Consider the following 72,089-nt stretch of genomic DNA (forward strand, 5'->3'; position numbering starts at 1 on the left):
ATTTGTCACAACAAGAGTTGGCTTGGACGCTTGAAAGGTCTTTAAATAAATATGTTTTGAAATGTCTATGGGAAAAATGCATTGGGATTCATTTCCTGGGCCTGGCGTCGTCATGAAAGGGGGCGGGACTCTATATCCTTGCAGTGATATGCAGTGCCCTGTTGGCCGGGTGTGGCTGATCGGTGCTGGTTGCACCTCTGTGTTGGCTGTGCCCCGGGGGGCCCCCCTCCGTGGATTCGTCTGAAGCCTGGATGAGAGGGGCAGTGATTTGACCAATCACTGCTGACCCGCCAACTGGAGAGTGTCGCGGATAAAGGTTGAAACACTCTAAGAAGGTTGGAGACCACCTGATGACCTCTCTCTTCCAGGCCATTAGAAATGGATTATAATCGCATCTTTGATGTATTTGTATTTGATGTAACTGAAAAGGTATTCATGTTTACAAGAAGTTATCTCCAGGCATTTTCCTTTTATATAAATGATCTGAATGTACACTTTTATTTACTTTTTAGTTTCGTTTTATTTTAATACAAAATTATAGAGAATTTTAAATGTTGTGAAAGAAACCCCAGTTACATCACCCGATCGAATGTTATATGTGGGCATCATCATTTTGAATAATTACAGTCAGAAATATTACACAGTGGTACAGTATTAAAATGTAACTTTATTACACACACACACAGGAAATCTAAAATACGCTTGAATCTGTGGTTTGTACCTTGTAATATAATCTCACACATGCACACTTATTATAAACGTACAACCATGAAACTCAATGAGGCAAGGCGAGGTCAACAATGGTACACAAATATTGCTTCTGAATAGGCAATCGACGGGACATCTGGTGATACTTTTAGATTAGTTCAGTACAAATGTCTCAATAATCACCTCCAATCCTCACTGCACGTGAAGAGCAGTAATACAACATGTGACGATGTGAAATTAATCCATTTAATGGATACATTTTTCACACGCATGGTGATGATGTAATACCTGCTGAACTGCTGAATTTATGACATCATGCATGGCCAGCTGGCCATTACTGTGTGTCACAAGGATAGCTGTATTCCGTCTCCTTGTTGTCACCTGCGTGAAACAAAGACACCTGTTAGCGTGCGTGTGGAGCAACAGGATATCAAATTAAACATTTCATCGGTCCAATTATTTTTGTATAGTCTGTTATGAACACCAATGCCCATGGAAAGTATATTCATTTCTGATTGGCTGATCGTTGGTGTCCATTATCAGTTACCGGGGACAAATCAAACGTCAGCCAATCACCGTTCTAGATCAATATCCATCTTCTATAATCAAGTTCAAGTTGTCTCTGGTGTCGTCTGTTTGCCTGTGTGCCCGGATTGGATTCCAAATATGGACATATGCCCAATGCTGGGTACAGAAATCTGAAAAACGCTGAGCAATAACCCCAGCAACACCTGCCACCATCTATTCTAGAACAAGGTTTGTCAATCAAATATGTCCCCACAAAAGTAGAACAATCACAATGCCATGCCAATCACAGTCCTCACCAAAGTACACCAATCGCAGCAAATCACATGTATGGTATCTCATATTGAAAATATATTTTGTAAATGACACGATAAATGATTCCGAGAACAGGTGGAATGTTTTGTTGAAGTCTGTCTGGTGACGGTCTAGAATTATGTAGTCAAAAACACCTTACTAAACTTATTTTCATGAACTAATAATAACTAATAATACATGGAAAATCTCAGATTGGAGAAAGATATGTTGTCTAATATGGGACTGAGATGACAGTGCGTGTAGATGGAATCCTAGGGAAACAGGATACAGTAGCACTCTACAGTGTACAGTTTTATTATAGATATTCCAATGTTAAGTTCTTAGCTTATATGTGCGTATGATTCTGGATGACTATTTTATGTATTTTATGTTACCATGTTTTGTTCTTGCTTACTGTAAATCGCTCTGGATAAAGGACATCTGCTAAATGCCTAAATTGTAAACAAACAATGGAGTGGACTTTCTAAAGGAGGATTGAAACACACATCAGAACCAGACCACTTTTGGGTTCGGAGTGGTAAGAACTGTAAAATGCAAAACAAAAGAAACGCTTGTAGGCTGCACTGTGGGGCATTACGCCGCATCAGTTGAAAAAGAACAGGACAAAAAGTGTTGCAGTGACGTTTTGTGCTTGTGCTCAAAAAGTTACAGCAACACTCGGATGCAAAAAAAAAAAAAGGAAAACAAATGCCCAACAGTGTCCGGGGAGGGCGTTTCTTTAGTTTTACATTTAAAGCTTTTTACAGATAGCTATAATAGGAGAGGTTGTGTAACACTGTACTCTACATGTACTCACTTGGCTGGTAGTAATCATAGATCTGTACTCTACATGTACTCACTTGGCTGGTAGTAATCATAGATCTTGACCAGTGCTGGCTTCAGGTTCTGCACCGGGACTTCCTGTATGACCTCTAAGACGTGGTTGATGGCTATTCCTTTTGTTAACTGTTGGCAGAAATGTAGATTATCAAGAGTATGTTCCTATAATGCTATCATTGTTGTCCACTGTCCAGTGGTTCTCAACCATAATCCATGGTCATTTAACCAAGACACCTAGTACAGTACGTATTCTTAGTTAGATTTCTTACCTGGATCGCTAGTATGATATTTTCTTTACGAATTAGGACTCATTATACTGGACTAGGTTTCTATCCAGGACACCTACTACTCCTAGTTCTGTAGCATATCAGGACCACTACTGATTGTCCTGTTTATATATTGTACCAGGAAATTCATTATTTTCATCAGGTTTTTTTTCTTCAGGTCCTTAGCATGAGAAGTTAATGCAGCCATTATTCCTGGTAGAATACAGTTATTAATTATAACCCCTTTTTTTTTGTCATTTGTCTCCTTTACTACCGTACTATTGTGTATAGTTTTGCTATCAACAACCTACCAACTTTTTCAGTTGTGTAGTTAGTAGGCACATTTCCAAAACTCTTAACACAATAAGCACGATATCAGTCTTATGTTCTCTTGCAGTGATTTCATTTATTTTTCCAGTTGTGTGTTGAAGATTGTAGGTGTGTTTTGTTAAGAGTTTAGGAATAGTGTGAAATCCCGCTTTATAGTGATAGCAAACATATTATAAAAAACATAAACAGTAACTAGTGTTAATTGAACTCAGAGTGTAAATTAAGGTTAGACTTTTACTCTTAAAGGTGGTCTGATTGGTACACACACATTACACACATCATGTGATGTAATCATAATGTGGACCGGTTCGCAGCTGAGTGTACGGCGGCTTGGGATGAGGATCAGCGTCTCCAAATCTGAGGCCATGGTTCTCAGCAGGAAACCGGTGGATTGTGCAGTCCGGGTAGGGAATGAGGCATTACCCCAGGTGAAGGAGTTCAAGTATCTCAGGGGTCTTGTTCACGAGTGAGGGGAGGACGGAGAAGGAGATCAGCCGGAGAATCGGTGCGGCAGGGGCGGTATTGCAGTCGCTGTACCGCACTGTTGTGACGAAAAGAGAGCTGAGCCAGAAGGCAAAGCTCTCTGTCTACCGAGCAATCTTCGTTCCTACTCTGCACCTATGGTCATGAAGTGTGGGTCATGACCGAAAGAATAAGTTTGCGAATACAAGCGGCCGAAATGAGTTTTCTTCGACGGGTGGCAGGCATTTCCCTTAGAGATAGGGTGAGAAGAAGTTCAGTCACACGAGAGAGACTCGGTGAAGAGTCGCTGCTTCTTCGCCTGTAAAGGAGCCAGCTTAGGTGGTTCGGGCATCTGGTTAGGATGCCTCTCGGGCGTCTCCCTAGGGAGGGAGGTCACTGGGAAGAGACCCCGGGGCAGACCAAGGAGCAGTTGGAGGAAACACATCGACTCACTGGCCTTGGAACGTCTCGGGATCCCCCAGGAGGAAGTCACTAATGTTGCTCTGGAGAGGGAAGTCTGGAACACTCTGGTGGAGCTGTTGCCCCCACGACCCGACTATGGATAAGCGGTTGAAGATGGATGGATGGATAATGTGGTGTGAACTGCATGGTCTCTCACCTCTTTGAAATACATGATGACGTGGTCGTCCTTTTGCTCTACACGATCCACCAGCAGCGCCTTTTTCAGCTGTGAAGAAACCATCAAATTGAACTGGTTATCTGTGAACTCTGCACTCAAATAGAAACATGTACAAGATAAAGTTAAAGGCTTTTCTCACTCAGGCAAAACATGTGTACAATAACTCACCTTTTTCAAAGACTCTGGGTCTGGGATGAATCCAGAAAGCATCGTTACATCAACTAACACCATGTTTGTTGTTGCTTCATTTCCAGTATATCTGTACGTATAAAAAATATATATATTACATTATCTCTATTTACAATATCATTGGTATATTCTTTAATATGTTTCACTTTTTTAGGTTTTAGTTTAGCTTTAGGTGATCCTTACAGGCTTTGTAGTTTCAGAGTCATTGTCCGTCTCAGAGAGTTGCTGCTGCAGTCGGCCTCAGGTGTGACCTTGATGGACAAATTGCTTTCCTCAACTGGTGTCGGGATGTTGTAGTTAAGAGACATCTGAGGAAACAAGTGGAGTTTGATTTGTACAATTATGAAGAGTAAAGAGCCCTTTTCTTACATCATTACAACTACAAGGCATGACGAATAAGAGTTCTAAGTACTGTATTTTATTTATAGGACAGATAGTGAGCTGACCTGCGCTGAGACACATGCAGTGCCCTTAACCTCCAGGCTGTACTTCCCCGCCACGTCCTGCAGCGCCCTCTCCTGGTAAAGCAGCCTGTTGCTCTGATCCACCTGGAAGACTTGGTCACCCTTGGAGGATTTGACCGTCACAGTGCTGGAGCCCTCTTGGGTGAAGACCAGAGTGGAGTAGCGAGCCAGAGCCTGAAGAGCCACTACTGTGTCCTACAAAGCACACAAACCACCAGCTGACATCAATCTGCCACGTACAAAACAAATGTTGGGGTCATAACATTCAGTGATGTAAATAGGTTTTCAATGTAATGGGCGACGGTGGGTCAGGGGTAGAGTGGCCGGATGGCAACCGCAAGGCTGCCTGTTCAAACCCGGGCTCCCCCAGAGTTAGGGTCGAAGTGTCCTTGAGCAAGACACTGAACCCCTAATTGCTCCTGATGTGCTGCTTGGTGCCTTGCATGGTTTCCGCTGCCTTCGGTGTGTGAATGGGTGAATGTAATGCACAATCTATGTAAAGCGCCTTGGATAAAGGCCATTTAATGAGTCCCGGGATGCAGGGGTGGTCTTTTAGATGAGTCCCAGGGACATTTTATGAGTCCCACTTCAACGACGTTAGGAGTCATGCTGCAATTTTTACAAATTGCAGCATTTAACTATGGTTATAATGTGGTTATTTTCATGTAGAAAACAGAAGAAGAAATGATTATTATAACTAAAGCTAGCAAAATAAACTAGAATAAAAAAACAGTACAGTAGTACAGTAATGCATGAACTGGTGTCATGCTTGTTTTTTGCAATGTGCAGCAGTCTCAGAGCAGACGCCAGTTTCCGTGCACCTAATGAACACATTCAGTTAAGAAGAAGATGAATGAATTAGACTATGCTTGTGGAAACACGCATAGTCGCATGCACTTCATACACGCACGTATGAAGTGCATTAGTATTAAATCTAATTGTATGCACATTTTGTTCATTGTGTCTATGGGGTTGGCAGGCAGTGTCCCAGATGGAACAGATCTCTCCAGGAGGGGCGAGATCCTTTTAACGACGCGCGACCTAGGTCGCGACGTATAAGCCACACGTCGCGACATAAGCCATATCTGTCACGGCGTATATTGATTGATTGATTATTTTGTTGGCCAGCCCTCATGGGTTTATAAGACAACATTTCACATTTGAGTTTACAGCATGTTTACATTATATTCATAATCCATTGCATTACAGCCCAGAGTTATATGCCTTCTCTCCCAAGCTTGACAAATAAAATCTACCACAACAAAAGTCCCTTTGGCACAACATATCTCCATTTTTTGAGTGGTGTAAACCACTCCTACAACTGGCTTTGTTAGTTTGTCTGTCTGTCTGTCTGTTCGTACCAAAAAATGAGCATGGTTGCTATGGTCACCCAGTTCACACGTGTGTGATTTCATTACGTCAGACATTACGTCAGACCACAGCTGATCATTCTATATAAGACCTTACACCACTCAGTTCACACGGGTGTGATTTCATTACGTCAGACATTACGTCAGACCACAGCTGATCATTCTATATAAGACCTTACACCACTCAGTTCACACGGGTGTGATTTTTTCATAATCATGTAACTCTAGGAAATCCCCACAAATAGAAGACATCTTGTTAACCAGAATTTATGCCATCATATTTAGGGCAATAAAGCAAAAAGTGAACCTCCTTTTCCATTTCACCAAGTTCACAGAACAAGTAATATCTCTCCTCTTTTGGAGTGGCATTAAACCTGTCAGCCTCCAGTGCTAATTGAAATGTTCCTGACCGTATTTGTGCACAGAGAGATCGTTGTCTTTTGTTTAATACATTTTAATGTTTTACAAGCCATACGTTGCGACGTATAAGCCAGTGGTTCCCAAACCTTTTCGTGTCAAGGACCCCCAAATCAACATTTATTAGGCCACGGACCCCCCCATTTGAAAACATATGCCAGTGACCCCGATAAGGGGGGATTTTTACGGCTCTAGCAGTGATTCCGAAACATTAATTTCATGGACCCCCAGTTTCACGCGCATTAGGCTACGGATCCCCTATTTAATGGCATTTCTATCTCTGGTACCCCAATTTATATTGTAAAACCACTGTTTTTTTTTTTTTAAAGATATTGTTTTTGCGGCTTACGCCTTTTATTGGTTTTTGAAGGGACAGACAGTAGGCTGACAGGAAACGGGAGAGAGATGGGGGAAGACATGCAGTAAAGGCCGTGTCGGGCTCGGGAGTCGAACCCGCGGCACACTGCGACTGGATTACCAGTCGGGTGCCCAGACGGTTACGCCACCGCCTGGGCCGTAAAACCACTGTTAATTTAACTCTGAGAGTGTACAAATGGAACCATGGAACCAAATGGACCCGTAAGCGTCCATTTGGTTCCATTTGTACACTCTCTGAGTTACAGACCCATAAGGGTCCATTTGGTTCCTAACTATCTCTAATTGAGCTACTCTAGGTACCCCCTGGAACTCCCTCAAGTACCCCTAGGGGTCCCCGGACCCCACTTTGGGAACCCCTGGTATAAGCCATATGTCGTGACGTATAGCTTTAGGTCGCAACGTATATGCATACGTACTGACCTATAAATCATAGGTCGATTCGATACACCACCAAGATACCCATGTACCTGTCTAGATACTTCCTTAATGTTAACGAAGTCCACACCCACAACACCAGAGGGAGTTCAACGAGCCATGTACAACCCAGATTCGGCACAAACAAGGGACTAAATTATTTTCGCTCCTATGCCACCAAAATGTGGAACGCCCTACCAACAGTCATTAAGACATGCGAATCCCTTGACTCCTTCAAAACCGCTCTCAAAGGGCACCTACGGATGGCTGCAATGGATGCCCCCCCCCCCCCCCCCCCTTTTTCCCTCACTGTATATGTTTCTTTTCCCTTTTTACCTCCATTATGATGAATTCCTGTTCTGTTCTTTGTCTATATAGAAGTGTCTATTTGTACGTCTCTAAATGTTTTGATGAATTGAACATGGTGGACCCTCTTGTAAACAAGTGTAATGCTTAATTGGGTCGTCCACTCACAGTTAACAGCCTTTGTATTGAGTTTGTGCTTGAAATGTACTGTAATTCTGCAAACTGTAGTTTATTTGATTGATATTTCAATCAATCAATCAAAAAAGATCTATAAGCCATAAGTCGTGACGCATGGCTTATGTCGCGACGTGTGGTTCATACGTCGCGACCTAGGTCGCGACGTCTCTCTCTGTCTGAACTCGCTGTCTCTCGATATTTGAGCAGTACAGTAGGCCTTACCTGTGTGGAGGAGAAGCCACCGTAGGAGTTCTGCTGGCGGGCCAACCACCTCACGATGCGAGCAGCATAACCCAGGTCTGCAGCGCTAGGGTCAGGGCTGGCAAGCTTGGCCAGCAGCACGTAGGAGGTGATCTCTACGGACAGAGAGGCCGAAGTCTCGCCGGAGGTCTGGGACCAATGCAGGAAACCTCCTGGGGATCCAACAAACAAAACAAGCATTCGTCAAAACCAACCTTCATGCACAGTAACAATACAGACGTAATTGTGGCTAGCAATATATATATATAGATGAAAGTAAACTAAGGTCAGATACTTAAAACTATGAAAATTTAAAAAAATAGATTGAGAAGAGCAAATCAAGTAAATTGAAATGAAATTAATACATTAGCTAATGAGCTAGCTCGATTCTATGTGATCTAAATGCATTGTCTTTCTATCTCACCATCTTGTGATGCAATCTTGTCCAGGTGTTGTAGGAGTAGTGCACGTGTCTCCGTGTCTCTCGCCAGAGAGAAGACGTAGGCCAGCAGAGCTGTAGTGTAGGTGTTGGTCTTCATGGACTCATCGATGGCCTCCCTCAGGCAAGACAGACTGTCTTTCACCACAGGATTCTACAGAGAGACACAGACACAGGCTGTACATTCAGTGCTTCATATCAGGGGTTCTCAACGTTTTTGGCCGGGGACCCCCGGAAATGCTTTGGCAATGTCTCGGGACCCCCGCCCCGCCCCCTCCCGACCCCCAATATAAATTGACTGCTACAATAACCTTAACCCATTTTGGGCGGGAACCCCTTTTGGTGTTTTAAGCATTGTTATAATTTAGCTATTGAAAAATAGCAGATCTACAAGCTCATAGCGCGCCACCGAGTGGCGCGCTATGAGCTTGTAGGTCTGCTATTTTAGAAAAATCGTGAAAATAAAATTTTAAAAAAAAAATCTTTTTTTTTTTTTTTTTATAATTTGGGGACCCCCTAAAATAATTTGGCGACCCCCCGAGGGGTCGCGACCCACGGGTTGAGAACCCCTGCTTCATATGAGTAGTCAAAACACATGAAAACAATTACAGCAATACAATACCACACTTGGAAAATAACATATATTCGGTAGTTGGACGGAGAGAGGATGAAATGAGTGCTTGTCTATGTTTTAAGACCTGTGTAGGACCCTTTAGCGTCTGTCTGAAGGGTGAGAGGCTGAAACATGGGATGTGGAGAACATGATAGGAACCCAAAATGATATTGCTTACAGACGGTCTATATCAGGGGTTCTCAACGTTTTTGGCCGGGGACCCCCGGAAATGCTTTGGCAATGTCTCGGGACCCCCGCCCCGCCCCCTCCAGACCCCCAATATAAATTGACTGCTACAATAACCTTAATAATAGAGACAATACACCATAAATAAATACTGAAACCAGATATAATAATTAGGGAAGGTGTATGCATGTACTATGTGTACTATATGTAAACTTTTTTTTTTTTTTTTTTTTTTTAATTTGGGGACCCCCCCAAAATAATTTGGCGACCCCCCGAGGGGTCGCGACCCACGGGTTGAGAACCCCTGGTGTATATCACTGAAGCTTATGGTCCAGGGTTGTATTTATCAACCAGATTTGTTTGTATATATTGTACAATGAACATTGTCAACATTCTGAATGTTGTGAATGTGAATCAAAGATGAGCATGAGATATTATGAGTGACAGTCATGAAAAAAGCCTGTTCTTCAGCCTCCCAGTGTCAAAATAAAAATAAAAATAAAAATCATCTCTCACTCTACTAGCTCCATTCCACCTCTCAGACCTCATAATGATCTTCTAAAATGCTGGAAAGGCGACTCACTGAAGGTAACAATTTCATCTCCAGTAACGCAGCAGTGATGTAAGCGCTGAGAGTCACTTCATCCGACACTCCACCCTGCAGAAAGGAAACATCAACCGCACGCACGCACGCACACACGCACGCACGCACGCACGCACGCACACACACACACACACACACACACACACACACACACCGATACTTGAAATCAATTTTAGAAACGTATGATAATATTGTCGCTGTTGGGAGGAAACCACCTAACTCCTGAAAAATGTAAATTTTTCATTTCCTGAAAAATGAAACATTTTGGAGTTCTCCCTGACAGCAGAGATATAACGGTGATATGCTGTACTTCTTCACTCGGTATAAATCTCTCCTCTCTCGTACCTTCATTCTGTTGTTGAAGAGTTTTCCAGATTGTTCAAAACAGCCGTTGCTCTTCTGTTTACTCTCCAGCCAGGTCTTTGGTTGCTCTATGTTGGACTCGTCGATGAAGACGAAAGACTTCGCTTGGACAAACGCTCTCAGGACAAATGCAGTCAACCTGATGATGTGTGGGGGAAAAAACACTCTGGCTCTAACTCGACATTTACTGATTTCTAGTTCATGTTAGCAAGCTTTTGAGAAAGTGTTTTCATGAACTACTTCAATTCCACAAGAGAAGTGCTGTCTGTGGTGGGCAGGTGGATTATGCCCAAATATATTGGGCATTTTTGACAAAAGAGGCACAGCCCCCATGGGTCCTGTCAACCTCCCCCCCTCCCCCCTGCCTCCCCTCCTACTACTTCTGCCCTGAGCATTCCACTGTAGGACACAGAACATAAGGAGACTATAAACTGCCCACATCATCATATTCACCATCGATTACACCACTAGCACCCACAGTGTCTCTTGCCTCTTCCCTGCTCCCCGGCCGGCCCAGTCCCTTCTTGTTGTTTACATCCAGAATGAGCCGGTGCACTTCCGCTGGGTCCTTTTTAACCCCAAGGAACCTTTCAGCTACCAACGTCACTTCCTTAAGGAGGTCTGAGCCGTTGAGTTTCTCTTTCGAATGAATGGGCCTTGCTGCTTTCAGAACCTCTGCCATAAATGGTCATTACTAGCATGTCTGGCGGCCACCTGTTTGGCTCATCTCGCTTGCTCCCCTGCGTTACACTCCCCCCTCCTCTCTCCTCCCCGCCCTCCGTTGCAACTCTCTGCACTGCCTCAGCATATGTCACATTTTCTCGCTCCTTCACTGTCTGCACCTTCCGAGCCTTAATAGTGTGCTCACACCACCGATAAGCCTAGCAATGTCATACCTTGTTGGTCTCCCGTCGTTTAAGACTACCAGCCCGTGGTTGTCCAGCCAGTCCTCTATCTCAGGGGTTCTCAACGTTTTTGGCCGGGGACCCCCGGAAATGCTTTGGCAATGTCTCGGGACCCCCGCCCCGCCCCCCCCCGACCCCCAATATAAATTGACTGCTACAATAACCTTAAACCATTTTGGGCGGGAACCCCTTTTGGTGTTTTAACCCATTGATGCCTGAGGCCGAATCTGGGAACGCCTTCTAGGGCCTGACCTAAGGTTTCTAAAAACCTTCAAATTCTGATTAATTATTTTTTAAATAGTTATGTTGCTACATGTATAGCAATAGCTGATGAGACGCAGAGAGCGCGCCGGCATCAAGGGTAGAACAACGTATACGTTGCATCAGGCATCAATGGGTTAAGCATTGTTATAATTTAGCTATTGAAAAATAGCAGATCTACAAGCTCATAGCGCGCCACCGAGTGGCGCGCTACGAGCTTGTAGGTCTGCTATTTTTGAAAAATCGTGAAAAGAAAAAAAAACTTTTTTTTTTGGAAAATAATTTGGGGACCCCCTAAAATAATTTGGCGACCCCCCGAGGGGTCGCGACCCACGGGTTGAGAACCCCTGCTCTATCACACCCCCATTACTGTCCCTTTGCCCGCTACCCCATAATGGGTTGTGGGCATTAAAGTCTCAAAGCACGTACAAGCACGCACAAGCACACAACGTGAACGTCCACTTTTCTATCATCACAATAAATGTATTCTTACCAAGTGTTCCCTTCTCCAGATCCAAACGTGCTGTAGGCACCATCACTGTGCTTGTAGTTCAGCTGCCTCTGGTAGCCTGCGCATATCATTTATTCATTTGTTATTATTATACAGTCAAGGGTTTAGTTGACCTCGTGGTTATTATTATCATCATTGGTGAAGGTGAAGGTTTGCTGGAGGGCGATCGTAAGGTTGGACGACATGGATTGCTGACGTCCCACTCTGACAGTAAGTTCACAGTTGAAACATCTTTCCACAACAAATTAAAAACGATTCAACAGTTGGGACTCACCGCCGACCAGGAAGGGAAGGGCCTTCTCCTTGATGGCCGCCGTCAGCTGGTTTGTGTTCTTCAGGTATTCCAGGATGTAGACGTTGGGAGCTAAGAGCGCCATATTCTGTTCCCCACATCCATACGGCATCTTCAGCAGTCCATCCAGGTTCTTCATGGCACGGCCCAGGATGTCGCCTGTCGTCAGAGAGAGAGAGAGAGAGAGAGGCTGTTAGACTGAAACTGATTTGTTTTAACCCATTTTGACCTGATTCGATCACGATCAGATTCTAAAAATGTCTTCTACATTCTGACAGTTTTCTGAAAAAGCTATGTTTCTATGTCAGTCGTTCTTCGATTTTTCAAAAATAGCAGACCTACAAGCTCGTAGCGCGCCACTCGGTGGCGCGCTATGAGCTTGTAGATCTGCTATTTTTCAATAGCTAAAGCATAACATAATGCTAACACCAAAAGGGGTTCCCGCCCAGTAGTGGGTTAATAAAGACCTGCTAATAAAGACGGAATAGCAATTTGAATGTTGCTTGTAAACTCCATCACAGATTATCTTCTATATCCTGTCTTTCCCCCACTGTAGTGTGTGATAAAGACGAAATGCACAAAGTTCAAAAGAACAGACAATCCATTTACCCAGGACGGATACAGAAGAACGGGCAGATCCCACAATCACGTTATCAGGGAGTTGGAGCTGGGTTTCCTCTGTCAAAGTCTCTCCTAGAAAAACATGAACATGAGTAGCTATGAGACATCAAACAATCATCGTAGTCACGTAAACTCTGGTATGGTTATCAACAAGGAGAGACTTTCATGTTTTTTGTTTAATACACACACACACTAGGGCATTAAGCAACTAGTCGACTAGTAAATCCACTAGTCGACCTTGTTGGTACTAGTTGACTAGTTGATAAGAAGAAAAAAAAAAAGGTTTATTTTTTTTATTTTTTTTCCCCCCCGATTTTGTAGGCCTCAAGATCAGGTAGAATAGATTATAGTTATAGTCACCATGTACAAATTTTTTCAATGTACAAATACAAATACATAATAATAAAAAAATATATATATATTATTTTTTAATTTATTTTATTTTTTACATAATAGGTAGTTAAACAACTAGTCGACTAGTCGACTAGTAAACTAGGCAACTAGTCAACTAGTAAAAATGACTAGAAGTGAATGCCCTAACACACACACACACACACACACACACACACACACACACACCCTCCACAATACAGTGTATTCCAGAGGAACGGTCTATAAGCCCTACTAGCTGCTACACTGCAAGTAGTTTGAATGGACTGACACAATCTCAAATCTTTCACAAGATATATCTAATAATTAACAGGCAGATTCCAGGATACTGATTTTAGTGACCACAAGGCTTTTCCTCTAGCATCGCCACTTACGTAGCAAATCCCCAGTAGGTTTTAAGAAGACACATGGCTGCTAGTGGGTTAAGTTTTCTTTGCCTGAAGCCGTCCACCTCTGTGGTATTTCTGAATAGCACATTTTTCTATTATTTCTGAAAGAATTGAGCACCCTTCATGTACTGTATACACTCCACACTCACCTTTCGGACACATCAACCAGTTGTAGGTCTTGGTCACTTCCGTTCCCTCTGCCTGAAGTGGGCAAAAAGCAGACTTTATTTTTTCCAGTTCATTCATTGGCCACATACATACCAATACAAAATGAATGAATGAAACTAAAGCTAATTGAACCTAAAACAGAAACAAAAACTAAAGGGAAATTTCAGTCCTATCACAACTGCCGCCTGGGCCATGGCTCAGCGGTCCAGGCACCTTTGCTGGTAATCAATTTACAATTACAATTTACAATTTAGGCATTTAGCAGACGCTCTTAATCCAGAGCGACTTACATTAGGCAGGAACAAAAGTATGGGAATACAACACATATATAAAATGCATTTATCAAGAAACATGCGTAAGCTAAGAACGTAACTAGAACATATCTATATAATGACACTATACATATTAACTATACATATATACTATACTATGCTATACATATGTAGGCTACTATGATGTGCTATGACTATATACAATGCAATTATTGTGCTGTCTACCAGTCTGGCAGTGTGCCGCGGGTTCGACTCCCGATCCCGACAGCCTTTACTGCATGTCTTCCCCCCCATCTCTCTCCCCATTTCCTGTCAGCCTACTGTCTGTCCCTCCATAAAAAATATAAAATAAAGGCGAAAGCCACAAAAAAACAAAACCGCCTACCTTGATTATCAGAGAGCGTGTGACAACATCGATGCGGCCTCTCTCTGGCACGTCGACTATCTCGTTTCCACACGCTGCTTGGGACGCCACTGCCTCAGCGCTCACAGTCACCTTGACAACCTCTGGAAAACATCCATAACCACAAGTTCAACAGTCAAGTAACGCCTTGTCGACCATCTCTGACAATTACTGGAGCGCCCATGGTGGTCAGGGCTGCTTCGCTGTGCGCTCTGTAACGTCTTAGACTTAGTAGTATTTTTGTTCTAGTGTTTTTTAGTCTTTCTTCACCTACACTATTCCTGACGTCGAAATTAAAAAAAAAAAAATTCTAAATCCTGACAGTTTTCTGAAATACCTGTTTCTGTATCAGTGGTGCTCAATATTTCTTGTCAAGGACCCCAAAAATGATATGTAATTGGCCTCCGACCCCCAACTCAAAATATGTTGTTCCAGGGACCCCCCCAGAAGCAAAGATTTTAGTTAAAAATGTCCACACTGAAAGAATATATATTCCAAATTTGCTCCACATTTTCACGATTTTTCTAAAATAGCAGATCTACAAGCTCTACAAGATCTACAAGCGCGGCACTCGGTGCCGCGCTATGAGCTTGTAGATCTGCTATTTTTCAACAGCTAAAGTATTACATAATGCTTAAAACACCAAAAGGGGTTCCCGCCAAGAATGGGTTAATGGCAGTTGATGAATAGTTCATAAATCAAGGTCATCATCATCCTTGTAAAGACTCACAGACTTTGAACTGGATGCTGTTGTTGGTTTGATTATATTGATTATATTATATGTATTATATAACATGTCCCAAAGAACACAACGCCAAAGAAATTCTAAACTGTGGTTAAGCCCCGCAATAAGGGAGTTCAGGTCTCACCTAGGACAGAGGCATCCATTGTCCAGCTGAAGGTCTTGCGTCCGTTGGCACAGACACAGGAGGAGTACACTTCACCAGGGATGGCTGTCAGAGTGTAATCTGATGAGGGGCTGGGAGTCACACTCACCTGATGGAAGAGAGACAGTGGTTGGATGGAATGGAGGAAAATGACACACACCCACATACAGACAGACAGACAGACAGACAGAGTACCATGATGCAGCTGGACTGGTAGTTGAAGACGGTAGCCTTCAGAACAAATTTCTCTCCCCTGACGATGGAGTAAGGCAGGCTGAGCTCCAGGAAGAAGGGCTGGAAGACTTTGAGCTCCTTGGGAGGAGCGAGACCGAAGCCGCTTGAGGACAAGCAGAAAGCCTCTGTCTCCCATGTGGTGATGGTGTCTGGGACAGTGAGGGACACGTCCGCTTTTCCCGAGGTCCTGGATGGAAGGACGATGGACAGACAGTTGATACTAGACCTCATCTATAACTATCTATACGCCAGTCAGAGCTGGCATAAATAACGGTTCCTCTGTGGCATGTGCTGGAGGTGTGTGTGTGTCCCACATAGTGAGACATCTCCGTTATGATACTCCAGGATTGCGCAAGTTAAAACCCATTTCGGGCGGGAACCCCGTTTGGTGTTTTAAGCATTCTGTTCTACTTTAGCTATTGAAAAATAGCAGATCTACAAGCTCATAGCGCGGCACCGAGTGCCGCGCTATGAGCTTGTAGGTCTGCTATTTTTGAAAAATCGTGAAAATGTGGCGCAAATCTTTGAATATATATTCTTTCAGAGCGAATGTTTTTAACTCAAATCTTTGCTTCTGGGGGGGTGGGGGTCCATGGAACAACATATTTTCAGATGGGGTCGGCAGCCAAATACATATATAGTATATTTTTGGGAGTCCTTGACATGAAATTGTTTGAGAACCACTGATAAAAAGAAAAGAGAAACACAGGTTTTTCCAGAAAACTGTCATGATTTAGAAGACCTTTTGTAGAAATCCCGTCTCAGGTCTAAATGGGTTAACTACTGTTTTGTGTGGCTGAACTTTGACTTTGATGGTAAAGGAGGTTTACTTTGAAATTTAGATCAAATAGGGGTGATGATGAGCTCTGGGCACTCACCCCACCTCCACCAGGTCCCATATCCATGTCTCTGGGAAGAAGGAGCGGATGGTCTGTATGGGCGGAGGAACTGAAGCACCACCTGGACCACCTGCACTGCCCTGCACGTCCATGTTCATCGCTATCGCTTCTGGCTGAGAGTGGTATCTGCTGTGTGTTCTGTAGACTGAACATAAATACATTATAATAAAATATGAATACTAATAATAATAATTACAAAAAATACATAGCCTATATTTATTTCTTTTTTTTCTGAGTGAATATATATATATATATATATATAATATATAGATATTCACTCAGAATTCAGACAATGAAAAGTTGAAAACAGACTGAAACTAGGGGCGCGTTCGGAAATAGCGCACTGAGCGCACTGTGCACTGCAAACTAATATAGGCGAGTGCGCTCCGGTGCGGTATTTCCCGAACGCATTTCCGAACGCGCCCTAGAAGAAGTGCCCCTCGGGGCACCAGGTCTCCACCAGGATTGATATTTGGATACAATCTGAAGGACTAATATAAAGAAAGTGTTGAACCTAAGTCGGCCTCCTGGTGGCACTCGAAAAGGCAGAATTGAAAAATGCAGGCCAGGCGTTTTTCCTTGGCCTGTAGGGAGTGTGCATTACATACAAAGTTTTACGCAGATCGGTGCAGTATGCAGTTATATATGTATAGAGATGTGACTCGGCCCGTTATAGCACCACCATGAGGCTGATTTGAAAAATGTCAAGTGGCATTTCTTCCTCAGCCTAGTGGGATTTGGAATGACCACGGAGCAAAGAGCCAGGTGGGGGCGGGTCTTTACGCAACATATGCGTGCACAATTTCACCGCAATCGGGCACTGCGTTGATGAATTGCGGCATTTTGTACAAAACAGGCCTGCACTCCTGAATACTTTGGAAGCCATTCAAGATGGAATATGAGAAATCAAACAGTCTGGCTGTGATCACGGCAACAGTGCCACAGATTAGCTGTTCACAGACGGGCACACACACACACACACACACACACACACACACACACACACACACACACACACACACACACACACACACACACACACGCACACACGGACAGACGGAGTGCAAAACATACTATCCCATGCCTTCGGCCTGGTGGAGACAATGAAATGAATTCACGCTGGTAAGTATATATACTTGTCTGGAACTTACTTCCGTGGTCACCATAGTAGTACTCTCTTCCTTTGAACCGGACGCAGGAAGGTAACTTTATAAGCAAGTTGGTTGACATCTTCAGTCCCAGATTCTAGATGAATTATAGTTAGATAAGATGTTGTGATAAAGTACAAAGATGATGAACTGAAAAGATTTATCCTTTTGACAATTTAAGTTGAAATTGAGGCATAGAAATACCTTAAAGACTGTGTATGCGTCCTTGTGATTATCACGTCCAGGTCCCTGGATATATCTTTTTGATCTCACTGGCAAACACTGTACATCATCTTCGAGTTCATATGGAATATATTCAGATTTCGTGACTGGCATCAGGTCAAATATCTGTTCAAAGAAAAGAGCTTAGCATCAAAATCACGAAGGTAGCCCAGGCGGTGGCGTAACCGTCTGGGCACCCGACTGGTAATCCAGTCGCAGTGTGCCGCGGGTTCGACTCCCGAGCCCGACACGGCCTTTACTGCATGTCTTCCCCCATCTCTCTCCTGTTTCCTGTCAGCCTACTGTCTGTCCCTTCAAAAACCAATAAAAGGCGTAAGCCGCAAAAAAAATATCTTAAAAAAAAAAAAAATCACGAAGGTATAGGACAGGTGATGCTTGGTAGATGCTGGGTAATGATGAAGATAGGATAAAGACGCGTGATTTCTTTCTACGTCCGAGCATAGACATGGTAACGCCCCGCCTGCCTCTGATTGGCCTACCGACACTGCCCGTCTTCCCTGTCCTCCGAGATGCAAGGGTACTCCGTGGTAGCCTGGCTAATAAGCCAGACTAATATCACACAACACTGTCGCGGTATATTAGTCTGGGCTGGCTCCACTTGGATTTCATTTCCCGGGGGGCGGGTTCAAACATTTTCTCTTTGACGCAATTGGTCAAAGCTACTGTCAGTCAAAGGTCTCAAGCATTGAACGTCACTGTACCAAAGCCCGCCCATATTGCATACCGTGTCCCGATTGGCCCGACCTGTTCTCGGTTGTAGGAAAGAGGCGTGCTACTGAGCCTCGCCAGACCCTAATCCGCTGGCAGGCAATTTTTTTTTTGCCAACGGCTGATTCGGTCTGGTTTATTAACCAGGCTAACTCCGTGGTGGGAAATAATACAAGTACAAGAGAATGGCAACACGCGACAGTAACTTGTAACTTTCATTTTTGTAGAAGAGGCAAACCAATATTGTTTGTACCGTTTGCTTAATATTCATATCTCAACAGTTAATCAACACTAACAGTGTTAGTGTTGATTATCGTGTATTAATCTAATTATATTAAACTAATACTAAAAAGATAAAGATCAAGGGAAAAGAGACCTTTTTACAGTACAATAATGTTTCAAGTTACACATGTATACAAATAAATCAACGGCATAAACAATATTAGTTTGCCTCTTCTACAAGTTACTGTTGCGCATGCCAAGCTGTCATTCTCTTGCATTAAAGGTAGTCTATGCTCGGACGTAGAAAGAAATCACGCGATAAAGACAAGACACATCAGGATCAGATAAAACATGGGCACATTTTCATGGCCGTTTGAGCACAAAAATGGAGGTATACAACATCAGAAATAATAGAAAGAAAGTGACGCTGATGCCAAGTATACGTGGAAAGTCTCACCTTGTCTGCATCCAGCTGCTTCCCTGGCTCCTTGATGCGAACACTCTGGTCGATGGCACTGACGCCACACAGCGAGCCTGCCGTGGCTGACACCTGCAGTGTGTTCTTCTCTCCGGGGATCGCCGTGGATGGAGAGAACTCCAGATCCACCTGACATACAAAAAACATCTCCTTGAATCAGTGGCGTGCACAGACATTTAGAGGGGCAGGTGCTCAAGTTAAAAAAGGGCACCTTGTGCAGCGCGTGGAACCGGCCGGTTGCCTTAACCCATTTTGGGCGGGAACCCCTTTTGGTGTTAGCATTATGTTATGCTTTAGCTATTGAAAAATAGCAGATCTACAAGCTCATAGCGCGCCACCGAGTGGCGCGCTACGAGCTTGTAGGTCTGCTATTTTTGAAAAATCAAAAAAAAAAAAAAAGTTTTTTTGTTTTGTTTTTCAAAAGAGCACATTGCCAAAAGGGCAGGGGGTGCTCTAGCACCCCCTAGTGTCTATCTGTGCACGCCACTGCCTTGAATACAGACCTTGACAGACACGTCCGTGCAATGACTCAGGTTAGCCCCACTCACATACAGCCCTTCTAGTACAGGAAAGCTATGGAAAATACAGGGTCAACCTCAATCTAATTGCAAAAAAACCAAACTCAGCTGAATATATCCTGAATAACGTTGCCTGGAATTGTCTTGGGGGAAAGTGTTGAAAATGGCCTGTACAGTATGGCCACCATTGGCATCCTATTATAAGGCAATATTTTCTAGATTTCCTTATGCTTTAAGTAGCATGTGACGTGTCAAACTAGGGGGTTTTCATGATGCTGAATCCATTCCAAGCATTCGTTTTGCACAAAAACACTCATTGGGCTAAATTTAGCCATAGCAACTTGCCCAAATGTGATGATGTCAGCACATTTGGGCAAGTTGCTATGGCCACATTTAGCCCAGAAAATATTGCCTTATTATAATTGGAAGTCAATGGTGGCCATACTGTACAGGCCATTTTCAACACTTTCCCCTCAGACAATTCCAGGCAACTTATTTTCTGTTATTCAGGATATATTGAAGATGCAAAATCAGCTGAGTTTGTTTTTTTTGCAATTAGATTGAGGTCAAATTACATTATTACTGGACTATTCTTCAAGTTCTGACTCCTCATCTTCCACAGTGACCAGACAATGTTACCCAGATCCCTTGAGATCACATGAACATTGGCACAAAACTAACACAATTAACTGACCTTATTACGGAAGCATTTCTCTGTGGTGAAGTCTGCGCTGTGAGCAATGACCGTCTCACTGGGGAGGACGGCGTACACAAGCACCTGGAGCAATGGAGCCATTTCTGGGGTGACATCCAACTTGAAGGAGATCTCACCGTCTTGGACTAGAACCACACAGCAGTTTGAGGAGAAGAGAAGAGGAGAGGAGAGGAGAGGAGAGGAGAGGAGAGGAGAGGAGAGGAGAGGGGAGGGGAGGGGAGAGGAGAGGAGAGGAGAGAGGAGAGGAGAGGAGAGGAGAGGAGAGGAGAGGAGAGGAGAGGAGAGGAGAGGAGAGGAGAGGAGAGGAGAGGAGAGGAGAGGGAAGAGGAGAGGAGAGGAGAGGAGAGGAGAGGAGAGGAGAGGAGAGGAGAGGAGAGGAAAAGAGATGCAGTTAAGAGTTAGTCAGTTAAGAGATCTCTATTAACTCACTAAGAATATACATTACTGCAGCTTATGCGTAGAGAAACAAACTTTCCTGAAGCTGAATGACCTGTAAAACCTTTTATTTGAGGTGCTAATAAACCTTTGAATCATGATCATAGCATAGCATGGTTCTTATTGTAGGATACTGTTTGTCCGTGTATCAACAGCTAGAATGTTTTATTTATTTTCATTTGAATTATGTTCATTTATTTAAATTAAACACCTAGATATTCAGTGCTGTTGTCTTTGTTGCTGTTGTTTACTTACTAGCCTCCTCCACTCCAATGGTTATACGTCCTTGCTTGATAATAGTTGATCTGGATAAAATCTGGAGAGACAAAATTGAGAGAATGATGAGGAGAAAGAGTTCATGACATGAAATTCAGCACAGAATATCAATGTCATTTTACAGATACATGGTTTTAGAAGTAAGAGATGAAATGTAAAAGCAATTGAAATGAAACATATAGCTCTGGGTGATGGTCATCATGTAATTATGTTAACTACACTTTCTATAGATTAGAGACAAGTTAAAGGAGTATTCAGTGATTTGGGTGATTTGGAAAACCCCCCCGGTCCGCCCTGGTAAAGAGATGTGCACATGCACGCACTACAGTGGGGGGGGGGACACGCGACAGGCCAACAGTACACACCCCAAGGCCCGCCACCGCTCGATCATGATTGGCGGAAGGCCCCTCTCTATCCTGATTGGATGAAGGCTGGGCCACCTAGCCAAAAACGAAACCTAAGGTTTTTTGACCCCCAGGGGTTAACTGGGGACAGGGAGGAACTGTGCTGACCATGCAGGAATTATGGTCAGCACACTCTATAGTAGGGAGGATTATCACAACAAAACAAAAAAGTGATATTTGAATTAAGTGAAATCACTGAATATACCTTTAATTAATCAAAATATTACAAAGAAATCCAATTACGAGGTTTCATTTGAATATTCCAGCATGCCAACTGGTAAAACCAGTAAAGAATGTATGCTGAAAGCAGACTTCCCTGTTTCTAGATGTCAATAGGTGTGAGAGTGTGTGTGTGTGTGTGCGTGCGTGCGTGCGTGCGTGCGTGCGTCTCACCAGGTACATCAGGTCCACAAGGCCTGCCGTCTCTCCAACTATAGTGTAGTGGAGGCCGATGAGGTTTTCTACATTGCAGATCAGTGGGTTCTCCGTCTTCTGCACCTCCAGATAGCTCACGGTCTTGCTGTCAGGCGTGGCTTCCTGGACCAGGGACATCTGATGCCGCCCTTCTTCAAAGTGTGGAGTTCTGTATCCAGGGTACTCTATCGTTGGTGTGGCGCTAGCCTTGATCACAGCAAAACAGAAAGGAAGGTTATTTTAACCCATTTTGAGATCAGATTCTAAAAATGTCTTCTATATCCTGACAGTTTTCTGAAAAAGCTATGTTTCTATGTCAGTCGTTCTTCGATTTTTCAAAAATAGCAGACCTACAAGCTCGTAGCGCGGCACTCGGTGCCGCGCTATGAGCTTGTAGATCTGCTATTTTTCAATAGCTAAAGCATAACATAATGGTAACACCAAAAGGGGTTCCCGCCCAAAATGGGTTAACCCTAGAACACTATAAAACACGAGTGATTTTCACCCAGACAATTTTATTGTGTTGTTGCTGATGTCTGGGGTGGGTGGGTCTTTCAGTACCTAGGGTTAAGGGTTGTTCGGGTGATAGAGAAAAATCCCACACACCCACAATGGGATTTTATTTGTATGTGTTTATTTCACTGGACATTCTCCCACGAATGGGTGGACTACAGGAGAAGTTCCCAGCTCTTTTTTAATGAATATTTTTAGAATAACCCATGTTTTTCACATGATATCTAGGCTATTTTTTTCCTTTTTTTGTGTGAAAGGTCTTGATGAAATATTAAACAAGAGTACCTCAAGTTAACATGTATTGCTGTACTTATATAATATTATAATAATAATAATAATAATAATAATATTTTGATGAGAAGTATTTTTTTATGGAATATTTTCATTGGGTAAAATCTAAACACTCGAGTTTAGTGATGTTTTCTTGGGTTAAAGGCATAGTTCACCCCCACAATGACTTAATTTTTATTTTTTCAATAACTCACCCCATTGAGACTTCAATTCATGGATATTGTTCTGTTTTTGTCGCATTCCTAAACCGATAATTTGATGACCAGCATGGATTCCCTATGGAGACACAAATAGTCTCCTTTGTGTCTCCATAGGGAACTGTAGCCTCTGCACAGCCGGTCATCAAATTATTGGCTCAGGAATTACCCCTTTAATAACCAAGTGTATTGCGAAATATTTCCTATAAAAATTGCATGTGTGTGTGTGTGTGCGTGCGTGCGTGCGTGCGTGCGTGCGTGCGATGTGTGTAATGTAGCCTAAATAGAGCATTGCAAATGAGAGCAAACCAAGGTTTCAATCAATCCAATATATTTTCGATATACTGTACGAGGATGAACTCTACTGACTATCTTGCCCCATAATCTCTCTCCTCTAGTGCCACCCTGTCGTCTATACTTAGTTCGTTTGTGGTCGTTATCCTCACCGGCCTGTGTTAATTATTGACTGTACAGGTGGCCCATTAGCTCTCTGTGTATTTAACACAGACCTTAGATAAAGTTGGGTCACCGTTCTCACTGTCTGCTCCATGTCAGTGGAGGATTAAAGCAGGGGTTCTCAACCCGTGGGTCGCGACCCCTCGGGGGGTCGCCAAATTATTAATTATTAATTATTATTTTTTCACGATTTTTCAAAAAAAACAGACCTACAAGCTCGTAGCGCGCCACTCGGTGGCGCGCTATGAGCTTGTAGATCTGCTATTTTTCAATAGCTAAATTATAACATAATGCTTAAAACACCAAAAGGGGTTCCCGCCCAAAATGGGTTAAGGTTATTGTAGCAGTCAATTTATATTGGGGGTCGGGGGTGGACGGGGCGGGGGTCCCGAGACATTGCCAAAGCATTTCCCAGGGTTCCCGGCCAAAAAGGTTGAGAACCCCTGGATTAAAGGACCACTTCACCACTTTTCAACCTATCTTCATATAATAGGTCCTCACTAATAATCATGAAAAAATGGCGCAATTCTTTTCTACCCGGTCTGTGTCTCATAGGAGGGCTGTGGGCAGTTCAGAAACTGTCTTCCAGTGACATCATCGATGGGTAATCCAAGCTAATAGAAACTGCAGGCTTTCTAGTCCTGAAAAGTTGCAATGCGAAAATGGAAGCCATCGTTCTCACGATAATGAAAATCTAAATATTTTTGTAAAAAGATCTTGTTTTAAAAAAAAATCTGCCTAATGATGATGTCACTGGAGGACGGTTTCTAAACTGCCCACAGCCCTCCTATGAGACACAGACTGAGTAGAAAAGAATCGTGCCATTTTATCATGATTATTAGTGAGGACCTATTATATGAAGATAGGTTGAAAAGTGGTGAAGTGGTCCTTTAACCATGCTTATGTAATATGTACTGTATGCCAAACCTTTTCATGATTGACACTAATTAGCCCGCAGACCCCCATTTGAAAAGACATGCCATGCAGAGACCCCCCATAAGAGAAGATGTTTACGGCTCTAGCAGTGATTCTCAACCCGTTTAACTTCAAGGAACCCCAGTTTGACATGCATTATTCTATACGGACCCCCATTTAATGGCATTTCTGTCTCTGGGACCCTCAATTTATATTGTATAATCAATGTCAATTTAACTCTGAGAGTGTACAAATGGAACCAAATGGAACCAAAATTGGAACCAAGGTTCCATTTGTACACTCTCAGAGTTACAGACCCATAAGGGTCCATTTGGTTCCAAACTATGATTTAGCTGGAGACCACCTGGAACTCCCTCAAGGACCCCTGGGGGTCCCCGGACCCCACTTTGGGAACCACTGCTGTATGCAATGCAGCTAGTCTGGCCACTTTGCCGTTTCACGTCCACTAACATAGGGCAAACTGTTCTCGTGAATGTCAGTTGGTGAGTGTGTGCAGTGGGTGAGTGTGTGCAGTTGGTGAGTGTGTGCAGTTGGGTGAGTGTGTGCAGGGCCGTGCAGAGAGCACTAGGGGGGCAGGGGCTCAAACTCCAAAAAAGGGCACATGTGTGGGCGCGCGTAGCGCGCGCCGATTTTTGGGGGTGGTCTTTTTGTGGAGTCCTTCCCTTGTGCCATTTCATGTCATTGGACAGTAAAATAAGCAATATGTTCTCATTAGTCTGAAACTAAAACTGACTGATGGCAGATTAAAAGATAATTCATTATGATAGTGGAATTTATCATTACTTGTCAAATGTTCGTCTTGAAGGGCCAATGGCACTTATTGCCCCCCCACACAAGCCCTTATTGGTCCCCCACACAAGCCCTTATTGGCCCCCCACATAAGCCCTTATTTGCCCCCCACACAAGCCCTTATTTGCCCCCCCCACACAAGCCTTTATTGGCCCCCACACAAGCCCTTATTTGCCCCCCACAAGCCCTTATTTGCCCCCAAATAAGCCCTTGTTTCCCCCCCACACAAGCCCTTATTGGTCCCCCACATAAGCCCTTATTGGCCCCCCACAAGCCCTTATTGGCCCCACATAAGCTCGTATTGCCCCCCCACACCACATGTCCTTATGTGGCAAAAAACAAAATAAAATAATTCCCTTTTTGCAAAAGGGAAGGTGCTCAAGCCCCCCTAGCCCCCCCCCCCCCCCCCCCCCCTCTGCACGTGCCTGAGTGTGTGCAGTTGGGTGAGTGTGTTCAGTTGGTGAGTGTGTGCAGTTGGTGAGTGTGTTCAGTTGGTGAGTGTGTGCAGTTGGGTGAGTGTGTTCAGTTGGTGAGTGTGTGCAGTTGGGTGAGTGTGTTCAGTTGGTGAGTGTGTTCAGTTGGTGAGTGTGTGCAGTTGGTGAGTGTGTGCAGTTGGTGAGTGTGTTCAGTTGGTGAGTGTGTGCAGTTGGTGAGTGTGTGCAGTTGGTGAGTGTGTGCAGTGGGTGAGTGTGTTCAGTTGGTGAGTGTGTGCAGTTGGGTGAGTGTGTCAGTTGGTGAGTGTGTGCAGTTGGTGAGTGTGTGCAGTTGGGTGAGTGTGTCAGTTGGTGAGTGTGTGCAGTTGGGTGAGTGTGTCAGTTGGTGAGTGTGTGCAGTTGGTGAGTGTGTGCAGTTGGTGAGTGTGTCAGTTGGTGAGTGTGTGCAGTTGGTAAGTGTGTCAGTTGGTGAGTGTGTGCAGTTGGTGAGTGTGTGCAGTTGGTGAGTGTGTGCAGTTGGTGAGTGTGTGCAGTTGGTGAGTGTGTGCAGTTGGTGAGTGTGTTCAGTTGGTGAGTGTGTTCAGTTGGTGAGTGTGTGCAGTTGGTGAGTGTGTCAGTTGGTGAGTGTGAGTGTGTGCAGTTGGTGAGTGTGTGCAGTTGGTGAGTGTGTCAGTTTGGTGCCTTTTTATGTCAATGCTCTAATCTTCACAAAAATCCTCGGGATTAATCCATTTAGGCCCGACGTCGAAAAAAATAAAATAATAATCTTCTAAATCCTGACAGTTTCCTGAAATACCTATGTTTCTATGTCAGTGGTGTTCAATATTTCATGTCAAGGACCCCCAGAATTATGTGTAATTGGCCGCCGACCCCAATTTGAAAATATGTTGTTCCAGGGACCTCCCCCAGAAGCAAAGATTTGAGTTGAAACGTTCGCTCTGAAAGAATATATATTTCAAAGATTTGCGACACTTTTTCACGTTTTTTCAAAAATAGCAGATCTACAAGCTCATAGCTCATAGCTCATAGCTATGAGCTTGTAGAACTGCTATTTTTCAACAGCTACAAAACACCAAAAGGGGTTCCCGTTCATCCATGAGTTCATTAACAGGAGGATTTTCACAGCACAGGAGGTGCTTGTCCTATATCTGCTGCAGCTTGTTGAACGCCAACTCTGACTTACTTTGAGGTGGACCTGGACCAGACATGAGGGGGGACCCTCATGTCTGGTCCAGGGTTGGACGTGAACGCCAACTCTGACTTACTTTGAGGTGGATGTCCCCCCTCATGTCTGGTCCAGGGTTGGACGTGAACGCCAACTCTGACTTACTTTTAGGTGGATGTCCCCCCTCATGTCTGGTCCAGGGTTGGACGTGAACGCCAACTCTGACTTACTTTGAGGTGGATGTCCCCCCTCATGTCTGGTCCAGGGTTGGACGTGAACGCCAACTCTGACTTACTTTGAGGTGGATGTCCCCCCTCATGTCTGGTCCAGGGTTGGACGTGAACGCCAACTCTGACTTACTTTGAGGTGGATGTCCCCCCTCATGTCTGGTCCAGGGTTGGACGTGAACGCCAACTCTGACTTACTTTGAGGTGGATGTCCCCCCCTCATGTCTGGTCCAGGGTTGGACGTGAACGCCAACTCTGACTTACTTTGAGGTGGATGTCCCCCCTCATGTCTGGTCCAGGGTTGGACGTGAACGCCAACTCTGACTTACTTTGAGGTGGATGTCCCCCCTCATGTCTGGTCCAGGGTTGGACGTGAACGCCAACTCTGACTTACTTTGAGGTGGATGTCCCCCCTCATGTCTGGTCCAGGGTTGGACGTGAACGCCAACTCTGACTTACTTTGAGGTGGATGTCCCCCCTCATGTCTGGTCCAGGGTTGGACGTGAACGCCAACTCTGACTTACTTTGAGGTGGATGTCCCCCCTCATGTCTGGTCCAGGGTTGGACGTGAACGCCAACTCTGACTTACTTTGAGGTGGATGTCCCCCCTCATGTCTGGTCCAGGGTTGGACGTGTCGTACGAGAAACTGGCCACGCCGTCGCCGTCAGTGGTGACGTTCACGCAGCTAACCGGTGACCATCTTTCACCTCCAAACATGTACACCATCATGCCAGGAATGGCTGTGTCGTTCAAGTAAAGTGCTTTGACCTTGAGAGTTGGAAAATACAAAATAACGTTATACGGAAGAATGCATATATGGCCAGTGTCAGACTGAAGTAGTGTTTAAACCATTATATTTAGACTTACTTTTCCTTTAATCACTGATTGGTCCTCAAACACCTTGGGTGTTTCAATAAAGGAAAGTTTTCCAATAACATAAGAGAGAGAGAGCACTTTCCCTTGAGGCTGTGTAATACCTGTGTAAGAAGAAAAGAAAACGTCCATGTCACTTATAGTGTGACACATTTCATGACAGTGAAACTGATTCTCATGTCATTGCTTGACATTGTTCCAACAGCGTGAAGAAGACTTGCCTGTTCCATCCTCCTCTACTTTAGCATTGAGATGCAATTCGTCATTCAGAAGCTTTTGTGCGTTTTTGGTGAAAGTTGACATTTTGAAAGTAAAGGTGGCGCAGCCCGTCTTGTCCGTCTGTAAAGCATACAGCAAAGAAAGTTAAAAAAAACACTCAATAAGTGAGACAATTAATGGCAAGCATGGTCATAGGTTCTGTATTTGCATTGCACCGCCCATCCAGGTATATTAAATGGTAAATGGTGCATTTATATAGCGCCTTTATCCAAGGCGCTTTACATAGATTACATTCACCCATTCACGCACACATTCATACACCGATGGCAACGGAAACCATGCAAGGCACCAACCAGCACATCGGGAGCAATTAGGGGTTCAGTGTCTTGCTCAAGGACACTTCGACAGTAACTCTGGGGGAGCCCGGGTTTGAACTGGCAACCTTGCGGTTGCCATCCAGGCACTCTACCCCTGAGCCAGCGCCGCTTAGGGATACACTTTTTTCGCTTCCGAACCGATCCCGATACCTCAATTTCCGTGTTAGCCGATACCGAATACCGATACCAGTGTTGTGATCTCGTGTTGTGTTTATAGCTATATATCTCGTGTTACTAGGATAACATTCAGAAGTCAAGCTGTGAATCAGTCGTACAGTAAGAGAGTAGAACTAAACAACTAAACAAACACATTATACAACTCGCACGCACGCACGCACGCACGCACGCACGCACGCACGCACAATCTCTATGCAATTTTTTGTTTTACTGTCGTTTTACTGCACAAAGGTGGTGGAATAGTTGGTTCATTAACATCATGTCATGTCACCTTTTTACTCTCTTTATGACAGGGTGCAGCAAATTCAGGGACACCCTCTGGATGTTCTGGGGAAACTAACACTGGTATGTACATATTTTGCTGTATCGGTCGGCACAGCTCCACTTCTGCCTTGCCAGGCACAGGCTGTCCATAGGTATACCTGATAAACATAAGGAGTGAACATAATATGTGTACCTTTCGTTCGGTTGATTCTTCGAAATGAAATCCGAAAAGAAACATGGAAACATGGACTTGTTTTTTCAATTTCTGATGCTCTAGATTACATCACTGTAATCCAGATTTACAGTAAATCGCTCTGGATTAAGAGCGTCTGCTATAAATGCCTATAAATTGTGGCATGTTAAACACGAGGTAATACATCAAATGCGTAGAAATAGTACAAGATATATCTCCCCCATATCTAGTATCCCATATCCAAATATTTACACGTGTTTTAAATATTATGTTATAATTTAGCTATTGAAAAATAGCAGATCTACAAGCTCATACCACCGAGTGGTCTGCTATTTTTTAAAAATCCTGAAAATGTGGCACAAATCTTTGAATATATATTCTTTCAGAGTGAACGTTTTTAACTCAAATCTTTGCTTCTGGGGGGGGTCCCTGGAACAACATATTTTCAGATGGGGGTCCTTGACATGAAACTGTTTGAACACGACTGACATAGAAACATGTCTCTTTTTCAGAGAACTGTCAGGAGAAGACATTTGTAGAATCGTCCTAATGGGTTAAGATAAGAGTGTATCATACGGCACTTACGTTGCACAAACCTCCGCTGTGAACGCCTCTTGTTGAATGCTTATCTCATCGGGTACTTCTACCTTTACGTCAAATTTGGGCAAGACTGGGAAAACATTACAATAAGCACTGTTTACTGTCAAGTCACAAAAGGTCAATATGACACACAAAGACCAAATAAACTTAGACATATTTAGACATGATATGCTTAGACGAATCCTTCGATGTTACGTGAGATGTGTTTCAGGGTGAATCTTGAACTACATGGTCTTCCTGCCCGTATTGTTCAAAAGATATAACAATAATTGTAATTCACCTTTAGCTAAGCCCCGCCCTCTCCCACTTAGACACTCCCACTTGGACACTTTCCAGCCGGGATCATTCATTCCAATGTAAATATCATGGATTTTACACATTAAATAAATACTGGTTCATTTTTGGAACCAGACCTTCAAAATCTCTTCCAAATCCGTCAACAAGGCCTGCCATATGCACTGGAAAAATATATGCGTGGCATTTCTTTTTTTTAAACAATGTTTTATCATAATAGGAAAACTATTGGTGGAGAGGTTTGTCTAACCCATGTTATGCTTAGCTGTGATTGGACCATAGCAGTTTGGGGAGGCGGGCTTAGCTATAGGTCAATTGGAGGTTTACAGTTTGTCCACTTCGAGAATAAAATGTCTCCCAAACGAACAACCTCACTTACTGTATTTCTCCACCTTGAAGTAATGATCTAACTCCCTGTTCATTTCAGTATCATGAACGATAACCTTGTAGGTTCCTTCACGGGCCTCGGGGTTCAGTGAGTAAGAAAGCTGCAGAATCTTTCCATTGGATGTTTGGTTCACCCACTGTCCAATCCGGTTGTGATTAGCATCCTGTTCAAAAATACATTTTGGAGAGGAGAGGAGAGGAGAGGAGAGGAGAGGAGAGGAGGGGAGGGGAGGGGAGGAGAGGGGAGGGGAGGAGAGGAGGGGAGGGGAGGGGAGAGGAGGGGAGAGGGGAGGGGAGGGGAGGAGGGGAGGGGAGGGGAGAGGAGAGGAGAGGAGAGGAGAGGAGAGGAGAGGAGAGGAGAGGAGAGGAGAGGAGAGGAGAGGAGAGGAGAGGAGAGGAGGTGGTTCAGAACCCAAAAGTAGGCTAAAAGTCCAACTATTTTATTTATAGGGTTCTGTAGAACTTTAGAGTGAATCAGCCAGTGTTGATTTCGTCGACTAGAACTAAGATGAAAAATGTTTGTCGACTACCTTTTTTCACTGACGAAAACGACATAAAAACAAAATAAAAACTAAGCCATGATGACTAACACTATGACTAAATAAATATACTGTCGATTTTGTCAACAAATAAAAACTAGACTAAAATGTTAGGAAGGGACTAGTGGACAAGATATCCAGTATAAGTAATTTTACACTTTGTTGCATGCTGAAAATAGCCGATCTACAAGCTCACAACGCGTCGCAGCGCGACGCGTTGTGAGCTTGTAGATCGGCTATTTTGTAAAATGTGTAAAAGTGTAAAATCAGCCATTATGACAGCATCAAGGCCCGCCAAAATACATTTTAGTCGACTAAATCACCTGTAGATTTAGTCGACTAAAATCGTATGATATTTAGTCGACCAACTAAAAACTAGACTAACACTAAAACTGACTAAAGTTTGACTAAAACTAAATGAAGTGTCAGTCCAAAGACTATGACTAAACTAAAATAGAAAACTTCTGCCAAAAACAAAAGTGGAATCAGCAATGGAAGAAGCCAATCAGAACAATGATGTAATGATCCAGGTGTATAGGTCACAAACCAGTTGGCTTATGTTGTTGTTTAAACTTTAATTAACTTTAAACTTTAAAGTATAGTTTGCAGCTATTAGCATGAAGTGAATTGTAAATGATTGAATCAAAAGCATGCATAGTTGCATATTATGCAATAGCATCACTATGAATAAGAACATAATCAGAATCTTTTTAGAATAAACTATGACCAGGTTGACTGATTTCAATCAATCAATCAATCAATCAATCAATCAATCAATCAATCAATCAATCAATCAATCAATCAGGTACGTAGGTAACATGATAACATTCACAGTGTGGATATGAACATCAAAAACTGCTTAAATGAAATGTGTTGTGGATATTATTGTTACTGTACATATTCAATACAGCGAGTCTTACCTCAATTTCAATATTGTACTGCAAGGAGAAGAAGAAAAACAGATATCTGTTAAATAGAAAGCTATTCTCCAAATCGGTCTCACTATCACATACACACACACACACACACACACACACACACACACACACACACACACACACACACACACACACACACACACACACACACACACACACACACACACACACACACAGTAGGCCGACTCCATCTACATAAAATATTCACATTTATACAGTATACACAATCCGTTTGATATGGTGAGTATATAATGGATAATACAGTGACACATTTTCTAACTAAAATGTGTTAATCTGCTGAAAATGAGAATGGGAATTGTATATAATATAATATTTTCTAATTCAAGTTTCATTGTCATCATAAGAGATACTGCATTGATCCAACTTAACCTAATCTATTTTGTGGTCTATTTGTATGTGTATTTTGTGTGGGTTTATTTGTTTTGCACATGTAACATGTGCAAAACATGTAAACAGCTCCACATTGAGCTGTTTGTCCAGCCAGGAGGTTAAACATAAGAGTTATGTCATGGATATGATAACAGGTCCGCTCGCCACCTTTTCCATCTCGCCCCACTACTCTACCTAGCTGTAAATAACAAACATAATTCACGTTTGTGATTATTTAAAAGGTATTATCATATTAATGTATCATTGTTAAGTTCACTCTGTATATCCACGGGCATAATAGCATGATGATGCCATTACAAAACATGGGCTACATTTACATGGAAGAAATGTGATTAATAAAACGAAATTAACTGCTAGAAGGTCATAAATTAACTTAATTAATACAGAGTATAGAGATCGACTACTATGCAATCAAATAAATCTGTATACAAGATAATTTCAGATTTCAGAGAGGGGGGGGAAATACTAAATTAACTGTTAACTACATTTTAAAAAATTGCGGGGGCGAGTTGGTAAAGGGGCGAGCAGTCTCGTATTCATGGATATGATTTAAGTAGCTATCACTCACCATCTCATCGATAGGCGTGAACTTGGTGTCCATGGTAACAACTCTGAATTTCACTGCAATAAATGATTAGTTAAAGATCATGTATTCTACGACACAGGAATTGACAGGAATGAGTAGCACGCATTAATGGTAAATGGAACCGACTGCTGTTGGCTCAAAACTGATGTCATTCCTTTCAAACTTACAAGACAGCGTATACTACACATCCATTATTCCATTTACCTGTATGTAATATATATGTATCCAAATACATTATGCAAAATCTGAGCTATAGTCATTGACTATCCACTATTTTCAAACATGCATGCTACTGTACACTGTATGGCATATTATCAAAGATAGTATGAAAGGGCCTTTCTGTGTGGAGTTTGCATGTTCTCCCCGTGTCCCCTAGGGTAGGTCCCCTCACAAAAAACATGCAGTAATCCTGGTCTCTAAACTGCCTCCCCCTGGCCAGCCGGGGCGCCTGATGGAGGGGAAAGGAACTGGTTGGAATAACGTGTTCCTTCCACGCGCTACGTCCAACCAGGGAAACTCCCCCCTGTCAGGTGTAAAGGAGCAACTTGGACACTCAGGCATGAAGGAAGCATGAGTTCAAGTTCGTTGCTCTCCCCATGTCCCCCATATATGGGGACTAGGTTGGCGGAGGGTGTGTAGAGCCCAGGATCACATTAGATAATTGACACAGGGGTGAAAAATGGGTTACAAAATCGTGGGATAAAAATAAATAAATTAAAAAAAGGATAGTATGGCATGTTATCAAAGACAGTGTTACCCGTTTGTCCAGGGAGGTAGATTGGTTTATCCGTTTGGATGAAGGTCATGGGATTGTAGGGTTTGAACATGATTTTCCTGACTTCTCTGGACAGGAATGTTTGACCTTGCACCACCACCTCGAGACTCCGCACCAGTTGATTCTTCACTGCTGGAGCCTGTGGTGGATACAGATGAATGCCTTTGAGTTGAGATGTCATCCAGAACGCATGTGTGTTGTTTGTGATGCAAAAATCCACTAATATTGAACCACAAAAAAGGACTCAATGAAACATCACCGGTTGTAGCAGTGGTGCATATGCACACATCAGTGGTGGAAAAAAGTACTCAATTGTTTTACTTAAGTAAAAGTACCAATACTGCAATTTAGAAGTACTCCGTACTTGAGTAAAAGTACAAAAGTACCGGCATCAAAATGTAGTTGTAGTACTAAAAGTAAAAGTATTCATATTGCCCATATGTCCCACTTTACAAGTTCAAAATGTGTAGAAAATCTATTGAAAATAGCCGAAATGTATAGGGTTGAAGTGGTTAATGTATGTTTTTAAAATCGTAACTAGTAACTACATTTTTCAAATAATTGTAGTGAAGTAAAAGTACAAATTTTGGCTCCGAGTTAAAGTACTGGAAATTGGAAATACTCAAGTAAAGTACAAATACCTCAACATTGTACTTAAGTAAAAGTACTTTCCACCACTGGCACACAGTCATACTGCAGTCGTATATATACAGTATAATTATAACATGCATTTCTGATGTTGGAATTGGGAATTTGCTAACAAAACTATAAGCAGGTGACCTGGAATGATCCACAGTAGTGGAAGGGTTTGTCGGAGGCCTTCTGGAGGAGTGTTCTGTTGGTGTCATGGATCAGCACGACGGTCATGGTCAAAGTCTCGTTGGGCTTCAGAAAGTCCACGCAGAACATGGCCTCAGAGCCCGCCTCTATGACCGCAGGAATGGTCACCATGTATTGCCTAATATGTATAATACAAAGAGAGAGGGGGGAAACAAAGGAAAAGGAAATTGTAATATAACAACAGAACGAAAATACATCGCATGGATGCAACTGGGATGTATCCCATACATGGTCATCGGTGTTTCGGGTCTCGCGAACATCATACCCCTCACTCAGGTGACCCAGCCGGGGGTGATCAAGTCCCGACTTACGTCCCAGTAGCTACCCTCGATCAGACCCACTAGGGCCACACAAATCCGTTGGAACCACTCCGGAACTACTATGCCGGGACTGAGAGGTTACAATTCTGGCAACATATACTCTTCCTAGAACAAACTATCCAAGTCAGTCACGCATTCAAATCAAATCCAGTGATACTGCAGATCTACATTTTACATGCTGCTATTGTTTTAAGCTGGGCGGGAACCCCTTTTTGGTGTTTTAAGCATTATGTTAAACTTTAGCTATTGAAAAATAGCAGATCTACAAGCTCATAGCGCGGCACCGAGTGCCACGCTACGAGCTTGGTAGGTCTGCTATTTTTGAAAAATCGTGAAAATGTAGTGCAAATCTTTGAATATAATTATATTCTTTCACAGCAAACGTTTTAACTCATATGTTTGCTTTTGGGGGGGTCCCTGGAACAACACATTTTCAGATGGGGGTCGCCCTACACATACATATAATTCTGGGGGTCCTTGACATGAAAATGTTTGAGAACCACTGACACAGAAACATGGGGGTTTCAGAAAACTGTCCGGATTTAGAAGACATTTTGTAAGAATCGTCCTCAGGTCTAAATGGGTTAAAGCTGTGAGTTGCGGAGCTATACTTACGGTCCTGCTGCTGCTTGACTGATACAAATCCAGGTTAAACAGGCAGACAGAATCCATGTCCACGTCTTAACCCTAGAGAGAGCCATGACTGAGGGGGGACAGACTCAGTGATCATCTCTATTAAATAGATATTGTTACGTATAGGTACCCTCCCACACACACGCACGCACGCACGCACGCACGCACGCACGCACGCACGCACGCACGCACACACACACACACACACACACACACACACACACACACACACACACACACACACACACACACACACACACACACACACACACACACACACACACACACACACACACACACACAGGGTAGGGAGGGAGGGACAAGGTGCAATACCCCTACGCTTCAGTCAGTAAATAAACTGGCCGGAAAGACATTTTGCACAAATGTTTGCAAACCCAAGTTTGTACAATACTCATGTCATGGGTTCATGCTATCCTAACACTGGTGATATTCGTACTGCAATCGGTTAAAGATTTACATGGGTTTGACATTGCTGACTTATTTGATTGCATAATTCAATATAACCCTATGCCAGCATTCACTATAATACTCCATTTTCCTACACGTGCACTTGCAGTAGTATTCGTTCATATTGTGCATTCTCCCATGCCACTCACCGACTGATCTCTCTCTACTAATGGTGGCTTTAAAACATTTTTTTTATCCCATTTCACCATTTTTCGTGTCAATTATCTAATGCAATCCTGGGAGCTACACTTCCTCTGCCACCTGGAGGGGCAGCGGACTGACCTCATGCTTCCTTATATGCATGAGGAGTCCAAGCTGCTTCTTTTCACCTGATAGGGGAGAGTTTCCCCGGTTGGACGTAGTGCATGGAAGGAACACGTTATTCCAACCAGTTCCTTTCTCCTCCATCAGGCGCCCCGGCTGGCCAGGGGGGGGTAGTTTAGAGACCAGGATTACGGCATGTTTTTGTGAGGGTACCTACCCTAGGGGACAGGGGGGGAGAACATGTGAGGGTACCTACCCTAGGGGACACGGGGAGAACATGCAAACTCCACACAGAAAGGACCTTTCGCCAACCCTGCCTCGGGTATATGGGCAGTTTGGGCACTGATGACGCGGAGGTAGGCCTACTAATGGTGGCTTAAGTAAACAGCAAGCTGGGATAAAGAGAGATGACACCGAGGTAGTGTCACATGAAATGTTCTGTAGTTTATTCAACACATTTGTGACCAGACGACATGCGTAAGCAAGACGGGATATGAATGGAACACATAGACCAGGGGTTCCCAAACTTTTTTGGACCAGGTACCCCTTTTGGGGTAGACATTTTTCCAGCTATAGGCCTACCCCCTCATCTGAAGCAGCCGCAGAAACCTTTCAAGTGTCCTGAGTCTTTCTGAGTCTTGTTACTGTTTGGGGTCACGACAGGTTGACTGATGTTGTAGTTTTAGTAATCATGGCAGCTATTGGTCCAAAGCAAACATGGGAGAAACACAATGAACAACACAAAAAATACGTTTATTGCACAACTTGGCAGAAATGACCACGTAGATAAACATAATTTTAATGTTAAAAAAAGTTTTAAAAAAAAACACATTTTCTGGGAATTCTTTCGGGTACCCCCTGGCTATGCGTCGCGTACTTTGGGAACCGCTGACATAGACAACGGGAGGTTTCAACAAGTAAATTAAGTGCATTTCAACAGTGACATGTTCTGCATTACTGAGTCTGCTCTGTCTTGGTAAAGGAGAGCACATGTGATGTCAGAATCACCTGTATTACAGCTGTTTATAGTACAGCTGTAATGTCTTGGTAAAGGAGAGCACATGTGATGTCAGAATCACCTGTATTACAGCTGTTTATAGTACAGCTGTAATGACAAAATGGTGAAAGACGGAGATCTAAGGTAATCCCTTTTCCACAAAGAAAACGGTTAAACCACCTACTATACCAGGTACCACTAAGGCTACCACTAAGTTACAATACTGAGGAATCAGAAGCCATCTATTGTATACTCTTACCACACACCCACAACACCAGAGGGAGTGCAACGAACCATGTTCAACCCAGATTCGGCACAAACAAGGGGATTAAATTATTTTCGCTCCTATGCCACCAAAATGTGGAACGCCCTACCAACAGTCATTAAGACATGCGAATCCCTTGACTCCTTCAAAACCGCTCTCAAAGGGCAGCTACGGTGAATGCCGCCCCCCCCCCCCCCCCCCCCCCCCCCCCCCCCCCTTTTCCCCTCACTGTATATGTTTCTTTTCCCTTTTTACCTCCATTATGATGAATTCCTGTACTGTTCTTTGTCTATATAGAAGTGTCTATTTGTACGTCTCTAAATGTTTTGATGAATTGAACATGGTGGACCCTGTTGTAAACAAGTGTAATGCTTAATTGGGTCGTCCACTCACAGTTAACAGCCTTTGTATTGAGTTTGTGCTTGAAATGTACTGTAATTCTGCAAACTGTTAATACAATTTTCAATCAATCAATCAATCAAAGTCTCTTGCAGTGTAGGATGTCCCAGGGTCTTGATGGGTTGAAATAAGTTCATTACAGTCAGTAGTAAAACACTAGAACCACCATTATCCATAAGTCCATGTGTGGATGTAAATTTAAATACGTTTCCATGTGCCCACTGCCCATCCAACATTGTTAAGCCTACTTCTGTTTTTAAGAGTAAATCCAAACCTGGCTCACTTCCATCATATTCTGCAACATTGCCCTTTACTCCGATTATGTTTGAGCTGACCACACAAACAGCTTCAAATACGACTCACAGGGCAAAAGATCAGTTGTCTAGTAAGTAAAGTAAACCTCGGTGTGGCCTGATAACGTCCTAAAAAAATCCATAGATGAAGGGGGGTTGCTTTAAAAACACTGTTAACTTAAATGTACTCATTTGCTCACATGATGTAAGAAATAATATATAACTAACATTGACATACAGTACGTACCGTGTGTGGACAAAACAAAGGGTGAAAGGTTAGGATTGTCAGCTAGGTTACTTGGGGTGGGAGCCAGGGGACTCAGTGTTGATGTGTTTAACAGATTTGAGTGTTAACCCATTTTGGGCGGGAACCCCTTCTGGTGTTTTAAGCATTATGTTATGCTTTAGCTATTGGAAAATAGCAGATCTAGAAGCTCATAGCGCGGCACCGAGTGCCGCGCTACGAGCTTGTAGACCTGCTATTTTTGAACAGTCTTGAAAATGTGGTGCAAATCTTTGAATATATATATATTTTCTTTCAGAGCAAATGTTTTTCCACTCAAACCTTTGCTTCTGGGGGGTGGGTCCCTGGAACAACATATTTTCAGATGGGGTTCGGCGGCCAATTACATATAATTTTTGGGGTCCTTGACATGAAAATGTTTGAGAACCACCCCATGTTTCTATGTCGATAGAAACATGGGGTGGTTCTCAAACATTTTCATGTGAAGGACATGAAAACTGTCATAATTTAGAAGGCATTTGTAGAATCGTCGTCAGTCAGTCATGGCATGGGGCACAGAACCAAGATTACCATCAGTGTAAAGGTATTTCAAACATACTGTAGAATATATACTTACATAGCTAGATACTGTAGATACAGTCAACCACAGACCAAGTACATAGTGTGACTAGTGTCCTTTACCCCAGTGATTCTCAACCCGTTTCATTTCAAGGACCCCCAGTTTGACATGCAGTAGTCTACGGACCCCCATTTAAGGGCATTTCTATCTCTGGGACCCCCAATTTATATTGTAAAATCAATGTTAATTTAACTCTGAGAGAGTACAAATGGAACCATTTGGTTCCATTTGTACACTCTCAGAGTTACAGACCCATAGGGGTCCATTTGGTTCCAAACCATCATTTAGCTGGGTACCCCCTGGAAGTCCCCCAAGGACCCCGGACCCCACTTTGGGAACCACTGCTTTACTCCATTATGTTATTATTCAGTCAATTGTTTGTGTGCTCTGTAGCAGTTATTAGTTCAGTGCCCTGAAAGGGTGCAATAACTTGCTGTAGGCTACCAGGAGGGGTCACTGCAGACGTGTTTTCACCTGTGTGGAATGAATAGATGAAACCCCCTGGAACCACCTCATTCTAGTGTAGTTAGTACATTGTACATGTTTATGAAAGAAAAGCATGTTGTATCGCACCGATTAATGGCATTTCTATCTCTGGTACCCCAATATATATTGTAAAACCAGTTAATTTAACTCAGAGTGTACAAATGGAACCAAATGGGTTCCATTTGTACACTCTCAGAGTTACAGACCCATAAGGGTCCATTTGGTTCCTATCTCTAATTGAGCAAGGTATCCCCTGGAAGTCCCTCAAGGACCCCTAGGGGTCCCTGGACCCCACTTTGGGAACCACTACAGTCCTCGTGAAAATAACACAGTGGCAGCATGACATTGACATGTAACTTAACTTTATTAAACAAGTAGGTCAACTAAAAAGGCACTTGATTCTGTGGTTTCTACCGGCTATAATATCACACACACACACACACACACACACACTTGTAAACTGATAAGAATGCAACTCAATGAAGCAAGATATGGCCGAAAAGGAACAACAGTAAGTTATCATTTAGTAGCAAAGAACACTGAACTCTCCATTGATCACGGTAATTTCTGTCTCCAGAACAAAGTATGTTGACAATCACATGCCTTCAATTCAGGACAGCATATTCTATACCATCTCCCGTAGTTTACCACTTGACTACACAGAAACCCCACTTCCGGAAAGGGGAGCATCATTCCGAAGTTACAAATTACAAATATCTGTAACTTTATTTTGAAGAAAAGCAATTCAGATCTGGGATGTAATTCTGTGCAAGTCCTACATTCTTATTGGGATTGAGACAGTCTGACGTTCTTATTAAAACAAAACAAAAAAAAGAATCTAAAAATGATCATACATCACACTCCGTGCTCAGCCAATCAGCTGAGCACATTCCACGCTCATACAGACAGACACACACCAATCTTTGCATTGGAGCGGCTAGCGCCCCTCAAATATAAACAAAATACAATATCTGGAATGGACAGAATAATGTTTAAAGAAGTATGAAAGCCAATGTGTCAATCTGTGAGGTTGTGAGCCCAAGACGTTCACAGACGTCCTGGGAAATCCCGCTTTTTAAAAAGAAAAATGAATGTAAAAAGTGGGCCAGTGTACCATTTTGAAAGTGTTGTGTGGGCACACAATGTGTTAATAATCTTGCTACAGTAAATAACTAAAACACGCGTGTTATGTGAAGTACACACTTTTTTTACATAGATAAAATAAAGCTGACCGCAACATGCATTCTTATGAATCTATTGCAGAGTAGAGTACATTCATAGGCGCTCAAAAAAAGTTCTTGTACGAGCGTACCGGTGTTCTAAAACCATGCAACTGTCCAGAAATGACAAACAAAAACAAAAACAGCAGTACAACAACACACAATCCTGGTCAATTATCTACATTGGAAGTGCTAGGATGATTAGACCAGGGAACATTTATCGATTGAAACCTCCTCTCGATTGCTTCGAGCAAGAAAATCCATTGAAATAAATGGTAATGCCATCCAGGACAGTCTTGTTCACATAACACGGGTTCCATGTGTCAAAGGTGTCACCGATCGATGGCTGTATATGATGTATACTTTTAAGCAGAAAGTCATGTTTTTTTCGTGACATGCACTGAGGCACAATGTGCTAATAGGAAGGTGCAGCTGTGTGGTGTGGTGGTACTGGCCTCCAGCCAGGCTGTGTGGTGGTGGCGTGGTGATACTGGCATCCAGGCTGTGTTGCCGCCAGTATACATTCTTAACCCAGAGAACGTCACAGTAGTTAGTCCTCCTTTTTATCCTTATCCCCACCATCCTGAAGATCCTGGGAAAAAAAATGGACATGTTCATGATATAATAAAGTAAGACGCGCGAACGCGGGAAGCGAACGCAGCTCGTAAATTGCAATAATGTACGTTTATGTACGTTTTTTCTTTTTAAGTTTTTTTTAAAGTTAAGTTTTTGTGTGTGTGCACGTGTGTTTTTTGTGTGTGATACAGCTGCGCCCTCTAGTGGCGGGCGGGCGGGTGGTGTTACAGCGTGACACATAGTTAGGTGTCATAGTTAGTGCTCACTGCGTTCGCAACAAGTAGGAAAAAGTAGGCCTCCATAACAATCTTTACTTGTTCATTTTCCGGGACGGTGCGCATTAATGAACGTTCACTACAGTTGCATGAAACCATTATCCTCGTAATGGTCTCATGCAACTTCTCCCAACCCACGGTTTAGTGTTCTAAAAGCTACCCGTCTCTGTTGGCTGATGAGAAATCAATGATTGAACAATGATCATCAACTCTACTGAATTCTGGTTCTGTTCTCCAAAATCTCAACAATTAAAACATTGATCCACATACTGTACTATTTGGGTGGAGTGAAAACATTGCTATTGCGACATAAAACCACACAGATTAATTACATCAAAGAGATCAAATCAGAATTAACCACCGATTCTGGAAGAATCTATTTATGCTGTGCTGAATTGTATCTGCTGTTTTGGGAGTTAAAGAATCTCATAGTAAAACACTGGCAATGGTTGATGGGTTCCCAAACTTTTTCGTGTCAAGGACCCCCAAATCAACATTTATTAGGCCACGGACCCCCATTTGAAAACATATGCCAGTGACCCCCATAATAAGAGAAGATTTGTACAGCTCTAGCAGTGATTCTCAACCCGTTTTATTTCAAGGACCCCCAGTTTGACATGCATTAGTATACCCATTAAATGGCATTTCTATCTCTGGGACCCCCAATTTTTATTGTAAAATCAATGTTAATTTAACTCTGAGAGTGTACAAATGGAACCAAATGGACCTGTTAGGGTCCATTTGTACACTCTCAGAGTTACAGACCTACAAGGGCCTATTTGGTTCCAAACTATCTTTTAGCTGGGGACCCCCTGGAACTCCCTCAAGTACCCCTGGGGGTCCGGGGGGCCACTTTGGGGTCCGGGGTTAGAGCAGTGGTTCACAAACAAGTATGACGTCTCCCCGGGACCCAAACTAGTGAAAATGGCCGCTCGCAATTTTGTGAGCATGTAGATCTTCTATTTTTACTAGTTCTTCTTTTTTTATTTTTTCCCCTCTAAAGCCCTAACCACACCAAAGGGTCACCAATGCAACTCCTTGGGTCCAAGCGGTTGCAAGGAGTTAACGCTAAAACCGCCTCGACCCTTGTGGTGTGGTTTGGGCCATTGAATTCCATGCGTTGAATCACTAGGGTCAACGTGCAACAAGACACATCACACACCGCAGGGACAACGCTAAAACCGTCTTGACCCTTTGGTGTGGGTAGGGCTTAAATGTATTTGTTACTATTTTATGGAATCCTTTTGAAAAAAAAGAAAAAAGGTTTTTAACTTTGATTTTGAATTTTTTGGAGATTTGAAAATCCCTTGAGCTGTGGACAGTGAGGAAATCTTCTCACCTGGAGCTCCTGGTGTTCTTTCAGCAGTCTGTCGTACTCCTCAGTTAGACCGTCTGTCTGAGTCCTTATTGCTTTCACCTCTGAATGGGACGTCTTCAGGGCTTGAGAGGGAACACGTTCAAAACATTACAATTTAGGCATTTAGCAGACGCTCTTAATCCAGAGCGACTTACATTAAGCAAGAACAAAAAGCATGGCAATACATTACATACATAAAAAGTAGTTATCATGACACATGTGTAAGCTAAGAACGTAACAGTGGAATTGGAATATCTATATAATGAAACTATACATATAAACTATACATGTATACTATTCATATATACTATAAAGTGCTATGACTACATAAAATGCAATTTTAGTGATGTAACATGTTATACATATCTGTATAAAATGCTATCTAAGTCTACATAAAGTGCTATCTAAGGGGCTAGGGCACATTGTCATCTTTGTTCAATTAAGGTTGCATCAGTTCGTACCCAGAGTGGGTTTCCTCAATCTAAGTTCAGCTTTTGTTAAAATGTTTAGTTTTTATTAGTTCAATATTAGCTTTTCTTTCCCTCCCCACCACCCTCCTTTCTTTTATAATATGACGGATATATTTGTTGGGGCAAGAAGAGAAAGAACTTCTAAAATATTAATTATAACCTTGATTCAAACATCATAATCAAATAAATCTAAAGCTATTTTATCGTCATTTCAACAGTATAGTAGGTACCAACCATAGATATACATAGGCTTATAACCCTGTTCACTGCCACCTACTTTGAAAATGCCCCAGTGGATTGATTGCTCCCCCCCCCCCCCCCTCATCTCTTTGCAGATTATATATAGCTGATCTACAAGCTCACAACCATCGTCAGCTGGTAGAGCTAACAGTGGTTGTGAACTTGTAGATCAGTTGTTCACCTATAATGACAGCAGCGAAAGCAAAGCCAAATTCCCCAATACCCAAAATCTCGACCACTCGCTCACTCACACACACTAGATCACTCACACTCGCTCACTTACACTCGATCACTCCAGCATGGCAGTGTTATGGTGATATTGGTGACCTGCCAAAATGTGTGACTATCTTGTGGACTTCACATAACTTACACATTGGAGGTATTTTAAATATGTGGCCCTGAATACCGCTATTGAACTCTGCAAATATACACAAACTGCATTGGTTTACATTCGGAAACTGACATTATGCGATTGTATACACACATATTTCAGCAGGTCACCAATTTCCCCGTAACACACCACACCACGCTGGAGTGAGCGAGTGTGTGAGTGAGCGAGTGGCCGAGATTTTGGGTATTGGAGTTTGGCTTAAGCGTGTGTGTGTGCATGAAGCCATGTCCACTAACCATGCACTGCTGTCGAAAGCTCCGACTGCAGGTCCATCACCTCCTGTCTCAACAGTTCCATACCCTCTGCTGTGACCTTGTCACCTTTCCCATCCACCAGAGTCTGAAATACATGAGGAGGATGCCAAGTTCATACACCACTCACCAAGTATATGGACTCTTTTCTCTTCAATATCTTTTATACAACGTGGTCCAAATATGCACATGTGCAACAATAATAATTAATACATTACGTTTATAGTTCTTATCTGTCGCGAGGCACTTTACAAAATATAAAGAAATATAAAAATATATTTTTTTAAAGAAAATAAGTAAAAAGAAAACCTATGTAATAATAAAGTTATCAAAAAGATGATTATCTTTTTGAAAAGAAAAGATCTTTTTACAACTATGTAGAATAGTTTGGATAAAAGGATGGAAATAGCCTCCAATCCAGTCTACAATGCAGATATCTGAGAACTATGCAAGTCTACTGATCTGATATCACGGAATTTATCACAGGATTAAGCATTACTGTTTATTTTGCATGTTTCATTTTTTTTATCCCACGATTTTGTAACCCATTTTTCACCCCTGTGTCAATTATCTAATGTGATCCTGGGCTCTACACACCCTCCGCCAACCTGGGGAGAGCAACGGACTTGAACTCATGCTTCATTCATGCATGAGTGTCCAAGTTGCTCCTTTGCAGCTGACAGGGGGGAGTTTCCCTGGTTGGACGTAGCGCGTGGAAGGAACACGTTATTCCGACCAGTTCCTTTCCCCTCCATCAGGTGCCCCGGCTGGCCAGGGGGAGGCAGTTTAGAGACCAGCATTACTGCATGTTTTTTGTGAGGGTACCTACCCTAGGGGACACGGGGAGAACATGCAAACTCCACACAGAAAGGCCCTTTCGTCAACCCCACCTCGGGTATGGGCACTGATGACGCGGAGGAGAGAACACGCCCTCAGCGGGAAGCGAACCCAGGACCTTCTAGCTGTGAGGTGACGGCACTACCGACTGTGCCACCGTGCCCCCCGAGGCTGCACTTTGTTATATAGGTCTTTGTTATTAATTTTATTTTCCTGTTATGACTGTCAAACTAGTTGGTAAAGGAATATTATATGTCATTCACTCTTTGTACGTATTATTGTCTTCACCAGGCCGAAGGCATGGGGAGAGAGTATGTTTTGCACTCCGTCCGTCCGTCCGTGTGTCCGTGTGTGTGTGTGTCCGTCCTTCCGTCTGTGAACAGCTAATCTCCGGCACCGTTAACCCGGTCGATGCCAAATTTTGCACACACACTCCCTCGATGCCAACGATGAACCTCTGCACCAAAATTTCCAGAACGGCCAGTTATAGCGCCACCAGGAGGCCGCTTTGTGCAAAACAAGTTTTTGGACAGTACACCTACAGATTTTGTCCAAACATCACGCAAATTGGTACACAGTCTCTCTAGAGCCATTCAACGAAACGGGTCTTTCAGATTTCTCAGACTCCATCCTGATTGGCTAAGATTGGCTTCCAAAGTTCGCAGGAGTGCTCAGTTTCAAACAAAATGCTGCAAATCATGAACACATCGTGTGATTTCCGTGAAATTGTGCACGCACATTTCCACTAGGCCGAGGAGGAAATGCCACATGAACATTTTCAACTCAGCCTCATGGTGGCGCTATAACTGGCCCAAAAGTGTTTTTACCTCTAACTGCACGGATCTGTGGATAACTTTGTATGCCAACTCCCTAGAGGCCAAGGAAAAACCTTTGCCTGGAATTTTTCACATCGGCTCTTTATAGCGCCACCAGGAGGCCGACATATGTAAAACACATTTTCTAATATTACTCCTTCAGATTTTATCCAAATTTCACGCAAATCGGTACACATGCTCTTCATAGTCATGTGATCAAGACGGGTTTGTTTGATTTCTCATAATCCACCCTCATTGGCTACGATTGGCTTCTAAACTTTTCAGGAGTAGCCCGCTTTGTACCCGCTTTGTACAAATCGCCACAACTACTCAACGCAGCATCCCGATTGTGGTGAAACTGTGCATGCATATTCCCACTAGGCTTTGGAAGAAATGCCACTTGACAGTTTTCAAATCAGCCTCATGGTGGCGCTACAACAGGCCAAGCCGCGTCACACACACACACACACGTTTATATTGCTCCTAAACATTTTGCCAAACATCACACACACACTCCTATCCTCCTGGTGGAGACATGTGCCCAAAAGGGCACTTTTTCTAGTTTGTTAGTGGTTTACAAAGGGCCATGCAACAATACGTCACTGTTGGGTGACAACCTTGTGTGTCTAAATTCCAAAACGCATTCTCCTTTATTACCATTTAGAAAATATAAAATTCTGAAAACAGCCGATCTACCACCAGCTCACGACGATGCTACTTTCACTACGTTTTTACAACACCTGTATGATGACGTAGGGCATTCATTTATGAAAATAAATAAATCGTTGAAATAGGGAGAGCCCGACAGCAACGGATAGCAATATCACATTCATTCAGGGTTAGTATTATGCAGCTGCAAAAACAATAAAAACAAAATAACTAATAACGATCAATGCATCAATCTGGTACTGCACTGCGTATAACAGCACCATTAACACTCCGATTGCCCGGGGTAATTTAATCCATTAAATCATAGCGCCCAATCGATTTATAGCAACGGAGCACTTTTATCGACGGACCGGAAGTTATACCGGATGTGGCTGGAGCAGCTAGATGTAGCCAAAACACTCTAAAGGCGATCGACAACAACGGGAGGTATGATTAAATCTAACGCGACTAGCGACTGGACAGCGGGGGGCCCAGGGCCGGATCTACCATAGGGCACTTTGGGCACGTGCCCAGGGGCCCTTGGCCACCAGGGGCCCCTCAAAAAAAAAAAAAAAAAAAAAAAGTTTTTTTTTTTTTTTTTTTAGCTCCACATAAAATTTCCCTGAAATAAATGGTGTCTGGGGGGGGTAGGCGACCGGAAATAGGCTAATATAACGGCATAAAACTGCCCCAAAACGGCTCCAAAACCGCAAAAAATTTGCGCGCGCGTGAAGGGGGGGCCCTTCGAGCTTCAGTGCCCAGGGGCCCTCAGAGGTGTTAATCCGGCCCTGGGGGGGCCGTCTAACACAGGATCTTTTCTTAGAATTGGACGGGATGATTTAGATCGCGAGTTATTAACGTTTTAAGATTTTCGTTGTCGTCGGCTAAACATGGGGGGGGGGACCTTTTCGATGACGTCCCACTGTTGTGCAACATCGAGTATTGCGCAACAGGCGCTCCTAGGCTGCGGAGCGATGCGATCGGTTTTCATATCAATAAACTTCATCTTTTGGATAAAACGGTGAACTTAGTCATGGGCGATTGGGGTGTTAACAATGCCATATTTTCTATAATGCTTGAAGCTTGATGTTCATATCATGCCAGCACGCTACCTTTCTCAGCAGCTCATTGTCCTCCATGTATTTGGTGGCAGTCTGGTTGGCGCTGTCCGCCTGCATCTGAAGAGCGGCGGTGGTCCCAGACGCTGTGGCCAGCTGGTTAATCAGAGTGACCACTCGTCTCATCACCCTGCAGGGAACGGAAGGGATATGTGATCATAAAACAAAACCGCCTTTATATCTGCTCCTAAGATGTAGATGTAATTAATGGAAATTCATTTAGTTCATATGCTGTTTCAGAAATGCATTTTATTGTTTCATTGTAATTTAAAGAATATATACATTTTGAGTGGTGCAACCATTCCTATAGACAGCTGTGTGTGTGGATGTGTCCCTGGGTCTGTCCCTGTGTCCGAGCACAAAAATAGCGAAGTAGCATTTGTTCACCACCAAGTGTCACTGTTGCACAGCCTAACACACAGACACAGACACACACAGGTCAGGGGGGAGGGCTTGTACAGTACAGTACAGTACAGTACAGTACAGTACAGTACAGTACAGTACAGTACAGTACAGTACAGTACAGTACAGTACAGTACAGTACAGTACAGTACCACTCACTTCAGACGGGTCTGATTTTATAATGACCATTATAAACATCAATACTAAATATTGGGTAAGGGCTCACTCCGATTGCTTATAATTGTGATTCAGCCTTGAAAAGAAAGAAATATAAATCTACCCCTAGATTCTACTTTGGTACAAACTGCAAAACTTGATGTTTGCAGCAGTGAGTGATGTCAACTAGCTAGTGTCATACATACACAGTTCACTTAAATGGTTGACAATGAAATGTCACAGAATTTATTGCGATTAAGAATTGAATTGTGTCTTCTGCATTGAACATTGGGACATTACAATTTGTATTTCGGTTTGCCTTGTAGGCTTTGTAATCAGAAATTGCACAGGGAAGGTATGACAAAGAAGTAACTTGACAAAGAAATCACTCACATTGAATAATGTACAAAATAGCAGAAATAGTTGACCTGGCTGCAAGCTTACAACACGTATTGTAAGCTTTTATTGTCCCCAGGCCGAAGGTGGACTTTTGCAAAACACATCTACAAGCTCATAGCGCGGCACCGAGTGCCGCGCTACGAGCTTGTAGATCTGCTATTTTTGAAAAATCATGAAAATGTGCCTCACATCGTTGAATTATTTCCTTTCAGAGTGAACGTGAATCTTTGTATCTTTGTTACTGTATTTTCAGATGGGGGTCGGTGGCCAATTACATATCATTTTTGGGGTCCTTGACATGAAATATTGAGCACCACTGATATAGAAACATTTTAAATTTCGGCCTCAGTCCAAAATGGGTTAATTATTGTAATTGTGACAGGCCTATTCTGTAGCCAACTTGATGATGGTATAGAAACACTCACAGCCAGAGGAAGAGGGAGAAGCCAGAGATGTAGAGGTTCCTCTGGGCTCTGAAGAGCTTCATGTGGAGGTGGTCAGACATGTTGGGGTGCAGCTTGGCATCCTTGCCGGCCTGTTCTGCACCGGAATATTTCCTCACCTCGCGCACGGCATCTGAAGGAAAGAACAAAAAGGAAAGTCACAACCGGGAGACAACAATTTTTCCCCCCTTTCTACAGTACAGTGTTTTACAACATACAATGTGTGCTGTCACTGTGTGTAATCTATGCAAATCAGCACAAAGCCCATTTCCTTGATTGCTTTATCATATCGTTGCTGTCGGGAGAAAACCTCATAACTCCATTTGAGGTTTTTGTGTGTTTTCTGTGTGTTGTTTCGAAAATATTGAACCAATGGAAAGTAGTAAAACACGCATTGGACAAAACCTCTCAACTCCACTGTCTGCTAAAACGGCTAACTCAACCACCTCTCTTCTTAATTTCCTGAAAAATATATATTTTTCATTTCCTGAAAAATGAACATTTTGGAGTTAGGTGGTTTGTTCCTGACAGCAACGATATGTAGAAAGACAATACAGTAGTATTTGCGCTCATTCGAATGTTTAAAGCAGGTACTGGACCAATAGCAGACAGTAGTGAAAACATTACACACATTATGCGCTGTTCATGCAACCTGAACTGAGACAAGCTGGAGTTGGAAATAATATTGTTTTCAACGAGGGCGGCGCAAATAAGAGCTATTTTAAGCATGTGTGCAACATGACAACTGTTTTAAAGTATTGTACAGTAACAACTAAAGTCTCTTTAATGTTTATGTTGTACTATTACTACAAAACAATCTAAAATAAAGGGATTTAAGTCAAGATCATTAAAGCTGGGCTGTTGCCCGAGTCCAATGCATTTCTGCCTACTTCCGGTCCAGGACTTGTCCCAGTTGGTTGTCCCCATTCTCAATAGAAGTCTATGTAGGAGAGCCACCATTGGACTGGCCCCATGAAGTGAACGCAGTTTGCGTAACTGTCTATATCTAAGGCTCTGCCACACATTAAATGCAAGTTCACAGTCAGCCACAAGTGACATTTCAAGCTGTCTGAGGTGCATAATCTCGAAATATCACTCGTGAATGTTCCAATACATAAAGCTACAGCACACTTTTGATTTTAGTTTTAGTCATAGTCTCTTGAATAGTTCATTTAGTTTTAGTCACATTTTAGTCACCTGTAATGTCTTAGTGTTAGTCTAGTTTTAGTCGACTAAATATCAGTTGATTTAGTCGACTAAAATATATTTTGGCGGGCCTTGATGCCGTCGTAATGTTTTTACACTTGCTGAAAATAGCTGATCTACAAGCTTGTGAGCTTGTAGATCGGCTATTTTCAGCATGCAACCAAGTGTAAAATGACTACTGGATCTCTTGTACACTAGTCCCTTCCTAACATTTTATTCTAGTTTTTATTGGTTGACGGAATTGTCAGTACATTTAGTCTTAGTTTTAGTCATCATAGTTTAGTTTTCATTAAGTTTTCGTCAGTGGAAAAAGGTAGTCGACGAACATTTTTCCTCTTAGTTTTAGTCGACGAAAACAACACTGCTACAGTGTGTGAACCTTGTTTTAATTTCTATCATATGTAGGACAGTCCTGTTTAATGCCGAGTGATCACACCGACTAGTCCACATTCATATGGTTCAACGTTCAAATGTGGCCTTTCTTTCACATCTGGATTTGAGGGGATTAATAACCAGAGATACTTGTTCTGTTATGTAATTAATTAGCCATTAATGTCTTGCCTCCCAGGGTGAGGTTGAAGCCTCATTCTTGCCTCCCAGGGTGAGGTTGAAGCCTCATTCTCAATCATGAAACTTCATTTGCAACCCAAATGGTTTGTGGTTGTTCTCTAGCAGTTCTCGTTGTTAATGTTTAATCTGAAAACAACTGCGGATGAAAAACCCTTCCACTTGAGTATGAGCCATCGAGAAGGGTGAAAGAAATAAGCAGACCAGATGTTTTTGGCAGCAACATTTGATTTTAGTTTTAGTCAGTCTTTTGAATAGTTTTAATTTAGTTTTAGTGACATATTAGTCACCTGGAATGTCTTATTAGTCTAATTTTAGTCGACTAAATGTCAGGCTGTTTTAGTTGACTAAATCTACGGTTGATCTAGACGACTACATTTTTTTGGGCGGGCTTTGATGCCGTCGCAAATACTGATTTCACACTTGCTGAAAATAGCCAATCTACAAGCTCACAACACGTCGCAGCGCGACACGTTGTGAGCTTGTAGATCTGCTATTTTCAGCATGCAACCAAGTGTAAAATGACTTATACTGGATCTCTTGTCCACTAGTCCCTTCCTAACATTTTAGTCTAGTTTTTATTGGTTGTCGAAATTGTCAGTATATTTAGTCTTAGTCATCGTAGCTTAGTTTTCATTTAGTTTTTGTCAGTGAAAAAAGGAAGTCAACAAACATTTTCCGTCTGAAAAACACACTGCAGCAGACTGCTGATGTTAAACTTACCGAGGAAGAGGACGATGAGGATTATGATCATGGCGAGGAACACCCTGTTCCAGAACCTAGCGATGCTGTTCCAAATACTTAGTTGGAATATACTCTGCCATCTTCAATGGGATTTAAGAAAAATAAATCATGCAATCATTTGCATTGTTTCTGACTTTATGTTCACATTTCATGGATGACCACACACACACACACACACACAGTCACACACACACACACACACACACACACACACACACACACACACACACACACACACACACACACACACACACACACACACACACACACACACACACACACACACACACACACACACACACACACACACACACACACACACACACCTCCTAGCCGAGATGAAAGGCAGACAGAGGATGAGGAGAACGGCGACTTCCACATAAAGGAAGAGGGCAACAGCAGTCCATTGTAATGTCATCTCCACCAATGACACCTTCTGGAGAAAAACACACATTAAAACTCAATGGTCACCAAGGACTTATTTAACTTCTTTTTCATGATGTCCTGGAGCACCAAGGACGTGTTTTATAACATGGTAAAAAAAATAAAAATATATCAAATAAAATAATATATATATGGTGGCGGTCTGGGACTTTTGGCGCCCCCCTGGTGGCGGTGAATGAGTTAAAGCCGTTACTGAAACCAAAACAAACAACAAACTGAGCCCAACGTGAGATCAATTGCCCTACATGTGGATATCACCGATATAGTAGCCGTCTCTAACTCTAACAATATAGCCTCTGTTGACTCAAATATTTTTACTAAGCATCTTAGTCACTCAGTGCAAAGTTCATATATACCACAGGAACGCACCCAGGGTGCCGGCCCGATTCCGGCGAGCCGCCCCGCGTCCGAAACGGTTGAGAAATGACAGTTACCGTGTGGGGGGTCCCTCTACTGTACCCTCTACTGTACTGTACTGTACTGGCACACCTGAAATCACCATATATACAGTTAATGTGCGTGTGTGTTTGTGTGTGTGTTAGGTTGCGCACAGGTTGTGAAAAACAACCATGCTGTTTTCGTGCTCAGACATACCCAGGCAGCCAGCCAGCTACCCACACACATACCGTAGTCACTTAAGGAAGTGGTTTGCACCACTTAAAAATGGGAATGGTTATATATTTAATATATATTGTGTGATTTAGTTACTCAGCTCTAACTCTAGCCAACAGATGAACTCTGAAGCTGTAATATTACAAATATATGTATTTACATTGGAGAAATGTTTGTAAACTCTAAAATAAAACAGATCAATATTGAATTTATATGATGGTAAACAAAGTTGCCACATGGTACATTTTCTGTTTACAAATCAAATTCTTTCAGTATAGCCTATGCCCATTTGAAGTTTTTGAACATGACACTAGCCTATATGAATTAAAACACAACATATCATTTTTCATATCAGTGTAGTATAGTAAAATGTGACAGCCCTTCTTATCAGATCTACGAATGTGTTGGTCATTGTATGCACTATGCAGTTATTATTCCACTTGGGGACAGTCAAGTCTAAAGTCTCAAACCTATCATTATATACTTTGGTCATTCAATTTTATATAGTTCATTGCAAATGTATCTATCCAATTATATTTTCTATGTTCAATCAATATTCTGTATAGTTTGTGTGTGGCTGCAAAACAGTTCTATCCTACCAAATAACCAGAGAGATTGTACAGTATAGGCCTATACTTCTATTGGTAATGATGATGCTTTTTGCCCTGATTAGGTTATTTAAATTGTTCCGTTTATTTCTAGTTACATCAAGGCTTATGTATTAAAGCCCAACTTGTATAACTTTTAGTTTATTGTTACTTCTATGTTGTTCATTGCGCATACACATGAGCAGGTGACTCTTCATATGTTTTAGAACTATGACATTCTATGAATCATATTTTTCATGAACAAATTAGACTCAACGTTACTGTGACATGGCCATCATCACCACGAAGCCCCAAGCACGATTAATGACTAGAATACTATTTTATAAGACACGTGGAATTATGTAACTTCACTGTTTATCATCTCCAAACACAAACACTGCAGTTCAAACGAGGGTGTGCCATATAGTGTGCCAAATTGTTTTAGCCAAAGCTAGCCTAGCTTGGCTAAACTAAACTACCATACTTTAAATGAGAGTTGCAAATATTAAGCTAATTCATGTCCAAAGAAAGCCACACGAAAGCGCAACTTTACGGTAATATCTGCAAATGTTACCTTCAGTGAAGACGATTTGGAAATGAACAGCAGTAGCCAATAAAAGTTGCTCCTGCGTTAAACTTTGACACTTCCTATTTCCGTGTGTAAAAAAAAAAGTAAACTTTGGTCTTTACTGCCACCTCGTGTTGGTCAGTGTCAATAGGCAGACACACTGCCTATTTTAAAATAAGGAGAAATAGCTTGACACCCTGGGACCCAAACAGTTTGCCAAGTTACATACATTATATATATATTATTAAGCCATATATATATATAATAATAATTATTATTATGTTCAATTACAATGAAACAATAAAATGCATTTCTGAAACAGCATATGAACTAAATTAATTTCCATTCATTACATCTACATCTTAGGAGCTGATATAAAGGGTGTTATGTTTTATGATCCCATATCCCATCCTTTTCCTGCAGTGTGTATATATATATATATATATACACACTATATATATATATAGTGTGTATATATATATATAATACACTGCAGGAAAAGGATGGGATATGGGATCATCATATATTTAAAAAAAAGCTAAAAGCAGATATTTACTGGCATTTATTTTTTTCATATGAATTCCCTATTATGAAGACTTGATCGTATGACACACACAAGTAGAGAAAAAAGCTGATCTACAAGCTCACAACACATGATGCATTGTGCATCCAAAATAGGGCTGGTGTCTGTGGGTTTTATAAAGATTTAACAGCAAGATTTAAAACAGATTTTAAAAAGCGCTTGTGACTACTGACTACAGTACATAACTAAACTACATCCATTGAACACAGGTTCTTTTTCCATTCTCGGAAGTAATGGTTTTGGACGCACAAGGTTTTTGCTATGAAATAAGCTTGATGAATTACAGTGTTTCGGTGGCATCTTATGGGGAGAAGAGCATGAGGAATCAATATGGAATGAAAGGACAACAAGCAATGTTATAGAAAACAACAATCCCATTTAATGTAGCTTCAAAATAAAATATATATTATATATATGTATGATACAAAAAACAACAACACAAAAAAGCACTTTATTGTGACATTCATGTGCGTAAACTCTCTAAAGATCCATACGTGTTGTGGAGATGGTTAATGACAGCCGCGGTACTGGCCAGAGAATTGAAAACTTTCCTCTCGGGCTGAGAGCTGACTCTTTCCAGCATGTAGATGAGATGATGGTGGAAGCAGAGGAAGGGGGTGCCCTGCTCCAGAGCAAAGTCCACCCAGTCCCACACGCACTCCAACGGCGTTTCTTCATACCCCGAAAACATCGCGGGGTTCGACAGTAAGCCCCGTGCAGCCATCACACCTTGAAAGCAAACCCATCCGACAAAAAGCATGATGAGAGATACGTAGTTTTATGTATTGGTTTTCTGCTGCAAACATCACAGTAAGACAATGAAACTGATTAACCCATTTAGACCCGAGGATGATTCTAAAAAAAATCTGAGTTTTCTGAAAAACCTATGTTTCAGTGGTTCTCAAACATTTTCATGTCAAGGTCCCCCAAAAATAAATGTAATTGGCCGCCGACCCCCATCTGAAAATATGTTGTTCCAGGGACTTCCCCAGAAGCAAAGATTTGAGTTAAAAATGTTCGCTCTGAATGAATATATATTCAAAGATTTGCGCCACATTTCACGATTCAAAAATAGCAGACCTACAAGCTTGTAGTGCAGCACTCGGTGCCGCGCTATGAGCATGTAGATCTGCTATTTTTCAATAGCTAAAGTATAGAGCGTCGCAGTCCCGCCCCCTTTCATGACGACGCCAGGCCCAGGAAATGATTCCCAATGCATTTTTCCCATAGACATTTCAAAACGTATTTATTTAAAGACCGTACAAACCCAACTCGAGTCGTGACAAATCATGACAACAAACACAATATTTTGGAACAAACAAATAATTACAAAGAAGAAAAACAACAAAAAAAGTGTTGTAACCTGCCATTTTCTTCTTCTTTCTAATTATTTGTTCGGCCCGAACAAATGTGTTTGTTGTCATGATTTGTCACGACAAGAGTTGGCTTTGTATGAGGCTTAAAATAAATAAATATTTTTTGAAATGTCTATGAGGAAAATGAACGGAGAATCATTTCCTGGGCCCTGGTAGGGGGCGGGACTGCGACGCTCTATAACATAATGCTTAAAACACCAAAAGGGGTTCCCGCCCATTAAGAGCATCACGTTGAAACTTACCATCAACACCTGTAAGCTTGTGGATAGACTCCACGTCGCGGAGTAACTTGACGTCTCCGTTGGCAATCACAGGGACGGACACGCTGTCTTTAATGGTCTTTATGGCGTCGTGGTTGACGGGCTGCCCGCGTTCGTCTGCCGTGCGGCCGTGCACCGTGATCCAGGACACACCGGCCGACTCTGCCTTCTGGCACAGATCCACTGTTCGTCTCAAGTCCTTGTGAATTCTGCGAATGAGTGACTTATTTTGAAGCTGCATTCTGTAACTTGCATGTCAAGTCCTAGTGGGGACATATTGGCATGAGACCGAATTCCTACCACTCAGACAATCCCCACTTGACATGGGGATTGTCCCCTACATACATAAAGGGGCAGCGGTGGCCGAATGGTTTGCGGAGCGGTCTTGATACCGGAAGGTCGCCAGTTCGTATCAACGGACCGGCACGTTAAAATTACCACCGCTGAAGTGCCCTTGAGCAAGGCATTGAACCACTACCATGAAATGTTCTATGAACAGGGCCTGGCTGTAAACAAGTATCTGATGCTTAGTCCAGTTACCCTGGGTAAATATAGTAACTTTGCTTTGCTTACATGACACCAGGGTATACAGTACAAGTCTAGACCTTCACCAACCACTGCAGTTGTGTTATTTTATTGTATCCACACATACCCTACCATTGAAATAACGTTGTATTAATATAATAATTGGTTGAATATTATGGGGGCTGTTTTCCACTCTATACCATACCTTATTTTGATGGAAGCTGTATAGTTAGGATTATCCACTTGGTTTCGGACCAGTCTGACCATGTCTTTCACCAATTCAGGCTTGTTTATAAGGCATGCACCATATCCCTCTGACATGGCCCACCTAACATGAAAAAGAAGATTAAAAAGAAATCATTATGTGCCCATTAACATTTAACATAACCATCTGGGGTCTCTGTCTGTCTAATCTTGCCAACATTCATTCATATTTATCGTGTAAGTCTAATGTTGCGTTCACAACAGGCAGACGCAAAGATGCAGTCTACCATTTTTTTTTAAGTATTTTTATCCCACGATTTTGTAACCCATTTTTCACCCCTGTGTCAATTATCGAATGTGATCCTGGGCTCTACACACCCTCCGCCAACTTGGGGAGAGCAACGGACTTGAACTCATGCTTCCTTCATGGATGAGTGTCCAAGTTGCTCCTTTACACCTGACAGGGGGGAGTTTCCCTGGTTGGACGTAGCGCGTGGAAGGAACACGTTATTCCAACCAGTTCCTTTCCCCTCCATCGGCTCCCCGGCTGGCCAGGGGGAGGCAGTTTAGAGACCAGGATTACTGCATGTTTTTGTGAGGGTACCTACCCTAGGGGACACAGGGAGAACATGCAAAATGAAACATGAAAAATCAGAACTTATTATTATTATTATTATTATTATTATTATAGGTGCACCTCTGGGGACAGCCACAGTTGAGGTCAACTCCATCTGAGAAAGGTGCAACCACACATGCTGCATCAGCCAGGGTCTGTGCATCACTGCAAGCAAACTGCACTATCAGGGGCCGGTCAGCTGATGTCAGAGAGGCAGAAAGAGGAAGGGTCAACATAGCTCTGGTCCATAGCTCTAATGCGTTGCATTTAGAGCTATGTTACTCTCAACTTCCGCCGCTCGCATGAATGCAGACCAGCCTCTCCTCTAGCGTAAATAAAAATAACGTTTTTGCTACTCACCAAAACAAAGGCGGGTTGTGTCATTAGAAAGCCTACTTTCCTTAGTGGACGCACTCTGAGCCCCCCACCACACGTATAAACTGTACTTTTTGGCCAGAAAGGGCTTTTATTTATTTTTCAATGGAGGAAAAATATTCTCTATGAGGCAATTCTCTGGGCAATATCGGTAGAAGGCGCAGTGGAGTAACTAAAAGTATTTTTTTCCCAGTGGAAATTAAATCCCCTTTTGGCCAAAAAGTACAGTTTATACGTGTGGTGGGGGGCTCAGAGTGCTCCCACTAAGGAAAGTAGGCTTTCTAATGACACGACCCGCCTTTGTTTGGTGAGTAGCAAAAACGTTCTTTTCATTTACGCTAAAGAGGAGAGGCTGGTCTGCATTCATGCGAGCGGCGGAAGTTGAGAGTAACATAGCTCTAAATGCAACGCATTACTAGAGCTATGGACCAGAGATAGGGTCAACATAATAGAATTGTTGCAATAGGGCAAAAAAAAAAAAACCACATCAACAATAAATATATAAAAATAACCATCCTCATTGTGTTGCAATGCCTCACCTTCATTGGTAGTGAACTCACTGTCCCTGGCTTTTACAGATCGCATAAAATCTGCAGCAACTATCATTGGAGTGAAGCAAATGTCACAGTCATATTTCCTCACCAAGGATCTGAATGCCAACCTGAGGACAAATTAGAGACAAGTATAAACTATACCACTTGCATTCACATTTCCTGTAACATTAAAATTAATAATAAATTAAAGACATGCTGTCTTTAAAAGAAATACTGTACAGTGCACATTAGCTTCCCGTTCCATGCGCCAAATGATTGATTGATTGAAATATTTATTAACAGTTTGCAGAATGACAGTAGCCTACAATTCAAGCACAACTCAATACAGACTGTTAACTGTGAGTGGACGACCCTGAATAAAGCATTACACTTGTTTACAAGAGGGTCCACCTTGTTCAATTCATCAAAATGTACTCATTGTCATTGTCTCGTTTTATAAGTAGGATAGAAGGTTAAGATTATAGAACCATACTTACTTTGAATATCGCACCATTGGAGCACATATTTTAAGGACCTTTCCCGTTTCGAACATCTCCATGATGCTACCACCACTGTGTTCTGTGTTCATTTCACAACAATGTTGGCTAACAGTTAGCTCAAAATGCTAACCTAACTACCTTTAGAATCTAGATGTCCGTTTTATTTATGGGGGTTCTGTTGTTTTTAGGTAATGTACTGTTTCATGTCTGATAGCAGGACACACAGCAGGATGCAAAGAAAAACTAACTGTGAAACTTCAAGCCAAAGGAATCTTCGATATGGAAATGAAAACGTGGTGGGGTCGTGTGTTCAGGAGTCAGGAGAGTAAAACAATAACATTGGTTGCGCTGTACAGGAAGTACCGGGTCGGATTCCGGAACGATTTTGTCCACGTACTTTCCTCTTCACAGAGGAAGTAGCCCCGCACCTGCTTCCGGTTTCCACAAGCTAAAATACATTTAACTTCCATTGTATTTGTTATTTTTTGATGGAACACAAAACTGGACCATCAGTTTGTCCTTTGATAAAATCACACCCGTGTGAAGTGAGGGGCGCTCTTATCATCATCATGCTGGGCCTGGCTGGAAACAAGTTCTTGAGCTTAGCCCAGATACCCTGGGTAAATATAGATTTCATTTCATTTCATTTCATGCATCATCTCATACTGGCCAATTAGAATGCCTGTTGCCACAAATTATTTGGCGGACATTTTACCTAATTTCTCGATGGCAAATATGAGACGTGTGGGGACATTGATGACGTAAATTTTCCCCTCATTGTCAATGGCATTTAATGTTTGTGTTGCGGATATTTTGTGGGGACAAAAGCTGTATATAGAAGGGGCTTGCGTGTTGCGCCCCTCAAAAATATACCCTGAGAGGCCATGCAGAAATGCATCGTCACAGATTACTATGAAAACCTGCAAAACCTGTCCGTCAGGTCATGCCTCCATATATGGTTGTCAGTCCATTTACGCCTCGTGACACATCACACCACCATATATGGCCGTCAGTCCATCACGCCTCAAAAACTAGAGTTCTAAACGAAAATTAAGGCCCGGCCCTACCTGGGCCCTCATCAAACCCTGTACACTCAAGACACTGCCCCCGGTGCAACCCTTAGATCTCCATATAGGCTATTGAGCTGACCTGTTCTGACATTCCATATGTTGATCTGACCTCATCAAACCCTGTACACTCAAGACACGCTCCATATATGGCCAGTACAGAATTCATTCCATATGTTGATCTGACCCCCCATGCCAAAGCGCCAGCGCTCGCCCAGCAGTCTGCTGTCACCCAGGTGGATGTGTGCACACCCTGAGGTCGCTTCTCGCCCTCAGGGCGTCTTACTGGTTTATTTCACTGATGGTTATATTGGCCTTCCTGCTCTGGCCCTCAAAAGTTTTACAAGTAGCCTTGGCTTACTCTTAAAATGACAGGTCTTGTCTTCACCTTTAACCTACTCCGTACTAGTTTGAACCCTTGAGCCTTTATTTTGAGCAACTTCCAGTGAAGCAGCCAGTCAGGACTCAAGATATGCACTTGGCCTGAAGGCTGCAGAGTATCTTGTAGTTCATACTTCACTTCATACCAGACCTCTTTTCTCTGTGTAGACCTTGTTGAGGATGTCGTCCAATCTTTTGGCTGGTGTTTGAGCCGTCTCTCACCACACAATCATGAGTGAGTAGGCGGCCTACTGGACGGGCCTGAGCACTGACAAAAGTAAGCCTGGGACCGAGGCTACGGACAGTGTGCTTTCCAACCGCAGGCCAAAGAAGGCCTACATCGATTCGCTAATATTTTTCAAATCGGGTCACGGCCCTTTTCTTTTGTCATTTATAATTAGGACTTGTGCAAAAACATTTATACAAAATTACATAATTTGTTTTAAACTTTAACTGAAATATTGTATTACATCATTGGGCGATGCTTACATAATCAAAAAGAAAGCTGAAGTAGTAACATCACAATTAGCAGCAGCAGCCGCCAATAAGACTTTTTACTTTAATGATATTTACTCCTCAGCCTCACTTGTAGTTGTTCACCTGTGGACAGTAGATGGAGACACAAGCTAGGGTTGCGCCGGCATTTATTTAAAATGGCCACAGATTTTGAGACCAGACGATTTATAAACAGAACACTGATGCTCTGTCTTTTGTCATCACAACAGCCCCAATTTAGTTCTCAGTAAACCAAAATCCTTCCCATTGACATGGTTAATGTTAACAGGCCATGTATGCGGCACATTAAAGAATAGCAAGTCACATGTAATATTGCAAATAGTTTATTTCAATTAGTACTAAAATTTGTAAATAAAAAGTAAAAACCACACACACACACACACACACACACACACACACTCACACACACACGCACACCAAAAGACAATAAATATATCAAACTATATCAAGTCAATGTGGTGATAGCAATCAGTTAACGTATCCTCTGTGTTCAATATTTTCTTATATGCTTATGACAGTTTAAACATTCAAGCAGTAGAATTGGAGTAATCTATTAACATACATGGTACAGGATGGGTATAAACATCTCACTTCAGTCTGTAACCCTTCAATGAATAACAAGAATGAATAGCTAATGGGCACAAAAGGAGAGAAATAGCTTGAATAAATGTAGCAGAAAACACCATGTGATTTTTTTAGAATGAGCCAGTTCGTGGCCAAAATGTATATAGAAACTTACCACACCCACTGAATGGATACTTAAACCTAACTCACTTCATGAAAACTAGGTCAGCATCACAACGAACCTCTCTAAAACATCATTCTTCTGTGCCCTTACATACCAGTTACATTATATCCTACATAAACCACTACCTCTCTTCCACATAGCATGAACTGAGATTGTGTCTCATCCATAGCATTCATTATTAATCATTCACCCGGGTGACATGTACTGTCTGTAAGTGGAGGGATTTTGCATGAAGTTCTAAAAGGATTTCAGCCTCACCATCCATGGGTCCAATCTCTACATACGGTCATTATGTTATTAAAACAAATCCAACGTGGACACATCTAAAAGCCATTGCAACCTAAACTAACTACAAATTGAGATTTGATGACTGACAGATTGCTGCCATTTTACATCCAAGCACTGCAGGTCTGTCTCCCTGTGTCTCGGAACATATAGAATTAAAAAAAGCAACACAGCTCTGAAAATAAAAAACCCACAACACTGACTTTGTCCATGGCAGTTCACCTTCAGGGGGCTATGTGGGGGTCATGGGAATCCCTGCAATAGCCCATCATCCATGTTCCTTCACTGAGGTAGGTTCGTGCATTTGGCCGTTTCCAGCTCCACGCTGGAGAGGAAACGCCTGGCTAGCCGGCGGCAGTCGTAGCTCAGCTCTGTGGTGAAGACGGCGCGGGTGTGCTTGGGATAGACGATGGTGGTGCTTTGAAAGCGCTGGGCCCGCTGACGGGGCTGGAAGACCAGCTGTGTCTTGTAGCGGCGCCAGGTGCTGTGAGGCAGGGCCATGACGGTCTGGCTGCAGCGCTCCAGGCTCTGGCCTCTTGGTTGCAGGGACACATCCTGGATGAAATGGCGTATCGAGTCATAGTGCACTGAAGAGATATATCTGCAGGGGAGATACAAGCCCAATGTTTAGTTGTCTTTAAGTGCATGTGAAAGAAAAAGAAAACATCACACCCCCGTGTGAAGTAAGTGGTGCAACTCTGTATATATACACACACAGTTAATATGTGCGTGTGTGTTAGGTTGCGCACAGGTGGTGAAAGACAACCATGCTGTTTTCGTGCTCACATACCCAGGCAGCCAGCCAGGCAGGCAGGCACCCACACACATAGTCACTTAAAGGGGAAAACCACCCATTTTCAACATTTTACTATGTCATTAATATACCTTAGATTAGAGCTGTTGTGTGGAAATAATAAAAAGTCCCCATTTTGTGTTTCCTAGAACTGTAATTATGAAAGAAATCATTAACATGGTGAAACACATGATGTGTTTCACCATGTTAATGATTTTTTTCAGACCTCTAGTTCTAGGAAACACAGAATGGGGGAACCTTTTTATTATTTCCACACAACAGCTCTAAGGTACATTAATGACATAGTAAAATGTTGAAAATGAGTGGAATGCCCCTTTAAGGAAGTGGTTTGCACCACTTAAAAAACAGTAACAATGGGTGTTGCGAGTATGATATGCCCAGAGTAATATAGTAAGAGAGTGGCGACACTAGCGTTGACTCCCATTGTAACAATGGAATGCGGAAGTGCTCATTCTATCTCAATGGGATAGTTCCAGCCATAGGAGCAATGTTTGGAACTATAGCCCATAGGCACCCGCTTGGCCGCTTTGCGGCGAGATCAAAGCGTGTCGCTATACTCTCCTACTCTACACTCTGGATATGCCATAGAATAACCTTGTTCACCATGGATTGATTATTTTATTTCACAGCATGTAGAATGGGTAGATTTCAAACGAAACCACAAGTCAATAAACACTGTTACTGTGGACGACACCATGACTAAGTATTGCACTTGTTTACAACAGGGTGCACCAACATGCAGGATGCAGGACAGTAGGCTAATAAACCTCATTTATTATTTTATTACTACCTCATTTCCTGGGGAGGTAATGGTTCCAGTGCTATACCCTCTCCATAGGACAACGGGTGCAGCTGGGGGGAGAGAGAGATGCGATAAGTAAATACATTTGTAACCTGCCATGCAAACCAAATCAGCCCACACTCCCAGTCCCAGCTGGTAGCCACCGACGTCACGTGTTTGATTGAAATATTTATTAACAGTTTGCAGAATTACAGTACATTTCAAGCACAACTCAATACAAAAACCGTTCAACTGTGAGTGGGCGACCCAATAAAGCACTACACTTGTTTACAAGAGGGTCCACCTTGTTCAATTCATCACCATTTAGAGACATTATAGACACTTCTATATAGCCAAAAAAACAGGAAATAGTCATAAAAGGAGGTAAAAAGGGAAAAGAAAACACCTACAAAATACAGCGAGGGGAAAAAGGGGTGGCTGGGGGATTCAGATTTTACGGGGGCCAGTTTCGAATTGCAGCCGTCCGTAGGTGCCCTTTGAGGGCGGTTTTGAAGGAGTCAAGGGATTTGCATGTCTTAATGACTGTTGGTAGGGCGTTCCACATTTTGGTGGCATAGGAGCGAAAATAATTTAGTCCCTTGTTTGTGCCGAATCTGGGTTGCACATGGTTTGTTGCACTCCCTCTGGCGTTGTGAACTGTGGACTTCGTTGACATTAAGGAAGTATTTAGACAGGTACATGGGTATCGTAGTGAAGTATTTAGACAGGTACATGGGTATCTTGGTGATGTATCGAATGATTAAAATCTTGTGGACTAGACTAGACCCATTGCGAGATGCTGTACTCTGTCGTCAACCCTAAGCCATACCAGCAAAGTGGGCAGGGGTGAGGTGGGTTCGGGGAGTGAGGCCAAGTAGTAGCCTGACCAGTTTGTTTTGGTAAGTCTGGAGCCTTGTTTTAAGGGCCTTAGAGGTGCTGTGGTACCAATGCATGCAATGCATAGTCGAAGACTATGCATGCCCTTGTACGAGGGCTCCCGTTAGGGTTTCAAGGGGTTTTGTTGACCAGTGAGGAGATCCTGTACAGGAATCTTGTTCTTTGGTTGACTTTTCTGATTAGGTTGGTGGCCATTTTATCACCGGAAAGACTTTCCTCCAGGATATGGATATAGGTAATTTCATCTTTGTGTGATAATACTGTCAGTCTAACCAAGAAGCCATCTGCCATCTGTGACCACACATACTACTAACCGTTAACACATTGCACCATCAAGTGTTAGTGTTGTAACCAAGTTAGTTTTGTAACTTGTAACGCTATAGCCTATGCCAACTCTGCAGAAGAGATACAGAGACAAACACGTTCTTGTGTTTGCTGTGGTTCTCAAATAGTCCGGGGACCACCAGTGGTCCTTGAGGAGGTTCCAGGTGGTCCCCCCAAAATAATGGAAAGTTGGTAACCAAATGGACCCTTATAGATCTTGAAACCAAATTATAATGGACCGTTACGGGCCCACATGGTTTCATTTTACCAATACAACATGGATTTGTTGGCACAATCTTTATCCAAACGACAAACGAAGTATCCCAAGGTTTGGAAAACACCAAATGGTGGTCCGTGATGATGGGGTAAAAAACAGAATAGTGCACAGTCAGTCTCGAATCTCGACATGAAAAGGGTTTGAAAACAAACCACTGCTGCCTACACGCCAACTCTGCAGAAGCGATACAGAGACACTCAACATAAACAGTGACACGTTATACGTTCTCGTGTTCGCTTTATAAGACACTCACATAAACAGTGACACGTTATAAGTTCTCGTGTTCGCTTTATAATTACAATGCAGTGAGAAGCACCGTGATGACCTACCAGGGAAGCCCATGGCTGCTCTTCTTCTGATCCAGTAATCCTGTCCCCCTTCTCGGCGCTGCACCCAGACCCAGACCCTGCAGACCCAGGCCCCGCAGGCAGCAGCCAGGAGCTGGGACTGGGGCTGGGAGGCAGCCCGGAGTCCGGACTGTCCAGTAACCGCTCGGCTTTGCAGCTCATAATATCCAACGGATCGTCGTCGCCGCCGCCGCATACAATTGGCAAGTTTAACCTGCCCACCATTTCTATTTAAAAAAGAAAAAGAGAGGCGGAAAGTTGCCAAACCCAACAGCAACAACAACGCCTTGGATGTCGAAATGTTTGCAATATCCTCTCCTGCAGGCTGCTGCGCTTTTTAACTGCTTTAGTTTTGGTCCGGGGGGGGGGGGGGGGGGGGGGTCCCAACGGGGCCCTGTCGGTCGTGTTAACTCCACAAGAAGACCACGCAGACACGCACACACGCAGCTATTCTGCAACGAACTTCAGTGAGTTTCACTTTCAGACAACAGTCCCCACCACCGGTTTGTTTGCAACGTTATTTCCAGCTGTCACTAATCCAACGGTCTCTGCAAACATTTAAACACCACACGTGTTGCTTCAGTCTCAGCGAACCTTCCAGCAGCAGCAGAATGTTACACTATAGTGAAAACACACAGAGAGAGAGAGAGAGGAGTTCCTAACAGCTTTGAAGATGCCAACGTTAATTAATTCTGCAGGCGTGTCATCGGAGAAGGCATCTGAGGTTGTCCCGCCTGCTGCTTGTCTTCTTCACACACACTAGTTCTCCTCTCTGAGTGAAAAGGTCTCATTGTTTTGGGAGGAAGAAAATGGGAGAAGGAACGCCTTAAAGTCCTTTACTCGCAGCTGATTGGGGAGGGGGGGGGGGGGGGGAAGACATGTATGGGAACTTACTTCCCCAGACCCCGTTAAAGTATATTAATGATTTTTAAATGTCATTTTTAGAAATCGTTGCGTGCGCTACTATTAGAGTAAAGAAGAGGGGGTGGGGGGGAAAGAAAGTCGGCGGCGGACCAGAAACGACACACAGCGAAACTTTAATAGTGTTTTTCTCAGCAATTGCCACGTGTCTACAGTTCAGAAAAAGACACACGTCGTTAATATTTCAGCCGATGGCAGGAATGTGTACACATCATCAATCATAGCGTTATATATTAATTTGATAAATCGAAAAGTGAGAGGCACTCCAAGCTACAGAACCACGCAATCCTTAAATAAAAACAGTATGTATGATGATAACTTTACACCTCCTGTTCATGTGAAGGCACAGGAAAAGCTTGGTAAAATTACAAATTATTATTTCCTATTGGCCCATCATGTTTTCTGTGACTTCCTTGATTCAGAAGCTGCACATCAGCAAGGGTTGATTAAATTTAAATATGACAATAAGACAGGTATCATATGCCCATCAATTTAAAAGACGGCAAACCATTAAGTTGTCCTTACAGATTATCTAGCAATAGTTGCTGCGAGATACAGACACCAAACAAACACAGACATCATTCATAGGAAAGGGCCCACGTTTAAAAGACTTTGGCTGGATGGTTCTATTTTCTAAAAATCAACCTGGGGGAGTTTTAAGACAAAAGACAAAATAATGTCATGTCTGAGGAGGCACGACCAGCATTGTGGAACAAACATAATTCACACAAATGCTACCCACCCCTATGGAATATGTCCACCTTTATGTGTCGTAGATTGCCATGCAAACTGTATGTCCTTCCTTGACATAAACATAAGCAGAGAGACCAAAGTAACCGTTGATCGACTCACGAGGACATTCAGAGCACATATTCACCTTCATCAGGGTCAACTCTGTCTGCTGTCATTCTTACTGGGATATGGGCCAGACCAGACAAGCTATCAGAAGAACCATATTTAGAGTGCTCTTCATTCAGTGTCTTCCAAGTGCAAATGCTTTGTGCTGCAATGTATTGAATGCATGATGTACAGCAGATTTTACAATGTGACAAAAGCTCAGGCTTTAGTACAGTACTTCAAGGGCTTGATAACATTTCATTGCATGCAGACAAGCGCATAACACGTCACACTGCGAGCCTGCGACCTGTTGTGAACTATAAATCTATATCGGTTCTGTTCTTCAGCACATGAGCGGAGCATATAGGACCCAGAGTGTAGAGTAGGAGAGTAGCGACACGCTTTGATCTCGCCGCAAAGCGGGGGCCTATGGGCTATAGTTCCAAACATTGCGCCTATATGGCTGGGAACTATCCCATTGAGATAGCATGAGCACTGTCTTCCGCATTCCATTGTTACAATGGGAGTCAACACCAGTGTCGCCACCCTCTTACTAAATTACTCTATGACCGAGACCGACTGCTCAAGAAGTACTGATAAGGGGCAAAGGCATATAATGTCATGAATAAGAAAGGTGGTAATTACACAAGCACCGACAGCATGTTTCATATGAGGAAGTTCCTTCATGTTCCAACTGTGACTAGAGTTCATATGAATATTTGTAAGAAGGATGAGCATGTTTTGCTCATATATATATATGCAATACCCCACTAACTGAACAGAGTGGCACAAAGCTTTGGTGATGAATAAGTGGAGCCAGACAAAGGAAGGACTGTTCCAGCTCGCAAGCCACTGAGCTTTCTGTTCACCACATTGGTTGTTGTTCAAAGTCTTTTCTTGATTAGCTTCTCTAGTTTGCGGATGCGCGAGGACTCCTGCTCAGGGGTCGGGGTGCTGAACGAAAGAGAGGGGCCGCCATCGGCCCCGGACGGAGGGGTGGGTAGCCTCTGTCTGAACAGGTCCAGCATGCTGCTCTGTTCACTGCGCTTCAAGCCCTAGATGCGCACGCACGCACGCACGCGCACACGCACACGCACACACACACACACACACACACACACACACACACACACAGTTGCAACATTAAACATTTGCAGAACTAACATCACAAAGGAATTCAACGAAACATCCAGTTAGGAAGTGCAACGGGCCACTGACACTGACAATAAGTAACTTGCACAAAAGGTTACACAAGTATAACAATGATACGCAGAGAGGGAGCAAGGACAGGAAAACACCACTACAGTAACAATGTGTAGAAAGGAATACGAGACTGCTCGCCCCTTTACCAACTCGCCCCTGCGATTTATTTTAATGTAGTTAACAGTTAATTTAGTATTTCCCTCCCTCTCTGAAATCTGAAATTATCTTGTATACAGATTTATTTGATTGCATAGTAGTCGATCTCTATACTCTGTAAAATTTAGAAAGAACAACATGTCACAGAGACGGTGACTGCTTAATTAAGTTAATTTATCCTTCTACCTTCTAGCAGTTCATTTTATTAATCACATTTCTTCCATGATGTAGCCCATGTTTTGTAATGGCATCATCATGCTATTATGCCCGTGGATATACAGAGTGAACTTAACAATGATAAATTAATATGATAATACCTTTTAAATAACCACAAACGTGAATTATGTTTGTTATTTACAGCTAGGTAGAGTAGTGGGGCGAGATGGAAAAGGGGCGAGATGACCCGTTACCGTAACCAAACTAACTAACCTTCATGTCCAGGATCTTCTGGAAGGTCTCAGGGTTGCCATCAACCAGAAGCTTGATGTAGTTATCAACAAACACCACCGGAGGTTCATGTGGGGCCATCACCACCTGAAAAAGTAGAGAAAAAAGACATCAGTAATTCAGTATATGGTACTAATACATGGACATTTTCTAATACTTGGGTTTAATGTGAGCAACCATAATCCCCCCCCCCCCCCCCCCCCCCCACACCCTTCCTCTGAACCATCATGGGACGACCAAAGAGATCTTTAAATGATCCCACATGGGGCTGACTGGCTGAGGCAAGGACCAAATAGAAAAGAGGGGGTGGGAGTGTGGAGGTATAACATACAGTGTGCAAGTGGTTAAAGCTGCAAACAAAAAGCCAAGACTATGGAGCTATATTTAGGACCCCCTTATTCTTTACAAGTCAATTACTCCATGCACGAGTGGATAAGAATTAGCCTCACCGGTAATTCTTTTGGGTCTATAATGAGAGCTAGAGTCTGGGCAAAAATGTTACCTTAGTTGAGACCAGACAAGAAAGTTGGAAATGTGGAACCACCACCACCCCACCCCCCCCCCCCCCCCACACACACACACACACACACCCCACCGCAAGAACAGAGTGAAATGTGGAAAACGTGGATCGGGTAGCACAGAGTGGATAGAGAGAGCTCCCAGTACAGCCGCAACAAAGCAGACAAAACCAACACACATGGTTGACAGATACCGTCGGAGGTGGAAAGATGTTGGAGGAGCCACCCCCATGTTGTGGGATGGACCATACTACTCTCTTTTTTGCACTACAGATCCGGAGGACCCTTTATATACAGCTCCATGTTTACACTCTCAGGGTTAAAATGATACTCCAGATTGTACAGCATAGGGACAGATCGAGGGGGGGGGGTGAGAAACAAGTAAGACGCGCGAACGCGGGAAGCGAACGCAGCTCGTAAATTGCAAAAACAACAATTAGAATAAATTACGTAATTTTTTAAGGTTTTTTTTTAAGTTCTATTTTTTGTGTTTAAGATTTTTTTTAAGTTAAGTATTTTTTTAAGTTAAGTATTTTTTAAGTTTTTCCTTTTAAAGTTTTTCCTTTAAGTTTTTTTTTTAAGTTAAGTTTTTTTTAAGTTAAGTTTTTCTTTAAGTTAAGTTTTTTTTAAGTTAATTTCTTTTTTAAGTTAAGTTTTGTGTGTGTGTGTGTGTGTGTGTGTGTGTGTGTGTGTGTGTGTGTGTGTGTGTGTGTGTGTGTGTGCGCGCGTGCGCGCATGTGTGTGTGCGTGCATGTGTGTGTGTGTTTTTGTGTGTGATACAGCTGCGCCCTTCAGCGTGACACACACACAGACACACAGACAGACAGACAGACATAATCTGCTGGGTCTCATAGTAAATGCTCACTGCGTTCGAAATCACTGCGTTCGAAACTATGAATAAGGGGGTAAAGACCACAGGGAGAGAGAGGAGAGGGGAAGGCTCAGGATTGTGTGGAATTCTTCGGTTCCTTCCTATCGCTGTCGACTGAGTGATTTACTTAGCAACTGTCCTGGAGCATGGCCAAGGGGAAAGGCCTGCAGGGAGACCTTGTTGTAGTTTAGCTGCCTCGTAAAAAGAAAAAAGAAAAAGAAAAAAGGGGACCGGGACAGAAAGGGGGGTAGGGTGACCAGATGCCCCTCTTTGCGTGGGACAGTCCCTCATTTCCAAGACTTTTCAGGCGTCCCACAAAATGACACCCTGTCCCACATTGTGACTGGCAGGCAATTGCATCAGTGTTCAAATGCCCTAATAGTTAGTCCCCTAATAGTTGGCCTTCTGTTGTAAAGCTCTCTCATTGTCTCTTCCTGCAAGATGTGTTTTAAGCCTGTTAAAATAGCATACAAATAAAAAATAAAGCATGATTTTAAAACAACATGTGAGACACCAGAGGAGTGTATAAATGATAGCCAATAGGCCTATGGTCGAATATGACATCAAGGCATTTAATAGCAACTCAAGTAGTAAGTTGCTAATCCGATACTCCAGTAACGCTTGTGTGGGACAAGTGGGACGGGGTCCCCCCCGTCCCACTTGTCCCACACAAGCGATACTTCTGTCCCTCAAATGAACAGTTTGGATCTGGTCACCCTAAAGGGGGGTGAGCTAAAGAATGAGATGGGCTTCAAAAAAAATGAGAGAGAAAGAAAGAGAGGGAAAGCAAGAAAACACAAGAGCAGAGACAGAAAGAGCAACAACTCGAGGGGGGAAAAAAATGTGCAGGCTGAACCAAGGGTGGGGAAGAGAAGGTTGCCTTTTCCAACAGTCCTAAAGAAGAGAGCTTTCAGGGGTGGGAGAGAGGGCCGGGGCTGTGGTGGTGGTGGTGGGCAGGGCTGGGAGAGAGAGCGTGGAAAACAGCCACGTCTCACGGGCCTCACGCTGGCCAAGAGAGGCCTCCTTAAGGCTAATTTATGCTTCATTGCACTATTTTACTTGTCAAAAAAAAAAAAAACTGGCGTTGAGTGACACTTGTCGCAAGGGGTCAGGGATGTGCACACATAAGACATTTTTTACCCAGCCTGTAAAACTGCCCTTTCCAGACCACAAATGCGTGGCATTTACTACATGGTGAAAGAAATGCACATGCCCTCCTCTCCTTTCCCATGCCATGCCCGGAAGGCAGCATTCAGGAGAATTGCTTTTTTTTCTTCCCTGAAGTCTCCTGAACTTGAACGCAGCATTTTGCGTTGGAACTAATTTGTTTAGAAATCCATGTCGTTACACCTGCATCTTCTCCACTAGCGAAAGAGTGCAGGGTTGCGCCCCGAAAAGAGCTGATCTACAAGCTCACACAACGCGTCGCAGCGCGACACGTTGTGAGCAGGATTTCAAAGCAAAGTTACTATATTTACCCCCAGGGTATCTGGGCTAAGCTCAAGAACTTGTTTCCAGCCAGGCCCTGCTCATAGAACATTTCATGGTAGTGGTTCAATGCCTTGTTCAAGGGCACTTCAGCGGTGGTAATTTTAACGTGTCGGACCGCTGATTCGAACTGGCGACCTTCCGCAATCCGTTCAGGCCCCGCCTCACGACGTCCCTGGCAGGGGTCAGGCAAGGCATTCTAAATGACCCCGTAATCAGACAGACGGAAACAAACACATGCACATACTCAAAAAAAAGGGGGAAAAAAGAAAAAAAAGGACGGAGGACTCCCCAGGGAACCTAAGGACAAGCCAAAGACAGGCGGGTGTGTGCTGTGTGTGTGTGTGTGTATATGTGTGTGCGTGCACATGTGTGTTTCCATACAAGCATCTGTACAGTATAAGACTCCAGGGAGGGGTGATCAG

At 42.9% G+C, this 72,089-nt stretch overlaps 4 protein-coding genes across 5 annotated transcripts in view; all 4 read right to left on the reverse strand.

Annotated features, from left to right (window-relative positions):
* Positions 1-988: 988 nt before the first annotated feature.
* LOC306932212 (alpha-2-macroglobulin-like) lies at positions 989-33,841 on the reverse strand (the record flags this gene model as incomplete). Its single annotated transcript, XM_079513909.1, has 31 exons — positions 989-1,089; positions 2,388-2,493; positions 4,045-4,113; positions 4,234-4,324; positions 4,438-4,562; positions 4,701-4,913; positions 8,003-8,193; positions 8,445-8,613; positions 9,842-9,916; positions 10,208-10,364; positions 11,885-11,960; positions 12,177-12,353; positions 12,804-12,887; positions 13,744-13,795; positions 14,420-14,541; positions 15,307-15,433; positions 15,520-15,745; positions 16,437-16,602; positions 17,609-17,702; positions 17,810-17,953; positions 19,236-19,385; positions 20,469-20,614; positions 21,180-21,240; positions 21,998-22,225; positions 27,616-27,795; positions 28,945-29,095; positions 29,716-29,800; positions 30,404-30,575; positions 31,871-31,888; positions 32,868-32,920; positions 33,643-33,841. 31 exons carry the CDS (start codon positions 33,839-33,841, stop codon positions 1,043-1,045), a joined length of 3,954 nt encoding a protein of 1,317 aa, XP_079370035.1. The 3' UTR covers positions 989-1,042.
* Positions 33,842-39,833: 5,992 nt separating this feature from the next.
* Positions 39,834-59,170, reverse strand: dus4l (dihydrouridine synthase 4-like). Its single transcript, XM_079513910.1, has 15 exons — positions 58,784-59,170; positions 58,293-58,414; positions 57,460-57,577; positions 56,764-56,886; positions 56,016-56,242; positions 54,869-55,126; positions 53,937-53,974; positions 52,404-52,484; positions 51,930-52,036; positions 51,583-51,683; positions 49,069-49,219; positions 47,681-47,816; positions 44,254-44,356; positions 42,899-42,999; positions 39,834-41,300 (listed from the first exon to the last, which is right to left on the reverse strand). The coding sequence occupies exons 1-15, from the start codon at positions 58,873-58,875 to the stop codon at positions 41,259-41,261; spliced, it is 1,800 nt and encodes a 599-aa protein (XP_079370036.1). The 5' UTR covers positions 58,876-59,170; the 3' UTR covers positions 39,834-41,258.
* A 1,887-nt stretch (positions 59,171-61,057) lies between these two features.
* On the reverse strand, positions 61,058-66,016 carry rflnb (refilin B). Of its 2 annotated transcripts, XM_079515088.1 has the most exons (4): positions 65,887-65,992; positions 65,206-65,450; positions 63,388-63,449; positions 61,058-62,384 (listed from the first exon to the last, which is right to left on the reverse strand). In XM_079515088.1, exons 2-4 carry the CDS (start codon positions 65,446-65,448, stop codon positions 62,066-62,068), a joined length of 624 nt encoding a protein of 207 aa, XP_079371214.1. In that variant the 5' UTR covers positions 65,449-65,450; positions 65,887-65,992; the 3' UTR covers positions 61,058-62,065. The 2 variants fall into 2 exon arrangements, with proteins under 2 accessions (XP_079371214.1, XP_079371213.1); XM_079515087.1 differs by having other exon boundaries at positions 65,206-66,016.
* Positions 66,017-66,241: 225 nt separating this feature from the next.
* The window catches only part of vps53 (VPS53 subunit of GARP complex), a 74,154-nt gene continuing 68,306 nt past the window's right edge, over positions 66,242-72,089 (reverse strand). The window contains exons 21-22 of the mRNA XM_079514690.1: positions 68,770-68,874; positions 66,242-68,036 (exon numbers count right to left, since the gene is read on the reverse strand). Of these exons, the coding sequence (XP_079370816.1) occupies positions 67,866-68,036; positions 68,770-68,874 (276 nt within the window). The 3' untranslated portion in view covers positions 66,242-67,865. The remainder of the gene's footprint in view (positions 68,037-68,769; positions 68,875-72,089) is intronic.

Source organism: Electrona antarctica, assembly GCF_951216825.1.
Source record: "Electrona antarctica genome assembly, chromosome: 11".
Classification (NCBI taxonomy): Eukaryota; Metazoa; Chordata; class Actinopteri; order Myctophiformes; family Myctophidae; genus Electrona; species Electrona antarctica.

What these genes read in the sequence shown, in the direction of transcription:
- rflnb (XM_079515087.1), bottom strand. Translation starts at nt 65,448, where the DNA reads ATGGTGGGCAGGTTAAACTTGCCAATTGTATGCGGCGGCGGCGACGAC. An exon ending in AGCAGCCATGGGCTTCCCTG is followed by an intron (nt 63,450 to 65,205) that starts GTAGGTCATCAC and finishes CTCTCCCCCCAG; the next exon opens with CTGCACCCGTTGTCCTATGG. An exon ending in TTACCTCCCCAGGAAATGAG is followed by an intron (nt 62,385 to 63,387) that starts GTAGTAATAAAA and finishes TCTCCCCTGCAG; the next exon opens with ATATATCTCTTCAGTGCACT.
- dus4l (XM_079513910.1), bottom strand. Translation starts at nt 58,875, where the DNA reads ATGAACACAGAACACAGTGGTGGTAGCATCATGGAGATGTTCGAAACG. An exon ending in CCAATGGTGCGATATTCAAA is followed by an intron (nt 58,415 to 58,783) that starts GTAAGTATGGTT and finishes ATTTGTCCTCAG; the next exon opens with GTTGGCATTCAGATCCTTGG. An exon ending in ACCCTGGGTGCGTTCCTGTG is followed by an intron (nt 52,037 to 52,403) that starts GTATATATGAAC and finishes TTTCTCCAGAAG; the next exon opens with GTGTCATTGGTGGAGATGAC.